General features: G+C 37.2%; 2 protein-coding genes across 3 annotated transcripts; one reads left to right on the forward strand and one right to left on the reverse strand.

Annotated features, from left to right (window-relative positions):
* Positions 1-14,731: 14,731 nt before the first annotated feature.
* On the forward strand, positions 14,732-54,369 carry LOC129889127 (protein PHOX1-like). 2 transcript variants are annotated; one of them, XM_055964302.1, is made up of 6 exons: positions 14,732-15,019; positions 15,108-16,987; positions 17,087-17,322; positions 34,657-34,759; positions 52,935-52,981; positions 54,240-54,369. In XM_055964302.1, exons 2-3 carry the CDS (start codon positions 15,112-15,114, stop codon positions 17,227-17,229), a joined length of 2,019 nt encoding a protein of 672 aa, XP_055820277.1. In that variant the 5' UTR covers positions 14,732-15,019; positions 15,108-15,111; the 3' UTR covers positions 17,230-17,322; positions 34,657-34,759; positions 52,935-52,981; positions 54,240-54,369. The 2 variants fall into 2 exon arrangements, with proteins under 2 accessions (XP_055820277.1, XP_055820276.1); XM_055964301.1 differs by lacking the exons at positions 52,935-52,981; positions 54,240-54,369 and having other exon boundaries at positions 34,657-34,972.
* Positions 45,454-45,834, reverse strand: LOC129890531 (uncharacterized). Its single transcript, XM_055966069.1, has one exon. The coding sequence runs from the start codon at positions 45,832-45,834 to the stop codon at positions 45,454-45,456; it is 381 nt and encodes a 126-aa protein (XP_055822044.1).
* Positions 54,370-72,089: the final 17,720 nt, after the last annotated feature.

Below are 72,089 nucleotides of genomic sequence, written 5' to 3' on the forward strand. Positions count from 1 at the left end.
TTACCGAATGGTTTCGGTGGAACTTAAAGATTGAAGGATCAGTTGAAAGATTTATAGGATAAGGGTTTAATTAGATGTAGTCTCTCTCCATGGGGTGCTCTAGTCCTCTTTTTTAGAATAAAGGATGGTTCTCTCAGAATATATATCGACTATCGACAATTGAATAAGGCCATAATTAAGAATAAGTACCCTATCCCAAGAATTGATGACTTGTTAGATCAACTTCAAGGAATGAGTTACTTTTCAAAGATTGATCTTCGATCGGGTTATTATCAACTTCGAGTAAGAGAATATGACATTTCGAAGATGGCTTTTAGAACTTGATATGGTCACTTTGAATTCTTGATTATGTTTTTTGGACTAACAAATGGTCCTGCAGCTTTTATGGATTTGATGAACAGGGTATTTAAGTAATATTTGGATACGTTCGTTATTGTGTTCAGTGATGATATTTTGCTTTATTCTCGGAGTGAGGTGGAGAATGCCGATCATTTGAGGATTGTGTTGCAACTCCTCAAGGATCGTTAATTGTTCTCAAAATTTAGCAAGTGTGAGTTTTGCTTAAGATCAGTTGCTTTTCTTGGCCATATTATCTCTAGTGAACCTATTACAGTGGATCCTAAAAAATTAAAGCGGTTAAGAATTGGTGTAGACCTTTGTCTCTTTCTGATATCGAAGTTTCTTGGGCTTAGATGGTTATTATAGATGGTTTATGGAAGAATTTTCATCCATTGCATCACCCTTGACTACTTTGACTCAAAAAAACGTAAAATTTCAATGGTCCGAGGCATATGAAAAAAGCTTCCATGAGTTAAAAGTTAGAGTTACATCTGCTCTGTTGTTGACTTTTTGTTGACTTTACTGGAAGGGCCGGATGGGTTTGTGGTTTATTGTGATGCTTCAAGTGTTGGTCTTTGTGGTGTTTTATGCAAAATGGAAAGGTGATTGCCTATGCTTCTAGACAACTTAAGGTGTATGAGAATAACTATCCGACCCATGATTTGGAGTTGCCAGCGATTGTGTTTGCCTCAAAAATTTGGAGACAATATATTTATAGTGTCTATGTTGATGTATTCACCGACCATAAGAGTTTGAAATATGTGTTTAACCATAAGAATTTAAAACTTCGACAAAGGAGATGGCTTGAGTTGTTGAAGGATTATGATATGAGTGTGTTGTACCATCCGAGTAAGGCGAATGTGGTTGTCGATGCTCTTAGTAGATTTTCTATGAATAGTATTGCCCATGTAGATGATGAAAAGAAGGAGTTAGTTCGTGATGTTCAAAAGCTATCTCTTTTGGGTGTTCACTTGGTTGATTCAAAGGATGGTGGTTTTGTTCTCCAAAATAGTTCTGAATCATCTCTTGTGGCAGATTTTAAAGCAAATAAAGATAGTGATACTACTTTGGTTAAGTTGAAGAAAGCATTTGTTGAAAATACCTTTGAGTGTTTCTCCCAAGTGGAAGATGGTGTATTGAGATATCAAGGCCATTTATGTATTCCCGATGTTGATGGATTTAGAGAAATGATATTGTCTAAAGATCATGATTTGCGGTATTCGATTCATCCGGGTTCTACAAAGATGTATAGAGATTTGAGAGAGGTGTATTGATGGAATGGCATGAAAAGGGATAGTGTGGACTTTGTAGTCAAATGTCCTAATTGTCAACAAGTGAAGGTTGAGTATCAAAACTCGGAAGCTTTAGCTCAAGATATTGAGATTCCTACTTGAATATGGACTTCATTACAGGTATGCCTCGTACTTGTTGGAAACAAAATTCAATTTGGATTGTTGTTGACCAAATGACTAAGTTGGCCTATTTTTTTCTCATCAAGACTTCTTATTCGATCGAGGACTATGTTAGACTTTGTATTCGTGACTTCATTAAGCTTCATGTGTTCCATTATCTATCATTTCAAACCGAGGTACTCAATTTACATCTCATTTTGGAGATCTTTTCAAAGAGTCTTGGTGCTCAAGTGTCACGACCTGAACTAGGGCCAAGTCGTGACAAGGCGATCAGGATTACAAGTTATCCCAACCAAACTATCTTAGCATACATCGAATATATAATGTAAAGAAACATAGTAAAAATGCAGAAGAAAAATTCAAGGCAATGGGTCTAAGGGATAGAAAACTCAATAGATGTCCAACCGGACTACATTACATAGCATCTAAACATGCCTCTAGTCTAATCTATGATGGGAGCTTAGGACAAGCTCCTAGCTCAGCCGAAATAGAAAAAGAAAGTCAATGAAACTATGTGAAAAGAAAGTCATGTCCTCGATAGAATGAGGACTCACTAACTCTTTGATATCTAAAGCACTCAAGCCACGAATCAGATGATCAATGTCCGCCCATGCATTATGAGATAATGTAGGCAAAATATACATTAGTATATAGAAGGTCTTAAGTATATGAGATATGCATGAATAACTAATAGGACATGAACAACATGACATGTGATGCATGACCAATATCATGAACATGAACAAGGCTTAAAAGTATTTCTAAACATATGAAACTCATGGTCAATGAATCATAAACTTTATAGTAAATCTCATAGCTTAACATTAAACTTGTATGGGATAAGACCTTTAATCGACATCTTAAGACCATGTGAGCTATAACATAGAATCTGATGTAACCCTTATCGAGAAGAGGGAGGCTACTTTTCCAGGGTATACTCCATCATGGTACTCAACTCAATTATGCTATATGTGGTTCCAATAGCTATGCCATGAAGGCAACCTACGTGGGCAACATAATTTGGGACTTTCTATTGCTACTAGGATTTTCTTGGATAACTAACTGCGTTACCGGACTGAATCCCACCTATAAGTTCTCTCGGTGCTCAGTCAATATCCTAACAGAATTCATAAAACATGATCATAACATTATAAGGAAAGATAGTAACTACCTATCAATCCATCTTTATAAAAACTTATTAGGAGTAGCTCATTAACTTTAGTGATTCATAGGAATCCATAACTTTGGTGAGAATTGTCCTTATCACCATCTTTAAACATGATTATGTGAAAATTGTACTTATCACACCATAATAACTTTCTTAGATCATAATTGATCATCATCATAACTTCATCATTAAAATCATAATGTAAACTTTAAATCATGAAAACTTTCCTTGAAATAAATTAACTCATAATCAACTCATGAAAATCATCTTTAACTTCATAATCATAACTTGGAAATAGCTTTATGCATGTGCATTCATAATTCAACTTAAAATCATGCAATTCATCAAAACTAGGGTTCATAAACCATTAAAAATTAAAGGATACTTTGACAAAACTTTGGGACTCCATGGGTGAAAGGAACCCATGGATCATTCCCTACATACCTTGATTGAAATCACTTAAAATTGAGAAGGAACCTTGAAGAAAATCTGAAAACCTAGATTGTAGATTGGAGAAGAATCCTTGAGAGAAATATATTTTTGCCTTAGGGAATTTTGGATAATGATTTAGAATGAGGGAAATTTCAAATGATTGGATAAAATAGGCTTGAACTTAGCCGTAATTGTGTCTAGGTTCATTGAACCAAACTTAGGGAATGACACAAATACCACTCATTAAAAATTGGGATATTTGACCTCGAATCTACTCCTACGACTTGTCCTCAAGTCTACGATTCATAGATTGACTCATAGTGCAGGTCTTTGAGAAGACCTAAAAATCGAGTTTTTGAACTTTCTATACAAGTCATCATTATGACTCGTAATCATGTCTACGAGTCGTAGGTTTAATCCATCCTGCAGGTCCTAATTTTTGAGATTTGGGGAGCTTCTGAAGTGAACCTACGAGTCATCATTACGACTTATCATTATGCGTACGAGTCGTCATCTAAACTCGTCTTGCAGTCCTGAAAACTTGCAAGTTTGTAAGTCTAAAGTTTTGAAATGGGACATCCTTATGACTCGTAAACAGGATGACGACTCATCCTATTGAGTCATAGGAACTCCCTCAGAGACTTGTCCTGAACAAGTCCAAGGACTTCCTCTACTACTCGTTTCTACGAGAACGAGTCGTAGGAACCTCTACAAATTGTAGAATAGGTCATAGGTCTGAAATTTGTTCCCTTTCTTGAGATTTCTCCTTTATTCTAACTTTTCAAATTCTGGGGTCTTACAATATCTCCTCCTTGGGAACATTCATCCTAAAATGAGAGTAACTTATCATAGGAAAGACATGGAATGAGGACTAGCAACCCAACATACAAATGAATGACACCTTAAAAATGCATAGAACATAAAATTTTCAAACTTAACATAAAACATGACTTAAAATCAACTTTCATGAACATACATGCATATGAAAGACATAGGAGGAACTGGATACGTAAGATTTTAATTAACTTGCATAAGAACAACTTACTAGGAGGAACTGGATATGTAAGAGTTCAATTAACTTGAATAAGAACAACTTACTACTTCAGGCTTGAGTAGAGAGGAAGAGGTACAGGTATCGTTTCATCATATCTGTCTCCGCCTTCTAAGTAGAACTTTCTACTAGTTAATTTCTCCATAATACTTTGACGGACACAATTTCTTTGTTTCTTAAATTCTTAACTTACCGGTCTAAGATTTCCATCAGAACTTCCTCATAAGTCAAATTCTCTTCAACTCTTACAGATTCCAATGGTTCAATGGAATTTGGGTCACCCACAAACTTTCCCAACATAGATACATGAAACACCGGGTGAACCATAGTTAATTCAAATGGCAACTCTAACTCATAAGACACCTTACCAACACGTCTCAATATCTTATAAGGTCCAACATATCTAGGACTTAGTTTCATTTTCTTGCCAAAACGCATTACACCTTCATGGGCAAAACCTTTAAATAGACCCAATCAACCACCTCAAATTCAAGCTCTCTCCTCCAAACATCCAAATAGGACTTTTGATGACTTTGAGCTATTTTCAACCTCTCTCTTATGAGTCTCACCATTTCCACAGCATCTATTACTAAATTAAGACCAATCAACGCCATCTCACCTACTTCAAACCATCCTATTGGGGACCTACATCTTCTCCCATACAATGCTTTGAAAGGAGACATTTGGATGCTAGAGTGATAACTATTGTTATAGGCAAACTCAATCAATGGCAAATGTTCATCCCAACTCCTTTAAAAATCAATAACACACGCCCTCAACATATCCTCTAAAGTTTGGATTGTTCTTTTGGCTTGACTATTGGTTTGAGGAAGGAAAGCGGTACTTAACTTAACATTTGTCCTAAGACCCTTTAGAAATGACTTCCAAAAGTGTGAAGCGAATTGAGTACCTCATTCCAATATAATAGACAAGGAAATATCATGAAGTCTCACCAATTCACTAGTGTACAACTTAGCATAAGCTTCGGCACCATAAGAAGTCTTAACCGGTAGAAAATGGGCTGACTTATTCATTCGATCTACAACAACTCAAATAGAATCATGTTATTTCTTAGTACAAGCCAAACTCGTTACAAAGTCCATATTCACATCTTCCCACTTCCAAGTAGGAATTTCAATGTCTTAGGCTAAACCTTCTGGTCTTTGATGCTCAACTTTAACTTGTTGGCAATTTGGACACTTAGATTCAAACTCGGCTATGTCCTTCTTCATGCCATTCCACTAATACACTTCTCTCAAATCATAATACATCTTAGTGGAACCCAGATGAATCAAATATTGGGAACTATGAGCCTCATTCAATATCAACTCCCTTAAACCATCACCATTAGGCACACACAACCGACCTGGATGATAAAGCACACCATCACCCCCTTGGGAGAAAGCCTCAATAGATTTTTCGACAACCGACTTCTTTAACTCAACTAACACCGGATCATGATCTTTTTTGGCCTTAACTTCCACCACAAGAGACGATTTTGAACCATTATGCACAAGAACACCTCCATCATTGGAATCAATCAAACGCACACCTAAACGTGCCAATCTATGAACATCCTTAACTAATTCTTCTTACCTTCTTCAACATGTCCAACACTATCTATAGATAACCGACTAAGAGCATCAGCAACTACCTTAGCTATTCCCGGATAGTACAACACACTCATATCATAGTCCTTCAATAACTCAAGCCATATTTTTTGCCGAAGGTTCAAGTCCTTTTGCTTAAACACATATTGTAAACTCTTATGGTCGGTAAACATATCCACATGGATACCATAAAGACAGTGTCTCCAAATCTTCAAAATGGCTTCCTGACCTCTCGATTTGGAATAGAAAAGACAACTATCGATTGCTCCAAGTGATGAGTCAGATAATTTTGTTCATACACCTTAAGTTGCCTAGAATCATAGTCTATCACCTTACCATATTGCATCAAAACCCAACCAAGACCAAATCTTGAAGCATCATTATACACCACAAAACCATCAGACCCTTTCGGCAAGGTCAAAATAGGAACGGTAGTAAGATGATCTTTCAACTCTTGGAAACTCTTTTCACAAGCTTCCAACTATTGAAAATTTACCTTTTTTGAGTCAACTTGGTCAAATATGACTAGATCGATGATAACCCTTTTATAAATCTTCTATAGTATCTGGTTGGGCCAAAGAAACTTCTAATACCCGAAGGGGACAATGGTCTAGGACAATTCTTAACTGCCTCAGTTTTCTTAGGATCAACCATAATCACTTCATTGGATACAATGTGACCAAGAAAAGCCACCTCCCTTAGCCAAAACTCACATTTATCGAACTTGACAAATAATTGCTTGTCCCTTAAAGTTTGCAACACAATCGTCAAGTGATTAGCATGCTCCTCCTCATTTCGAGACTATACCAAAATATCATCAATAAACACAATTACAAACATGTCCAAATATTGTTTGAATACCCTATTCATCAAGTCTATAAATGTTGCGGGGCATTGGTCAAACTAGATGACATAATTAAAAACTCATAATATCCATACCTTGTTTGAGATGCCAACTTGGGAACATTACTCTCCCTCACCCTCAATTGATGATAATCGAAATAGATATCAATCTTAGAAAAGTAACTTGCCTCTTGCAATTGGTCAAACAAATCATCTATCATCAGAATTGGATATTTATTCTTAATGGTTACATTAATCAATTATCAGTAGTCAATGCATATATATAGCTAACCATCCTTCTTTCTAACAAACAAAATGGGAGCACTCCATGGGGATATACTTGGTCTAGTGAAAACTTTATCTAACAAGTTTTTCATTAATTCGTTAACTATTTTAATTCTGCTAGAGCCATTCAGTAAGGAGGAATAAAAATAGGTGGAGTATCCAAAACAAGGTCTATGCCAAAGTCAATTTCTCTTTCGGGAGGGACACCGGGTAGATCAACGGGAAACACATCCGTAAACGCATTAACAATAGGGACCGACTCTAATTAACTGGGCCAGATTCCCCTGCAACATACCCTTTCTCAGAACAAGATTTCGATTCTAATTTTGATTCCTCTTCTTCTCCCGTCTACCGAAACTGGGTTTGTTTCACAACAACCAAGCACTAACGTTTGAAAAGGACGAAGAACGGACTCGCTCAACCACTGGAAGAAGGAAATAGAGGGAGAACAGCATTGATTGAGAGGGGGACAACCCTTAGAGTAGGGGCTTCGGAATTTGCATTCCTAATCCTCACAAGGTGGTAGATACAACCCTTGGAAATCATTTTTTGAGCTTTACTGCATGAAATGAACTGACCTTTGACCATGGAATTACTACCCTTCCATTCTAGGACCAGCTCATTTGGAAATTGAAACTCAACCACTGGGGTTCTACAATCAATAGTAGTATAACATGCATATAGCCAATACATACCATGGATAACATCAAAATCAATCATCTCAAGATCAATTAAATCACATAGAGTAACTTTATGGAAAACCAAAATCGGACATCTATAGACTTTTTTAGCCATAACCGACTCACCTATGAGAGTGTAAATGGAAAAAAGCTCTAACAATATTTTGGGGCTAGTATCAAATCTCATGGCCACATAAGGAGTAAAAAAAGACAAATTTGCACCCAGATCAAGTAAGGCATAAACATCATAGTGAAAGACCCATAATATATTAGTAACAACATCGAGAGTCTCCTCCACCTCTTGCCTACCATAAAGAGTAAAAAATCGATTATTATGTTAACCACCTTTTGGTTGCACTTGAGAACCTTGAGCATATTGACCTTAAGGATGACCATTTTTAACCTTACACTCTTTAGCATGATGGCTCGTCTTACCACATTGGTAGCACACATTCAAACCTGCTAAACACTCACCCTTGTGGTTCTTGCCACACTTCTTGCATGCGGGGGTCACTTGAACAATAGGAGCACCTCCTTGAGGCTTAGGGTTAGGTACTCTATATTTGTCAAACCTTGGAGTAGTGATATTTTAAGATCCTTGTCGAGAGTACCTTTGGTGAAAATGAGGTTGCCCACCACCTCCGGACTTAGCATGAGAGAAATCACCACCATCGGTCCTTGGTCATTTGGACTTCCTATTTTTTACCCTTAGCTTCTCACTCTGTATTTACTCTGCATAAGTCATAAGTCTAGAGATTTCTATTTCCCGAATCAATATGGCCATCTCACACTCCTTTGAGACTATATCTGACACACCCGACACAAACTTGCTCATACAAGCTCTTGAGTCGGCAATCATGAATAGAGCATATATTTTGACAATTGGGTGAACATGAGGGCATACTACCTAACACACATACCACCTTTCTTTAGGTTGATGAATTCTTGCACCTTGGACTCCCTTAGCTCTAATGGGAATAAGCGATAAAGTAACACTTTTTTGAACTCTCCCAAGCTATGGGATCCGCCTCTCTAGGCCTCTCTCTTTTCCATTGATCAAACTAAATTTGGGAAACACCCTTCAATTGATAAGTAGCCAATTCCACCCTTTTAACCGAGCTAACCCCCTATAATATCCACAATCCTATGAATGCTATCAATGAACTCTTGTAGATCCTCTTCCACTTTAGAACCCCAAAACTCAAGAGGATTCATCCTCATGAATTCACAAACTCTTGTTGCCATTGTACCCATATTCGAGTTCATGGAATCAACCACCTCAGGATTGGTTTGAGTCATAATGGCTTGAGAAAGTACTTGAAAGGCCGCTCGAAACTCAGCATTAGAGACTTGGCCATTCAAGGGATCATTTGGAGTTTGTTACTCCTTTTCAACCATCTTTCTTCTAATGGGTTATCTACATGGAGGCATTTTCAGAAAATTACAAAGAACAATTGTTAGAGGGAAAGACTTAGCCACTCTATCACACGACATAGATAATAAAAGAAGTGAGATTTCTCTAAGATATTTCGTAGCCTCCTATTCATGGATGTGGCGCGCTTCACACTAATGAACAAAACTCTACTTAATGCGGCATGTTAGACTCTCAAGACTCTTCTAAACCTTGCGCTCTAATACCAATTTTGCCACGATCTGAACTAGGGACAAGCCATGGTATAATAATTAGGATTACGAGGGATCCTAATATGCCGTCTTAGCATACATCGCATACATAAGGTAAAGAAACATAGTAAATAAGAAGAAGCAAAAGTCAAGGGAATGGTTCTAAGGGATAGAAAACTCAATAGATGTACAATCGGACTACATGACATAGCATCTAAATATGCCTCTAGTCTAATCTTAAATGGGGGCTTAGGACAATCTCGTAGCTCAATCGAAACATAAGAAGAAATTCAATGAAACATTGTGGAAAGAAAGTCATGTCTTCGATGGAATAAGGACTCACCAACTCTTTGATATATAAAGCACTCTAGCCACGAATCAAATGATCGATGTCTGCCTCTACATTATGAGACAATGGTAGGCAAAATATGTGTTAGTACATAAAAGGTACTAAGTATATGAGATATGCATGAACAAGTAATACGATATGAACAACAAGACATGAGATGCATGACCAATACAATGAACATGAGCAAGGCTTAAAAACATTTGAAAACATATGAAACTCGTGGTCAATGCATCATAAGCTTCATAGTAAATGGCATAGCCTAATATTCAACTTATGTGGCATAAGACTTTTAACCGACATCTTAAGACCATGCAAGATATAACATAGAATCTGATGTAACCCTCATCAAGAAGGGTGAGGCTACCTTGCCAAGGTATACTCCGTCATGGTACTCAACTTAACTTTGCTATATGTGAATCCACTATTTAAGCCAAGAAGGCAACGTACATGGGTAATGTAGTTTAGGACTTTAGGTTACTACTAGGATTACCTTGGATATTTACGTCCAGGGGGAAAAGTCTAGCATAGGTCAAGCCCAATTTGGATATTTATGAGGACAATATCCAGGGGTTAAAATGCCTAGCATGGGTTATCCTCTTTTACCACTGATCAGCTGGTCATTTGTATCATATGCCTTATAAGTTTATGAAGTAAAGAAAACAAAAGCAAAGAAATGAATGTAATGTATGTTATCCCACAAGTGTAAGCAAATGTGGTCTTTTATTTTTTTCTTCACATTCACGCATTGCTACATGTTTTCATTTGAGCTCTTGATTTACATATGGTTATTTTATGCCTTGCATATTCAGTACATTTTTTTGTACTGACATCCCTTATGGGGGATGGTGTGTTTCATGCCATGGGTACAAGTACTCTAGTTAGCAGACCTCCTCAATAGAAACACACGACACTCAATTGATTTTGGTGAGCTCCAAGTTGGTTCAGGGCTATAACGAGTCTTTAATAAATGCATTTTGGTATTATATAGTAGTTAAGGCTACGGTGGGGCCTGTTCCGACCTAGACTAAGTTTGTTTATCTTATAGAGGCTTTGTAGACTAATGTATAAAGTGGGGTTATGTTTGGATCCTTAATAGCGGTGGTCTCAGTGGCAAGTCATGTATATATGTTTTGAGCCTATCTATGTTGGTTTTATCACTATAGCTTATATATGCTTATCAAATCTTTATAATCACAGTTATGCATGATAAGCACATGTTATATGTGAGTTCTCCCAAGCCTTTACAACATCAGGTGCCTGTCCATCTTAATGGGAATAGAGGTGTGTCAATTTTTATGAAAACAAGGTTGATTCAAAGTGAAGTATTCTTATCATGAATGATTTTCATGATTTTTGAAAAAGCTTATCATGACTTAAATGCCTTAGATAAGTGTCCTTTATGAATGTGTTATGAAATCATGATATTTTAAAGGAGCTATTCTTATGATTTATGTATGTTATGATTAATTTGGTATTACTAGGTTGTTACCATTTCAAAGACTATGATATGTTATGTTTGATATTCCGTTGAGAGTTTATTTAACACCGAGAAGACTTTGGGATGGAGGCTCTCCCATTAGTAGATGACGGGTCTCTAGTAGCAATTCCCTAGTCCCATAACTACGTGCCCCCGTAGGATGTCCTAATTGGAAAAATCAGCTTAACCTAGTGGATCCACATATAGCTCATGTCATGGTTCTTACCTGGCAAGTAGACAACTCTTTTTGGTGTGGGAAGATACTAATTCCATGTTATAGCTCACATGATTTATGTTGGTTAACAGTATCTCTCACAAAGACTTATGATTTTCATTTATATTATGTCAAGCTTATGATTTCCTTACGAATGACCATGTTTCATGTTTCTAAAGATGTTTTTAAAGGACTATGTCATGTTTTAGCTTGGTCATTGTATTATCATGTTTTATGTCATGCATTGCATATTCTCCATTCTCAGTACATTCCATAGTACTGACCACATATTTTCTTTGCCTATATTATTTTATAATATAGGTCACGATGCCCCATCTCACACCCGCGATTAGTATTGGATCTTATCGGCGTTGAACTTCTTTGGTGAGTCCTCATGGTTTGAGGGCATGACCATCTTATGGGTTCTTTTATGTCTCTTTTAAATTTCATTCAATTTTCAGAGTTATTTCGTGAGATAGGGCTTGTCCTATGCCACACTTATGATAGTAGAGGCTCGTTGTCACATTAGTATGATTTTTCGCATTTTTTAGTTGTTATGCTCAGATTCTTCGTATGTTGAGATTGCTATTTTGAGACTTACCTTCCGTTTTTCGATTGACTTGCTTATGTTGCTTATCTAGTGTCATTCTAATGTCAAGTGTCTTGTTTAGCATTTTTTCGGATCCCATTCGTCATGTTAAGTCTAGGGGGTATCTTGGAACGTGACAATATACAGCTCTCTTTATACGTTTTATGTTTAAAATATTTTCATATTTGACTAGTTTTATATATACAAGATTTTTGTATTTTGTCAATTTTTACAATCTATGTTATTGAGTTATATAGCTTATTCTTTTCAGCTATATCTTTTTATCATTCAACCTATAAATATTAATGTTGTTAATACTTTTTATTTTTATTTTTTATCATTATTGAGCACAACATGTGTATTATAGTATTAATAATTTAATCGTAACACCTTTTTTATAAAAAATGTGTTTTTAGGGATATTAATTTAAAAGGAAAAAATTTAAAATAAAAAAGGGCATTGCAAAGTGAGATTTAAAAAAAGGCATAACATTTTTAAAAAATGACGGAAAGAAAAAATGGAAATAAATATTAAAAGGTCATGATAAGGCAGATTAAAATTTAGCAGGTACATTACTTTTCATCCTATAATTTTTACATATTTACTTTTTCATATTTCGAACTCTTTGAATGAAAATCTTGCATCCACCACAAATTGGTAGTCGGGAGGGGTAATTGAATTGTGAGTACTTTTAGGGCCTGTTTGGAAAGCCACCCTAGTAATTGAATTTGGTGTAATTTGATGTAATTACGTTATCTGACATGTTTGGTTGACCATGTAATTACTTAGTCAGCAAGTAATTGGGTGTAATTGGCGGGGGGTAATTAACTCTACAATTTTCTAGGGAAGGCTGTGAATTGGTGTAATTACAAGCTGATTCATTTTTAATTTCTTCCTTTTATTTTTATTTTTTCATTTTAATTTATTTTCTATTAATATTTTAATTGTTATTTTTTTTATTATTCTAAAAAATTAAAAATATATTTTTTAATTTAAATTTTATTTCATTCTCTTTCTCAACATTTACTTCATGTGATTCTATGCAATTTTTTGAATTACTTTTTTATTTATTTTATGTTTATTATTTTTATTAGCATAATTTTTAGATTAAAGTAGAAGTCATTGTTGAATAAAGTTTTAGATTTATGTTTTTCTTTTTTATTTTAAAATCATATTTATGTACGTTATGTTGAAATTTGACATAAGAATAACATTGTGTTTAAAATTTTATTTTGAATTTGAAATTTATGTTATATTTTCAGTTTCATTTATTTTATAGTATTGACATAATATTTCACATTGCAAGTCATTTATTTTTTAGTTAGACTTGATAAATTATCTTTTTGTCAAATGTTTTAATAATTTTATGACATTTTATTTATAATATCAATATTTTTGTCAAACATGCATTTCATGATGTTCAAAGAAATATTGTATTTTTAGTTTTTATGATTAATTAATTAAAATATACTAATTTTTAAAAATATAAATCAATTATTTTTATAGTATTTGTAAGAACATATTTTTATTAATTAATATATTTTTACAAGACAATATATATCTTAAATATTTAATTTAATATCATTTATAAAGATCCTTATTTGTCTAATATAAATTTTAAATTTAGATAATTAACTTTTATTTTTTAAAATTTAATATAACCTTGTAATTATATTTGTGCAACCAAACAGTGCAATTATAATTACACTATAATCATATTGTGATAAATAAATAGGTCATCATAATTACTAGGTTGATAATTACTACTCTATTAATTACACTAATTTCAATTACCGGTGGCTTTCCAAATACACCCTTAAAATATTTTTTATGTAAATTCAACTACTTACTAGTAATGAAGGAAAGTAACTGTTAGACCCCCAAGTTCGAACTTAGGCATGTGGCGGGCGAGGGCAGTGTCAAGGACTTGTACATTGCCCCTTGACACGGGCCTATGCGGCTGTGGCAAGCAATGTGCGGGGTTGCATGCCGATGGCACCGGGCGGGCATATGTGCAGGCAAGGGGATTGGGATCGGCAGACATGCGTGTTGGCATGGGCGTGCTGAGGCCAAGGCAGAGGGGCATGGCAAGCGTTGGCGAGGCCAAGGAAGATGGACATGGAAAGGCGTTGACATGGTGTTGACATGGGCATTGGCATGGCGATGGCATGGCATTGGCACAAAGGCAGGAGGCGAAGATTATGCTAAGGCACGCGCGAGGCACGTGAACGAGGCATGCGCGCGGCACATGCAGAGGAGCCACGCGCGAGGCACATGCGACAGTTATGCCCGATTCTCTGAAGGCTTTGTGAACGTGGCCGAAATTATAGGGCCTATAATGTATGCCATGATCTCCCATGATTCTCATGTAAGTGCTGGCACATGACCATGAACGTCCCTCCCCCTTGTAGTGCTGTAAACTGCCCTTGGCATCTTGTATATATATAGGCATAGTTGGCTAAGGCAAGTAGCAAGAGTTGTGAGCCTTTTCAAATACGTGAGTTTCTTTGTATATCTGAGTGAGAGATAAATAAAGGTTGGGCAATTGCCTGTATGTTGCGTTTTTTTGTTTATATTGTGTGTGTCTTTGATAGGAAATTAGACTAAGTATGAAATGTGTTGGTAGGTTGAAGTTGACTTCGAGTCGACCGCCGAGCGGTGGTACTTTGAGAAAAAAAAAATCACCCCTGGTACAATAACCAATAGAGTAGAGAAATAAAAGAGGAAAATGTGTAAGTGACGGCGCTGTAGTTGAAAGTGAACGTTGACGCAGATATGGAAGTAAACCCTATTCCTACTGCAAGGGAAAGGGATTTTCATTCATTCGCCGTTTTGTTTCAGCTAAATGTTTCTCAGTTTCTCTTTCTTGCTTGCTTTCCAAATCTAAATTCTCTTTCTCAAATTCGGCTTCTTTCTTTGAATCCTGATTCTTTCATATTATTTGGAGGTAAGATTTTTTCCTTTTGTGGGTTGTTTTTTCAACTGTAGCTTTAACATCTGATCTGATTTGGTTGAACTTGAATTGCTGCTTTTAGGAGCATGGGAAAGCCCACTGGGAAGAAGAAAAGTCAAGTGATATCTGCAAATGTGAAACATGGCACCTCTAAAGCATTTGATGAAGACACTGCCGTATTCATCAGTATGTCCCAAGAATTGAAGGAAGAAGGGAACAGGCTCTTTCAGAAGCGTGATCACGAGGGTTCTATGTTGAAGTATGAGAAAGCTCTCAAGTTGCTTCCACCCAACCATATTGATGTTGCCTATTTGCATACCAATATGGCTGCTTGCTATATGCAAATTGGCCTTGGTGAATACCCAAGAGCAATAACTGAATGCAACTTGGCCCTTCAAGTTGCTCCAAAATATACTAAAGCTTTGTTGAAGAGAGCAAAGTGTTATCACTCACTGAATAGGCTTGACTTGACTTTAAGGGATGTCAAACGTGTTTTGACTATTGAACCCAATAATTTGACTGCACTCGACATTGCTGGGGCATTGGAACAGAAAGGTCTAAAAATTGAAGAATTAATATTACCCTCAGAAATTGTTGAGCCTCCACTTTCTACCAACCTTGTAAAGTCTAAAAAGAAGAAGAGCAACAAATTTGACAGAAAGAAAGTTGAGGAAAACAAGGTGGTTGTGGAGGAGAAAACAACTGTTAAGGAAGAAAAGATAGTGACAAGAACAGTCAAATTGGTATTTGAGGAGGATATTAGATGGGCGCAGTTACCAGTGGATTGCAGTATTAGACTTGTGAGAGACATTGTTCTTGATCGATTCCCAAACTTGAAGGGTGCACTTATCAAGTATAGGGATCAAGAAGGTGACCTAATTACTATAACCACCACTGATGAGCTTAGGTTGGTTGAGTCATCTGCTGCTCCTCAGACTTCTTTAAGACTCTACATTGTACAAGTTATGCCAGATAAAGAACCTGTATATGAGGGAATGAGTGGTGAAGAAGATATGAATTCCAGCAGTTACAAATCAACTATAGTCACAGATGATGGACATCTGGAGAAAGAAAGGCAACTGAATAAAGGGACAACTTGTGTTGAAGACTGGATCATCCAATTTGCACGGCTGTACAAAACTCATGTTGGCTTTGATTGCGACCCATATCTGGATCTTCATGAAATAGGGATGAAACTCTACTCTGAAACTATGAAGGACACTGTTACAAGTGAAGAAGCACAAGAGCTTTTTGAAATTGCTGCAGCTAAGTTCCAAGAGATGGCAGCATTGTCTTTGTTTAATTGGGGAAATGTTCATATGTCCAGAGCAAGTAAGCGGGTATACTTTACTGAAAACGGTTCTCGGGAGTCTCTGTTGGAACAGGTTAAATCTGCATATGAATGGGCAGAAAAAGAATATGAAATGGCAGGAAGTAGGTATGAAGCGTCTCTTAGGCTCAAGCCAGATTTCTATGAAGGCCTTCTTGCACTTGGTCAGCAGCAGTTTGAACACGCAAAACTCTCCTGGTACTATTTGATTGGAAGCAAAGTTGAGTTAGAAACGGGTACTTGTGCAGAGATCTTGGAGCTGTATAACAAGGCTGAAGATAGCATGGAAAGAGGAACAGAAATGTGGGAGGAGATGGAAGAACAACGTCTTAATGGACTCTCCAAAAATGAAGAATATAAAGCTCTATTGCAGAAAATGGGATTGGATGGTCTACTAAAAGATAAACCAGCTGAAGAAACTGAAGAGCAAGCTGCAAACATGAGGTCTCAGATTTACCTCTTATGGGGTACCATTCTGTACGAACGTTCTGTGGTGGAATTTAAGCTGGGATTACCAACTTGGGAAGAATGTTTGGAGGTTGCAATGGAAAAGTTTGAGCTAGCTGGAGCATCTCAAATTGATATCGCGGTTATGATAAAGAACCACTGTTCCAATGAAACTGCTCTTGAAGGTATAATATGAACAATTTTTTTTTCTTTATATTTTACATATGTTTTATGCTGAATTAAGTGATATATTTCCTTGCCATCTTTCACCTGTTCCTTTCCAGGTTTTAAGGTCGATGAGATAGTGCAGGCATGGAAAGAGATGTATGATACTAATAGATGGCAGACTGGGGTGCCAGCTTTCAGGCTAGAACCATTATTCCGTCGTCGTGTTTCAAATCTCCATACTGTATTGGAAAATCTTTGAGTTACAATATCTGTGATTGATCATTACGTTGGAGCAAAGGATGTCTGGCATTACCTCTCAATTTTGTCTGGCTGTATGTTGCCAAGTCAATCGGTCAGTCAGCTTTTCCATTTTCTTGGTTTTTTACAATAAGTTCTTCATCTTTTACATGCTGTATTGCTAAATTTTGTGAGAGGAAGTTGAAGCACAGTGCAATTGTGGTATGATATGTTGCTGTCTATTCATTCATCCCTTAGATTTATTATGCAGAAAACATAAGTGTACTCAAATTGTAGGGAAGATAAAGAGAACAAAATATTTCATAGATGCATACTAATTGCAGTAGAATGTCATTTTGTCTTACGTAAAATATTAATCACCTAGCATCCAAGGATGTGACTTAGTGGTCAATGAAGTGGTTTGAGAACCATGAGGTCTCAGGTCCAAATCCCAATAGAGACAAAAACAGTGGATGATTCTTTTTCATATCTGCCCTAGACTTGGTGGACAGAGTTACTTGGTAGGCTGGTACCATATCTTGTGGAATCAGCCAAGGTGCGCGTAAGCTGGGCAGACACCATGGCTATAAAAAATATATATTAAGCACTTAAAACAGAACTAGTTATCAGAAGTCTTTTGAGTGACTGCTCTTGCCTGGCTGAGGTTTTGTCATGCAGTCATTTCATTTACCAGTCAAAATGTTATTCTAGCTTTCATTTTGAACAGGTCACAATATAGAATCAGACTAGGGTGGGCATTCAGTACTTCGGTTCGGTATTTTGGTTTTCGGTTTTTTCAATAGTGGGATTTCACTGGGTATGTTGTTGTTGTTGGTTTTTTCAATACTGTGTACCAAATACTGTACCAGACTAATTCAGTTTGGTTTGATTTGGTTCATCGATATTTATTTAAATGAAACAACTAGTGTATAATATAACTTCTAATTGCTCAAGACAAACAACAGCTTAAAATTAGCAACAGCCTGCTTAAATTCCAGCAGCACTGCAGGTCTGCAGCAGCTTAACTTTGCAGGCACAAAATTCAGTCAAGGTGAATACCTTGTCTTAAAATGAAAATGCATCCTCACTAGTCACTAAGGCAAAAAAAAAAAGCAGCCAAACAACTAACAACTGCCTCTCGCTAAGGCAAAAAACTAGAACCAGCCAAATACAAATGTATTAAATCCATCATCAAACACAAGAAATCACAAATTAAGTCTAAAATCACCAAATTCAAATCATAAGGTTAATTATGAATCAGCCTTTATTGATAGATACGATGCTCAACACATCTTTTGATGTTTTTTTTTAAATTACTTGTCCCATTAGCTCTTGGATGACAATTAAGTATCACACCACATGTCAAGCACCATGCTTTCCGCCCTTCTTCATAGTCTTGAACCACGACAAAATGTTCCCAAACCAAGGAGTGAACTTTAGGCGGCATGAACTTGAACCTAATAAAATGTAAGATACCTTGAACCTAATAAAAAGTAAGATAAAACCAAATGTTATAATATAGCTTTCAAGATGAATGAATAAAATTACAAAGCGCGAAAGGATATCACCTAACAAATAAAGTATTGAACTCACCACTTGTAGCAAAATGCAATCCTACATCAACAATGCAAGATTCTCTTCCATTATTTGCCATCTCTAAATATAATTTAATCAAATATGTCATACAACATAATCATGTATATTATTTTGCACTATAGCGCCCAAAAAATATTACAAAACCTACCAATTTCGAATTGCTCAAGATACTCCAAGTTTTCTTTAGCAATAATAGGATTAGTCTCTTCTCTTAGCCAATCTTGGACACAAACAAGAGTTTGTACACATTTAGGGGTCGTTTGGTTTAAATACAAGTTATGATGAGATTAGTTATGATGAAAGTTGTGTTGGGATTAGTTATGATGAAAGTTATGTTGGGATTAGTTATAATGAGATAAGTTATACTAAGATTATTTCTTATTGACTGTTTTGTTTGTTGTATTAAAAATAATATGCATTGCATAAATTTTAAGAACAAGTTGTTAGTTTACAAAGATACCCTTCACTTTATGTAGTTTTTTTCTTATATTTTCTTTGCAAGCTTTAGTTATTCATTCTTAAAAATAAAACTTTCATCTTATTTAGCTTAAATTTTTTTTTGTGTGCATTCCCATGATGGTACCGTATGTATTTAAAAATAAAACTTTGATCTTATTTAGCTTAAAAATAGAACTTTCATCTTAAGTTTGTTAAAGTAAAAGAGGATTCATTATTTATATTACTTCAATTAAGCACATATCACTCTTAAATTATAAAATATTAAAGTTATCTTCATTTTAATTGATATATAAAATACAATCTTTCAAGTGACTACAACAACAACAACAATGGGCAAGGAGCGTCTAGACTGAGAGTTGGTTCTTGGAACATTGGAACGTTAACGGAAAAATCCATAGAGCTAGTTAAAATTCTAAAGAAGAGAAAGATTAATATAGCTTGTGTCCAAGAGACCAAATGGGTAGGTTCTAAAGCTAGGGAGGTAGACGGGTATAAGCTTTGGTTTTCAGGTAGATCGAAATATAGGAATGGAGTAGGCATTTTAGTAGACAATGATCTAAGGGATCAGGTAGTGGAGGTTAGGAGATTCAACGATAGGATTATGTCGATTAAGGTGGTCGTTGAAGGGAGCACATTCAACATTATTAGTGCTTATGCGCCACAAGCGGGCTTAAGAGAGGAGGATAAGAGGCGCTTTTGGGAGGATTTGGATGAATTAGTGGGAGGTATACCACCTACTGAGAAGCTTTTCGTGGGAGGGGATTTCAATGGGCACATCGGGTCTATTTCAGGAGGGTATGATGATGTGCATGGAGGCTTTGGCTACGGGGTCAGAAATGTAGGAGGCCTTTCACTTTTGGAATTCGCAAGAGCTTTTGGATTGGTCATAGCCAATTCGAGTTTCCCAAAGAAGGAAGACCACTTGGTAACATTCCATAGTTCGGTGGCTAAGACTCAGATAGACTTTTTACTCCTGAGGAAGGACGATAGAGGTCTGTGCAAAGACTGTAAGGTCATTCCGATAGACAACCTTACAACCCGACATAAGCTTTTGGTGATGGATTTAAGGATCAAGATGATGAGGAATAAGAGGGTCGGGGATGATCGACCTAGGATCAGATGGAGGAGTTTGACCACTACAAATGCCCTGGAGATGGGAGAGAAGTTGAAGGCCATGGGGGCCTGGGATAGTAATGGGGATGCGACCAGTATGTGGGATAGGACGGCTAGTTGTATTAGGACTGTGGCAAGGGAAGTGTTGGGAGTCTCGATTGGTAGTCGTAGTCGACATCGAGGAGACTGGTGGTGGAATGGAGAAGTGCAAGAAATGGTGGAAGCAAAGAAGATGGCGTACGCAAAGTTGATAGAAAGCACAGATGAGGTGGAGAAGTGGACGAATAGGGAACTTTATAAGATAGCGAGAAAGGAGGCGAAGTCGGCAGTTTCGACGGCAAAACCAATAGCTTTTGAACGCCTTTATGCTGAACTAGAAGAGAAAGGTGGGGATAGAAAATTGTTCAGGCTAGCCAGGGCGCGGGAGAGAAGGGCACGCGATGTGGACCAAGTGAATTGCATTAAGGACGAGCATGGAAAAGTATTGGTAGACGAGACCCTCATTAAACAGAGATGACAGTCCTATTTCCATAAACTCTTGAATGAGGAAGGGGACAGAGACTTTGTGTTGGGAGATTTAGAACATACAGGGAGGCATTGCGATTTTGGGTATTGCAGGAGTATTAAGGTCGAGGAGGTTAAGAGTGTCGTTCGTAGGATGCGCTGGTGAAGAGCAACCGGACCTGACGAGATTCCTGGGGAATTTTGGAAGAGCACGAGCTCGGTAGGTTTGGAGTGGTTGACTAGGTTATTTAATGTCATCTTTAAAACGGCAACGATGCCCAAAGAATGGAGGTCGAGCATAATGATCCCTCTATACAAAAACAAAGGGGATATCCAGAGTTGCAACAACTATAGAGGTATTAAGCTACTAAGCCATACTATGAAACTGTGGGAAAGAGTGGTAGAGATGAGGGTGAGGAGAGACGTGTCTATTTCAGAGAACCAGTTTGGATTTATGCCGGGACGCTCAACTACAGAAGCCATCCATCTTATGAGGAGACTCGTGGAGCAGCATAGGGAGAGGAAGAGGGACTTGCATATGGTATTCATCGACCTAGAAAAGGCTTATGACAAAGTCTCAAGAGAAATACTATGGACATGTTTGGAGGCTAAAGGTGTACCTATGACATACATTAGGGTGATCAAGGACATGTACGAGGGAGCCAAAACCAGGGTAAGGACAGTAGGAGGGGACTCAGAGCACTTCCCAGTGGTGATGGGGTTGCATCAAGGATCAGCTCTTAGTCCTTTTTTATTTGCCTTGGTGATAGATGGATTGACGCGACAAATTCAAGGTGCGGTGCCATGGTGTATGCTTTTCGCGGATGACATAATCCTGATCGATGAGACTCGCCGCGGAGTTAACGCTAAGCTGGAGGATTGGAGACATACCTTGGAGTCTAAAGGGTTTAAGTTGAGTAGGACAAAGACAGAGTACTTAGAGTGCAAGTTCAGTGAGACACCTCAGGAGGTTGACGTTGAAGTTAGGCTTGGTGCTCAGGCCATCCAAAAGAGAAGTAGTTGCAAGTATCTTGGGTCTATTATGCAAGGCAGCGGAGAGATTGACGATGATGTCACACATCGTATTGGGGTAGGGTGGATGAAATGGAGGCTCGCTTCCGGAGTGCTATGTGACAAGAATGTGCCACCAAAACTTAAGGGCAAGTTCTACAAAGTGGTGGTTAGACCGGCTATGCTGTATGGGGCGGAGTGTTGGCCAGTTAAGACTTCTCACATTCAAAAGATAAAAGTTGCTGAGATGAGAATGTTGAGATGGATGTGTGGGCACACCAGGAGCGACAGGATTAGAAATGAGGCTATTCGGGACAAGGTAGGAGTGGCCTCGGTGGAAGACAAGATGCGGGAAATGCGACTGAGATGGTATGGACATGTGAAGAGGAGAGACACAGATGCCCCAGTGCGGAGGTGTGAGAGGCTGGCCATGGATGGTTACAGAAGAGGTAGGGGTAGGCCGAAGAAGTATTGGGAAGAGGTGATTAGACAGGACATGGCGCAGTTACAGCTTACGGAGGACATGACCTTAGATAGGAGGGTGTGGAGGACCCACATTAGGGTAGAAGGCTAGTTCATAGTCTCGTTATTCTTCTCTATTCATAGGCGTAGTAGTGCATTACGATCTCTTGCGCTTTGACTTCTGATTTCTGTTATTATTTATTGCTTTCTATGCTTTGATTACTCTATTTTACCTGTGATGCTTTCATTATTTATTTAATCGTTATTTGTTATTTGTATTTATTTATTTGTATTTATTTGTTATCTATTCGTTATTTGTTTGTTGTTTTTCTCATAAAGCTTTTAATTTTCTATTCTTATCTAACATTTTTTATGCATTTATGCTTTTACTGAGCCGAGGGTCTCCAGAAAACAGCCGTCCTACCTTGGTAGGAGTAAGGTCTGCGTACATTCTACCCTCCCCAGACCCCATGTTGTGGGATTTCACTGGGTTGTTGTTGTTGTAATCTTTCAAGTGACTAAAAGAATATATAATTAAAAATATGTAATTCACTAGTAGAGAAATAAAAATATAAATAAACATAAGAGTTAGTCAAACAAATTCATAAATAAAAATTATATTTATATAGTTTAATTTTTAATAGAAAAATATGAAGAATTATCATAAAAATAAGGATTAGTAAAGGTTGTGAATATTATTATACATGATATTAAAAATAATGTGAATATACATGAATGCGAAAAGTGATGTATAAAAAGGGTTTAAAGGAACATCTCTGTCATTTTACCTATTTTATCCTTGCATAAGTTATCCAGAATTACTATACCACCCAAGGGGAGGGATAACTTATTCCGGTGCTAATTATTAATTCCGGAATAAGTTATCCCAGACTTGTCAACCAAACAACAAATTAAGTGGCATCATAATTTAATCCTATGACTATTTGATCTTATCCTTCACACCAAACGACCCCTTAGAAGTTAATGAGCTTCTAAATGGATCAAGAATATGACCACTGATTCTAAATGCACATTTCGATGCCACAGTAGAAATTGCAATAGTCAACACATCACGGGCCAACTCTTAAAGAACATGGAATCTAGGAGCATTGACTTTCCACCAAGAGGAGGAAATTGCTAAGAAAGCCAATTTATTCATGGAATATGAAGGGTGTCTGAAGAATAAAGAAGTGGCTTGGAGACAGATATCAAGCGCTCAATGGCTCAAGGAGGGGGACAGAAACACCAAATTTTCCCACTAGACTGCTAATGCTCACGAGTAGGGGTGCTCACGGTTCGGTTTGGATCGGTTTTTATTTAAAAAATAACCAAACCAATTGAGTCGGTTTTTCAAATTGTCAAATCAAACCAAACCAAACTATATCGGTTTTTACTATTCGGTTTTTGTCGGTTTTTATCGGTTTTTTCGGTTTTTGTCGGTTTTTTAATATACCTTGTAGTCACTATTTGAATAAACAGAAAATAAATTTCAAAAGTATTTTCTTATTATAAATTTCATTGTAGCCAGTAGCTACTAGCCAAGATTGACGCATACATGTTTAATAATAGAGAATGACTCACCTAAAGTTTTACTATTTGTAATTGTGAGTAGCTTTTCTGCGTATGAAGTCCACATTTTATTTATTTTTACTTTATTTAGTATAATTCAAAAGAATGGCCCAAGATCAAAAATATAAAAACTCAATATAAATTATATTTTTTTTATAAAAAAATTAAAATATACACACATATATATACAAATTTAATTTTTAAAATATGTATATATAAAGTCGGTTTGGTTCGGTTTTTTCGGTTTTTTTTAGACTTGAAACCAAAACCAAACCAAATATAGTCGGTTTTTAAATTTAAAAACCAAACCAAATCAAACCAAATAAATGTCGGGTTTTTTTTCCGGTTTGGTTTGGTTATCGGTTTGGTTTGATTTTTTTATTTTTTGTGTTCAGCCCTACTCACGAGATATAATCTCATTGATCAAATTGTAGTACATGAAGACACTATAGTTGAGCCTAGCAGAATCAAAGGGGAAATCATTTTTTTCTACAAGAAGTTATACGCAGAAGCTGAAGAATGTAGACCCACTGAAAATATTAGCAACCACCCAACAATCACGGATGTTGAAAAAGAGGCATTACAGGCTAATTTTGAAGAGCAAGAGGTTTTTGAATATTTGAAGATGTGTGCTGTCGAAAAAGCTCCTGGCCCTGATGGGTATACAATGGGGTTCTATTTAAAATGTTGAGAGGTTCTAAAGAAAGACACAATGGAGGCTTTTCACAATTTTCATTCAAATGAAATGTTTGAAAAAAGTTTTAATGCAACATACATTGTCCTGATTCCCAAGAAGTCGGGCAAAGGAGCTCAAAGACTTTCGACCTATTAGTTTGATTGGAAGCTTTTACACAAGCTGATCTCTAAGGTCTGACGAGGGTGGTGGATAAAGTGGACAAACAACAAATGGCTTTCATTAAAGGAAGACATATAATGGATGCGGTATTGATAGCAAATGAAGCAATTGACTCTAGAATCTCATAAGGAAAACCTGGCATTATATGCAAACTTGATATTGAGAAAGCCTATGATCATGTCAACTTGGAGTTCATTCTTAGTATATTGAGACAAATGGGTTTTGGGGAGAAGTGGATCAACTGGATTAAATTTTGCATCTCCACTGTGAAATTCTCCATCCTTATTAATGGGTCTGCAAAAGGTTTTTTCAGTGCACATAGAGGGATTAGGCAAGGGGATCCTTTATCCCCTTTTCTGTTTATCATAGTAATGGAGGGTCTAAACAATATGTTAAATATTGCTATGACAGGAGGAAAGATCCAGGGATTTGAAGTTGCCAAAGACAGTGGGAGCAGTGTAGAGATCACTCATCTTCAATATGTTGATGACACTCTAATCTTTTGTGGTGCTGAGGAGGAACAATTGCTAATACTGAGGTTGATATTGGTCTATTTTGAAGCCATTTCTGGTCTACATATAAACTGGAATAAGAGTCACCTTTTTTCGATTAATTTGGTCCCTAATATGGAACACCTATCACAGATTCTGGGAGGAGTGGTGGGCACATTGCCATCAATATATCTTGGCATGCCTTTGGGAGCAAAGTCAAGATCCACAGATATCTGGAACCCAATTTTGGAGAAATGTGAGAAGAAATTGTCTAGATGGAGATCACAGTATGTGTCACTTGGAGGTAGACTAACTTTGATATACTCTGTCCTAGATGCTCTACCAACTTACATGTTGTCCCTATTTCATATACCCCAAACAGTAGTTCAAAGGTAGGATGAAATCAGGAGAAATTTTTTGTGGCAAGGCAATAAGGAGAAGAAAGGATACCACCTGGTCAAATGGAGGAATATCATGAGAAGCAAAAGGCAAGGTGGATTAGACACTAAGAACCTTAAGAACCAGAGCAAAGCTCTTAAGGCGAAATGGCTATGGAGTTACCCAGATGAGGCTCAAGCTTTATGGTTTAATGTCATTAAAAACAATTATGGGGAGCTGGACTATTGGGTAACTAAAGAAGTCACTACCCTTTACGGTGTTAGTCTTTGGATATCCATTAGGCTCTTCTTGCCATTCCTTAAAAGTCAATCTACTATCAAGGTACAAATGGTAACAAGACTCCTTTTTGGTTAGACAAATGGATGGGTTCTGATAGTTTACAAGGCTTATTTCCTGACATTTTTGCCTTGACTCAACATCAACATAAGACAGTTGCTGAAATGTGGACACAACAAGGCTGGAATTTGGTCCTCAGAAGACATTTAAATGATTGGGAAATTCCAAGAGTGACTGAATTATACAAGTTTTTGGAGAACTTTCAAGGACTACAGAGAGGAGAGGATTTCTTATGGTGGAATGGGCATAGCAAAGGCATATATAAGGTGTAAAAGGGTTACAAGCTGACAAACTGAACTGGAGCTCAAGTTATTAAGCGGCCTTGGAAGTACATTTGGAAAGCCAAAGTGCCACACAAAGTGGCATTTTTCATTTGACTTTTAGCTGATGAGACTGTTTTGACTCTTGACAATGTGGCAAAGAGGGGAATTTCATTGTGCAACATATGTCCTTTATGTGGAAAGGTTGCTGAGAGAGTTAGACATCTCTTCCTACATTGTAAAGTCACTATCCAACTATGGCAGATTTTTCTCAATCTCAGAGGCATCTCATGGATAATGCTGTGTAAGATTGATGATACTCTCTTTAGTTTGGAAGGAGCTGGTTTTGTAGCTAGAAACAGAGAGAGATGGAGGATTATTCCTTCTTGCATCTGGTGGACTATATGGAGGGAGAGGAATGATAGATGTTTTGAAAACAGGAGCAACAATGTGCAGGAGATTAAACTTAAATGTATTTTGTTGTTCTGCTTTTGGTGTACAAATGTTTACTCTAATCAGACAGAGTCAATTCTAGATGTTTTAGGGTCCCTCTAGAGTTAGGATCAGTTCTCTGGATTTTTTTTTTTTACCTTCCTCTGTTGTAAATAATGTTTCCTCCAGTAAGTACTAATCTCAATACAAATGTTACCAGTTCTCAAAAGAAAAACAATAACAAAGAACACCTTACCCAAATTCCATTCAAGCAAACAATTACTAATAACCTCTACCATTTGCTCATCCTTATGTCTATTCATAGGGTGAAAATTTGGTTTTCTTTTATGCAACACCCAATCCCTATCAATGAAGTGAGCAGTCAAACATATATAATTAATTCTTTGCACCAATGTCCATGTGTCTGTGGTAAGGAAATTTTTTGGTTGCAATTCTCTAAAAGACTTAGTTAGATTGTTTCTCAATTCACTGTAAACTTCATAACAATTCCTTGTTCAGTATTATGAAAGGCACTCGCCTTAATGCCTTTGGCGCGAGGCGAGGCGAGGTGAGGCAAGGTTGTAAAGGCGAGGCGATAGAGGCGTCACTTTTATTAAACAATGGACTTAGCAATTTAAAACTTCAAATGTAAAATTAGGATTTATTGTGACTTACACACCTCAAACTTCAAAGTCGACTTTCTTCTTCAAACTTCAGAGCTCAGGCGACTTCAAGTACGCCTTTTCTTCTTCTTTCTCCTCTCTTTCGACTTTTGTGGCTGTCTTTCTTATTTCTCATTAACCAGTAAGACAATTTTTTGTTATTTCTCAATCTGCAATCCGCCCAGTTTCTTCGTTTTAATTCCTCTGTTTATGGATTGCTTGTCTTAAATTATAAAGTCATTCAAGTTTTGGACTTTTAGTATCTACTATCCACTTTTATTTCTTGAATTGAAATATTTGCTAATATGTTAGTGCTATTGAGATTTTGGTTATTTATACATGCAATTAAATATTTTAAATTTTTGGTATTAATTAGCGTCTCACATTAAAAAGGCAAGCGCTTCGCCTCTCGCCGCAAGGCGAGGAAGACCGTTGTCACCTTTCGCTGTCCAAAACACTGCCCTTGTTATGAGAAAGAATTCGAACAAGAGGTTGTGCTTTACTCATAAACTTCTTGAAGCCTTCCTTTTCTACAAATCTAAAAGGTAGTTCATCCAATAATTATCATTGCAATTAAAGCCCTCCTAGTTACTTCTTGGTCAAAGCTCTGAAGAGAAAGTGGCCCATCCTTAGATGGAAAGGATATTTTTGTTTGACCACTAGAAGTTTCAGCGATAGGTTTATATACTGGGCACCTTCCCAAATGGCCTTTCAATCTTGTTGTTCCGTTTGTAGTTGTATTAGCAGCATAAGTCTTCTTACAATATTTACACTTCGCTTTACCAATGCCATTTACAACAATCTGATCTAGATTTCTTTTCTTTGTAATTTGGGTTCCAAGTGTGTTGTTTCTATCATTTGTATTAGGTAAGCTATTAGTTGAACCGACCTTTTTTTTTTTTTTTGTTAGGTAAATAATCGGCCTTGGTTACTCTACTTTCATCCCCCATCTATGAAAAATTAAAAAGACTAACTATGAGATCACAAGGAGAATTCAGATTCAGCAAACAATTCAAACACATGGTCCTCTACACTGCAATGACAACAACAACCGCTGTCCACTAATACTAATTGATCTCAGTCACTAATCTTGTTCATAATGATCATATATCTAAACGTTAAAGATCAATCCGCCATCTATGAAAAATTAAAAATACTAACTATGAGATCACAAGGAGAATTTAAATTCAGCAAACAATTCAAACACACAGTCCTCTATACAGCAATGACAACAACCACCGCAGTCCACTAATAGTAATTGATCTCAGTCACTAGTCTTGTTCATAATTATCATCGTTATCTAAACTTTAAAGATCAATTGTTAAATAGGACAACACTTTCAGCACTTCACCTGTGAAAGAAAAAAAGCAGTGAAGATAGAATAGTTATGGAAAAAAATAATACAAAAATAGTAACAATAATTGCTTAGTCGAATAACAACAACAACATATCTAGTGAAATTCCACTAAGTAGAGTCGAGAGAGGGTAGAGCGTACGCAGACCTTATCACTACCTCATGAAGGTAGAGACTATTTTCGAAAGACATTGCTAAGTCAAACACAAAAATACAAATTTGCGACGAGGCGACTCCAATAACTACAACGATTTTCAGTTGACCACATTATTCAATGAGGACGAAAAAAATCAAATGTTGAACAAATTAAAGTGAAGAATTCATGTTTCAAGCCAGAAATCAAGCAAACTACATAAAAATCAAAACTTAGATCGAGAAGAGATCTGAGTTATAGAAAAAAATTGGAACTCCGTCGCCTTAAAGAAAAAGAGAAGACAAAATTCTTCTTTCTCAAGAATGGGATGATAGAGTCAAGAACATCAAATAGAGCATACTTCAAAGATTTGGGTCAAATCACAGTCCAATTTCATTGCAATGTGGTGTTTGGGAGTACAACAAAAATCTTACTTCAAGTTTGAAAATTGGTGGGATTGAAGATTTTGGAGATAGAATTAAGGGTTGATGGACATCTTTTGAATTCATTGGGAAACCGGACTATATTCTCGCTTGCAAACTCAAAGCACTTAAAGCTAAATTAAAGGAATGGAGCAGAAGCAACCAAGGGAATTTGGGCTTACAGAAAATTCAAATTTTGAATCATCTTGCTTCCTTTGATTCTATTGAACTAAATAGAGCTCTTACTAAAGAAGAATCAACACAAAAGGCATCACTTTTGAGGGAATATTAAGAACATATCAAGAATGCAGAAGTGGCATGGAGGCAATGATCTAGAGCTCTTTGGCTAAAGGAAGGAGATGAGAACACTATTTTTTTCCTTCATAAATTGCCTAATACTCACAAAGAACAAAAATATTAGTCAACTGCAGATACATGAAGAACAGTGCAACAGCCTACAAGAATCAAAAAGAAAATTACTGAATTCTACAGAAATAGAAAACTGGAGAACTTCCTGCGATCTTGTTAACAACCCAACCATTTCTGTAGAAGAAAAGGAGTCCTTACAGAGAAATTTTGATGAGAAAGAGGTCTTTGAAAGTTTGAAGATATGTGCCATGGATAAAGACCCCGGCCCTGATGGGTTTACTATGAGTTTTTTCATCAGATGTTGGGAAGTAGTGAAACAGGACATCATGGACACTATGCATAGCTTCCATACATATGGAATTTTTGAGAAAAGCTACAATGTCACATATGTAGAGGGGCAAAGGAACTAAAACATTTCAGACCCATAGGTTTGATAGGCAGTGTTTATAAGATTTGTCCAAGGTGTTGACAAAAAGGTTGAAAAAGGTGATTGACAAGCTGGTTGAATATCAACAAATGACTTCTAATAAGGGGAGATAAATAATGGATGCATTGTTGATAGCTAATGAAGCAGTAGACACCAGAATCAATCAAGAGAAACCAAGGATCTTATGTAAGCTGGACATTGAGAAAGCATATGACCATGTAATTGGAAGTTTCCACTCAAGGTTTTAGCATGTATGGGTTTTGGAGAGAAATGAATCAAATGGGTTAGTTATTGTATCTCGATTGGCAAATTCTTATTCTGATAAATAGAGGGCTTGAAGGCTTTTTCTTAGGTCTTGGGAGGAGATGTAGGTATGCTGCCAAGTACATACCTAGGACTTTCTTTGGGAGCCAAATCAAATTCTAAAGGAATTTGGGATTCAGTAATTGAGAAGTGTGAAAAGAAACTGACAGGGCGGTAGGCTCAATACTTATCTTTGGGGGGCATATCAGTTTAGTGCTTGATGCTTTGCCAATATATGTGATGTCTTTATTCCCCATTCCAGATAGGGTTATGTAGAGGATTGATAAGATTAGGAGGGATTTTCTTTGGAATGGAAACAAGGATGAAAGGGTTCCATTTAGTCATATGGTGCAAGGCGATGCATGGGAAAAAACAGGGTAGGTTAGGCATTAGAATTTAAAATGGCTGAGTAAAGCACTCAAATTGAAATGGCTTTGGAGATACTCTCAGGATCCTCAAGCTTACTGGTGGACATAATAAGAGCTCAATATGGTGAGGATAACAAGTGGATAACAAAGGAAGTAAACTCCCTTATGGAGTGAGCTTATGGAGATCCATAAGAATACCTTGGCCTCTGATAGGCTCACACCTCTATCAGGGTAGTTAATGGCTGCAGAACATCTTTCTAGAAGGATAATGGCCTGCTAATTCTTGTTTAAAAGATCTCTTTCCAAACATCTATAGCCTAGATCTACAACAAGAGAAAACAATAGAAGGAGCATGGTCAGCATAGGTAAGAATTCAAAGGCACAAAGGAAGGTCCTGATAGACTTTGGTGGAAAATAAACAGTAGTTAGTTCAGCTTATAAGCTTCTCAATAGAGACATTCAACAGATGGATAACTGAACTTGGAAGAACATATGGAAAGTTAAAATACCCTATAGAGTGGCATAGTTCAACTGGTTGTTAGCTCAAGAAGTGGTGTTGACACATGAAAATCTTAGCAAGGGAAATTTCAATCTATGCTCAAAGTGCTACATGTCTGGTGAAGAAATTGAGACAGTCAGCCATCTATTCCTAAATTGTAGGATCACAGATATGCTATGGAAGATCTTTATTAGCCTCAGAGGTATTGTTTGGACAATGCTAAGAAAGATTATGGAGGTCGTGCTCAGCAGGGAAGAAGCAGGTACATGATTGAGACAGTGAGATAGATGGAGGATTGTCCCAACCTGCATTTGGTGGACAATCTGGAAAGAGAGAAATTCCAGATGTTTTGAAGACATTAGCAGTTCAGTTCAGAGGATTAAGTTGAACTGCTTTAGACTTTCTGTTTTGGGGCTAACTAGAGATACATAGAAGATATTGCTTCAATGATAAACACCCTTGTATTTTGTTAGGTTGATGAAGCGTTTGTTCTTCTTTTTCACTTGTAAATATGGTTTCAGCACAACCTAGGTGTTGTATTGATAAATATATACAAACTATTACCTTCTCAAAGAAAAAAGAGAAGAGATTGAGAGGTACCTTGGTCCAGTCACTGTGAAGACATGATTGCTGTCATCGCTTCCTCGTCGGTCTAGTGTGATGTGTGTCTGTGTATTCTGTAAGGAAAGCTGCAAGTGGGAGAGGTCTGACTGTCCGAGTGAGTGAGTGTGACTCTAGGTCTAGGGTTTTAACTTGTAATTGTAATGAGAACTGAAGTTGGGCTTAGGTTTAAAATTGAGTGAGTGAGTGTGACTCTAGGCCTAAATTAAACTAGCAATTTTAACATTGAAATATTTTGGTACTACTGAAAATTAATACAGAGTACCGAACCGAAATACCAAAATATTAACATCCATTGACATGACTCAACACAATCCAAAAAGGTTCAGAAAAAGAGACCACATTTACTTGGTTGCAGTGAATAACAAATGACTGGTGTTTTCCATGTAGTTCTCCCAGAAGAAACATCTACTACATAGAAAAAAACCTCTCTTTTGGAATCTATCGTGAGTCAAACAGGCCTCATTAGCTGCTATCCATCCAAAGCAGTCAACTTTAGGAGGTACATCGGTCTTCCATATCATTTACCAGGCCATGTAAGGACCCGTAGTAGTCATGTCATTTTTCAAGTATCTACTAATGCTCTCCAAATATGATGGAAAATTATGGTGGGAGGCTTCTGGTGGATGAGCATTATAACTTTATAAGAACTATGGAAACTGTTCATCATTTTGTTGGCCAACCAAAAGCACTAGAGAATCTACCTGATAGAGAACTTCAGGATTTTGTCAATTTACAGGCGACTAGCTATATGCCCTCTATCCATATGTTGTAATTGTGTGATTGCATAAAAAAAGAAGAGAAAAAAAGAAGTAATTGTGTGATTGAACTTCATCTTGTAAAGGATTTTGCACTAGATCTTTCTGGGGGTGTCCATTTGAAGGCAAGACTATAGGACCATGTTTCCATCATACAGTTTAAATATAGAACTGGAATTTTCATAGTAGACTAAGCGTGTTTGGATTGACTTTTTTTAAAATAGTTTATAAGCTAAAAGTCATAAGTTGGTCATACCCAACTTTTAGCTTTTAGCTTATTTTTGTACTTTTTTGGCCTAAAGTAAGTGCTTAAAAACACTTTTTATCTTTCCCAAACACCACAAAAAATAAAAAAAAGAACTTAAAATCCAAAAGCACTTAAAATAAGCCAATCCAAACCGCCTCTAAGAATAATAATCTAAAGATCATGGCCTATGAATATCCAAGCATTTTCTCCTGACGACTTCACTACATGTGGACCAAATGATAAATCTTATTCTATTTTAAGTTGTGTGGTTGAAGTAGCAGACAGGGGCTAAGTTTATGGAGTAGCCTGCGATTGAGTGCTGAACCAGTAAATTAAGATTTTATAATGTCTTTGGTCTAGGTTATCTTTTTCTTATTCCTCAAGCTGAGCTATCTCAAAGATGTTGTTGAGTCTCCCACATCGTTTAAGAAATGGGGGGGGGGGGATTGGTCTCTGTATATGACTTGGACAATCCTCCTCTCGGAGCTAGCTTTTGAGGTTGAGTTAGACCATGATCCATTTATCATTGTATCAGAGTCAGGTCCATTCCAATTCATAACTTACCAATGGTGGTGCTCCATATTAAATTGCCACGCTTCTGATGTCCAGTTCTGGGCATGAAGAGGGGTCTTGAGTATCCCACATCGGCTAAAGAATGTGGAATTTTGTCTCTTTATATGACTTGGATTATCCTCCCCTCATGAGCTAGTTTTTGGGGTTGAGTTAGGTCTAAGATCCATTTTTTCTTTTACAGATGCCAAACTATGTAAAATCGCTTTTCTATATCTCTTGCAACTCATGTTTTGGATGGTTAGAACCTCATCAAAACATTTGTCAGCTAGCCTCTGTTATATCTGGAAATGTTTTTTGATAACCGTGGTATCCGGGTCAGCTTGCATGCACCTCAACTAATTCCACGAGATACATGTCACCTCCCACATGCAACATGTATCAGTAAACTCTGTTCATCAAGTCTAAAACAGATGGGAAGAATTGTCATATCTAATTTGGATTGTACTTTTCTCGTCTATTGAAATAAACCTTATTGTTGTGCTGTCAAGAAATGGAAACTACATGGGTTACTACATCCCCCCTGCAAAACAAAATAGCTGGGTTTTCAGAGGAAGAGTTTAGGAGAAACCTCAGTCCATTACTCCATTTAGAGGTGAAGGAAGAGAAAAATAACTTTCTTTTTTACATATTTGTTGTGGAAGGATAATCTCATATAGAAGAGTTGTAGCTAATATAATGCAGTGTAGTGTCTTAGGCCCAATTATCTGTCAATTTGATTAGCTTGTTGCATAATCCATGTACATGTAACCTTTTCCCCCTGCTATTCAAGTGACTAGTCTCGGGTTGTATAGCTTTGCATTCAAAAGTGTAATTATGCACATATCAGGATGTGCATTGCCTGTGTGAATAGAATCAAGATTTAGCGACAAAGTCATCAGGAACTATGCAGAACCTTATTTAGCTGCTTTCATTATAATATTGACATCAGTATTGTTACCTTCTGCTCTTCTGCAGCTGAATATGGTGCATTTTGTTCCTTTTAGCTTGTGTAACATCTGAGCTTGATTTCCGCCAAAATAATTTGTGTGCAACTTTAGAAACATCTTTTCCTTGTTATTTTATTTCTGGAGGTGGATTGTCATTTACTTCATCAGTGTATTGGTAAAGGGTCCATTCGAAATTATCCTCTGTGTGTAATATATTCATATACATTTTAACTGTAAACCTATTCCATCCTGAAATGCTTAATCTACTTATTAACTCGATTTTGTCATGTTCTCTGCAGGTTTTTTTTGGTTAATTATTTCTTCATGGTCATATTTTTGCTTTAGGAGCAAAGAGCTGAGTGTATTGGATTTTGAAGACATTGGTTTGTTTGAGATGTGAAGGTTTGTATGTATGTGTTTTTTTTGTTTTGGTCATTCTTCATCACATAGTAGGGTCTTTGTGAATTGCATTCATTTTTTCCATACAAGCTCAAGGTAAGAGTGAATCAGCATTGAATTTGTAAGATTGCTGTTGTTAAAATTAGAAAATGGTATGTTCATTCATAGGCGAAGAATATATATACAAGTATTTATTTGAGATGTTCCTTTCTAGCATTCCCTCTCTCATCCCAACGCATAATGTTCTGTCAGCTTGCTTTCATCGGCAAAAGTTATTTTTTTTAAATGTTAGTCTACTTTAATTTGCTTACACCCGTGGGTGTTCAAATGGAATTGTAAAACGAGCCTAACCAACCAATCAAGTCGAACCAATAATTTTTTTTTCTTAGGGCAGTTTGTTTGATTTGGCGGTAAATTTAAAAAATCTAATAATATTTGATTTGGTTTGGTATATCGCTTGACAACAACTAGATTGAACAAACTCATACTAAGCTAGAGTTATTGAGAAAATAGGTGAAAGTGAAGAACAGAAGAGAAGAAGAAGAGAGAAGAAGAAGAGAGAAGAAGAGCTTCTCAGCTCATTTCATTGTTTTCTTTTTTGCTTATCCGTACATACATCAAACACTGCTATTTATTCATTTAGCAGTGATTAGTTCTAACCACCACTTAGCTCTAACAAACACACTTAATTAACTAACTGATTAGTTAGTTAAGTAGTTTTAACTGCTTTTTGTCAAAAGACTAAAAGACCCTTGCTTATACTTCTTAGGTTATAACACTCCCCTTCAAGCTAGGAGGTGTAAAGATATTCAGCACTCCTAGCTTGGATAAAAGATATTCATGTTGGGCTCTAGACAATCTTTTGGTTAGTATATCTGTCGGTTGTTGTTGAGTTGGTAGGTAGTTTACTTGAATTAAACCTTGTTATAGCCTTTCTCTAATGAAGTGACAATCTATTTTTATATGCTTTGTTCTTTCATGATACACTGGATTGGCAACAATTTGAATTGCAGCTTTGCTGTCACTATACACTTGCACTGGCAACTCAACTTCAGCCTCCACTTCTTTTAACAATCCCAGCAGCCACACCAACTCTGATAGAGTTAAAGCCATGCTTCTATATTCAGCTTCAGCTGAGCTCCTTGACACTGTTGTCTGCTTCTTGGCCTTTCATGATATCAGGGACTTTCCAATTTTTATCATGTAACCAGTGACAAATTTCCTGGTTAGAGGGCAAGTAGCCCAGACTGCATCATAACATGCACTAACCTGGTTGTCTGAGCAGTTTGAGAGTAGTATGCCCTGTCTAGGTTTGTCTCTTTAAGTACCTGACTACTCTTAGTGTAGCTTCCATGTGAAATTTTTTAGATTGATTTAGAAACTAACTCAATGTTTGAGTATTGGAGGATATATATGGTCTTGTCATATTGAGATACAATAGTTTACCTATAAGCCTTTGATATGCTGATTGATCTGTCAAAGGATCATCTGATTCCTATTGCTTCTTGTTCACATGTTCATCATACTGCCTTGATGTCAATTTGATATTCACATCCATGGGTGTGCTTGCTGGTTTAGCTGCCGCCATTCCCACTTCTGCTATGAGTTCAAGTGTGTACTTCCTCTGATGCATAAGTATCCCTTCTGTGGACCTTGTAAATTTAATTCCCAAAAAGTATTTGAGCTCCCCTAAGTCTTTCGTCTTGAAAGCCTTCTGTAAAGCTTCCTTAGTTTCTTCTATGAACTTCAAGCTGCTGCCAGTGATCAACATATCATCTACATACACAAGTACTATTGCAATTCCTTCTTTTGATTTGTTGATGAACAAGGAGTAATCATATTGACTCTGTTTAAACTTCAGACTTAGGAGAGCTTCAGTGAGTTTGTGATTCCATTGTCTTGGAGCTTGCTTGAGGCCATACAAAGACTTTGTCAGTCTGCACACCTTCTCCTCTTGACTGACAAAACCTTGAGGAAGTTGCATATAGATTTCATCTTCTAAATCTCCATGAAGGAATGCATTGAAGACATCCATCTGATGGATGTGCCACTGTTTGGATGTTGCAATGGATAGAACAGTCCTCACTGTTACCATTTTAACAACTGGAGAAAATGTCTCTTTGTAATTAATCCCTTCTTGCTGGCTATACCCCTTTGCAACTAACATGGCCTTGAACCTTTCTATTTCACCTGTGGACTTATATTTAACCTTATAAATCCACCTGCAACCAATAGGCTTCTTGCCTGCAGGCAATGGAGTAATCTTCCAGGTATGATTGCTCTCCAATGCCTGGATCTCTGCCTGCATAGCCTCAACCCATCTAGGATCTTTGATAGCTTCTGTATAGCTAGTAGGTTCTGTCACAGTGGAGGTAGCTGCAATGTAGCACTGATAAAAGGGTGATACATGAGAGTAGGTGACATAATTAGACAGAGGATAATGGACATCTTTGGTTGCATTTATGGAAACAAAATCTTTCAGCCAGAGAGAGGGCTGTTTAGATCTTGTAGACTTTCTAGTGACTTGTGGAACCACTGGAACAGAAGACACGTCAGAGATACTGGTATCATAATGCAGCTGCACTTTAGATAAATTTTGAGTTACCTCAGTCTGCTCAACATCTGTATGTACCCTTTCTGATATAGCAGCCTGATCAGTACTTGGTGAGATCACATGAGCCATTTGATGAAAATCTTGATCAGCTACAACTGACCCTTGCAGGGTATCTACAAATATCTGCTGATGGACAGACCTATCATCTGTGGCAAATGGAAAGATATCCTCCCTAAAGATAACATCCCTACTAACAAAGAAGGACATGTTGAGCAAATCAAATAAGATATACCCTTTATGCACTTTAGAATAGCCCATGTGGACAACTGACCTTGATCTGGGCATGGATTTATCATGTTCAGGAAGATGTTTTGCAAAGGACAAACAACCAATTGTCCTCAAGTGAGATAGTACTGGTTTTACACCATATAGTCTTTCATAAGGAGTTTGAAACTCAAGCACACTACTAGGAAGTCTGTTAATAAGATAAGCTGCAGCTAGTACACAGTGACCCCAAAACTTTATAGGAATTTTAGCTTGAAATCTTAAAGCTCTTATGACTTCAAGCAGATGTCTATGTTTCCTTTCAGCAACACCATTTTGTTGAGGAGTGTAAGGGCAAGAATTTTGATGTATGATACCTAGTTCTTTAAACAGACTATCACAAACTGAGTTGTCTCATAGGAACATGTTTCAAGGTACAAAAGTGCGGGGTATAACATCTTTGGTTGCATTTAAGAAGGTTAGGAACACATTTCAAGGTACAAAAGTGCGGGGTATAACATCCTTCCCCCCTTTTAGAACATTCATCCTTTAATGTTAACTTGTCTCATAGGGTTTTACAAGGATTTCGGGCGTTCTCTATAATAGTTGCCATCCACTCCATGTAGGAGTTCAGATTACCCTTGGATATAGGGAACAAGTACAGATATCTTTTCTTTATCTCCTTTTTTTGACTTCCCAAGTCATCCCTTCTCTGGGTTTTACTTTGCCATAATATCTTGACGGAAGTCACGTCCTTAGTTCTCAACCTTTTAATTTGCCGATCCAAGATGGCAATATGCTGTTCCTCATAGGATAACACTTCCATTTCGTGGACATCATTTATGGGACATACTCTGGGTGGATCACCAGTATATTTGCAAAGCATCCATATCTGACGGACTGGGCGTATAGTTTCCCAATTAGGTGGTAAGTCCAACTTACAGGTAACTTTGTCCATCTTACGAGCAACTTGATAAAGTTTAATGTCTTTTGAGCTAAGTTTCCTTTTCTTGCCGAATCTTATTACTCCCTTCCTGGGTGACCCCTTTAAGAACACCCAATCATCAATTTGAACTCTGAATGTCGACATCGATTAATTGCATATCATTTCTGCCGACTCTGGGCTGCTAGTTAATAGCTTGCTCTGTCATGTCTGGGCCTACTAGCTTAGTCTTTCTAACATCGACCCAGCCAATAGGGGACTTACACGTCCTGCCCTACAAGTCTTGTACGGAGCTATTTGGATACTAGAGTGGTAGCTATTATTGTAGGCAACTTGATAAGTGGTAGATAATCGTCCCAGCTACCTTCGAAGTCAACAACACCAGCTCACGACATATCTTCTAGCGTTTAAGTAGTACGCTTAGCCTATTCATCAGCTTTGAGGGTGAAAGGCGGTACTAAGACCTACCTGTGTTCCCGATCTCTTCTTGGGCTGATATCTAAACGCTAGCTATAAATTAAGCCTCTTTACTCGAGAAAGTAGCTGTGGAGACCTCATGTATTACTCCTTAACTTCCTTTGAAGACTTTAACTGGTACTCTACCTTTTGGGTTTCTCCTTTTCTTTATTTTTCCAGTCCTTAGGGTTGGCTACTGAGTAGCGCTGAAGTTCGTTCATATAGTAACTTTCATAGCCGCTTTGAGCTCTATCTATCATTAGCTGGCATTATTCCGAAGGAATTTGGCATACAAGTTTGCCATCTTTAGTAACCAGCTAGTTCTGCTCCTCTTGGTTAAATCATTTCGCAATTTCCTTATCCCAGCTTGTCCCAGCTTGTACCACTCTAGATACGTTATCTAGTGTCATTCTTTACCTTGACGAGAATATGAGAAGGTGCTCAACTTAACCTGAGAAATATCTTAGCGTCGTCTCTTTAGGTCTCATGTGTTACCTTGCCTTTTCTGCCTTATCCTACAATCGATGTTGGGGTAGATCTTTGGTCCAACCGTGGCCATGTCTTACTTTGCTCTTAACTCGAATTCCATTTCAGTAGTTTGGCTGAACCCATCTTTGCATATCTCATCTCCTATCATAGGGGGTTTTCTATTCCTTCGCCTTGGTTATTTACCTATTGCAACATCATTTGCGACCAACTGTATAGCCAACATCTTGGCTTTTGCTCTAGCACAGTATCGTTATCCTTCCTAGTATCTCTTGAGTTATTCGATACCATTCGCTTGTCATTGCAGGCTTCTACAAAAGGACACTACCTCCAATACTTTTCTGACTTCTTGTCCAATCATTGCTGGCTTTCAGATCTCGCTAAGTAGTTTCGGCCAGGAATCTTACTGAAGTTTAAGCATCCATCTCAAATATGTTGTCATATCAATTACCTCCATCTTACCCTTGCAGTTTTCTCACTTGCTTCCCCCCTTAGAGTGTACTTATACCTTTATCCGCTTATACCTTGCTCTATGTTTCTATGTACAGTCTCAAATTCGTCTAATCTCTTTCCCCAATCTACTTGGCACTGTATCATGTCCCCATCTTTCTGTATATTTTATAACCTGATTATCCACATACAGAACCTTGGCTAAATCACGAAGTGATGAGAACCTTTCTGTACATAATGTGATATCTCATCTGCTAATCTGTACTTGAATAAGGTGACCCATGAAACAACTCATCCAAGGCCACATTCTACTTATCTTTATCAAAGGTTAATTCCCACTTGTAGTCGTTCCAATTTCAATTAGGCAACATTTGTATTCCGACAATGATTGTCCAAGATTCTCTTGGAGTAGTAGCTTTATCTCAACCTATATCCTTTATTCCTTGGGGTGAATGTAGGTTGCACTATTTATTCCTTAAGTTGGCCGTGTTTGTCTTTTAAGGGTTTCACTATTTTCGGGGCGACATTGTGTGCACGCATCATTCCTTTATACCTTATGCCCTTTGCCCTTACTGTGCACCCAACACAGGATTTTAACTTAGTCAACACATACCAAGTGCGCCTTGCTAGCGGTTTTACCTTATCCCGTATTGTTGTACCACACCTTTAAATTCATACTTACATATTCCCTTTTTTGTTCATACTCATATTCAGTTCATGACATCTATCTAGGGTGCTTCTATTAGAATTTCCTTCCATAAATTCCATCTTCAATTAGTTGGTGAAGGGCTAATAAAGTGTTATCCTGAAGCATATTCCAATCACCACCAGAAGGGAACTAGAATCTAATGAGCATCACAGTGCTCCTTAGTGCTTGACTCACATGGTCTCCCTCCAGGTTTATTCTTGAGTCGTGAACAACTTATCTAGTCCTCCAACAATAGTTGAGGGTTATGTACTTCCCAACAAGAATGAAACTCCATCATCGGGCATCTTGCCCCTCAACATGAGCTTTTCCTAAGGCAAAGTACGGCTGGAGATACCGTGGTCTAAACTTTACTGCTCAGATAGGCTTTTTCTGTGATAAAATTTCCCCCAAATAAAAAGGGTGCCCTTTACTGACGACATGGAGAGTACCTCGTATAGCTTTAGTTCAACATAATAGGGGTGCTTGGTATCAACTTCCCAGACAGATTAAGAATCTATGTTTCATTCCCCTTTTTTTGTTTTGGGAAAATTTCGGCAGAGTTTCGTCTATACTCCTTACTATCCCGAAACCTGCAGGCAGAAAATACCAACAATGACTCAAGGGCCATTATATATATATTCATATCATATCACAGCCACACAGGGCTTTCAATATCATCTCATATCGCAGCCACACAGGGCTTTCAATATTAACAATAGTATGAAAATGATGGACTTATCTCGTGTGTCCAACTCAACCTGTATCTGTTACACTTTCCTGTCTACTTTCCTTTCAGTTTTCGACTTAACATTTCAATCGTATGTCAATCATATGTCAATACCTTACCCAACAGATATCTTTCATGCCTTTGCTTACCTGCGTGCTTTGTAACTTCCAATGTCATCAATTACTTCCTCATGTTGATGTCGTCCTGCTAAAGTCCAAGGTTAGTATAAGGATTTTTTCTATGACTCGGATCTATAGCACGATCTTAGATATGAAAGATAGGTAACATCCCAAATGTCCCTTAGCCTCCTGTTTATAGATGTGGCGTGCAACACACCGATAAACAAGACTCTACTAGACACGGTTTGTAGACATTCCAAGGATGAACTGCTCTAATACCACTTCTGTCACGATCCAACCTCATAGGCCGCGACTGGGGTTCGATCTGGACCCCCCGTATACATAACTATCTGATATAAGAACTATACACCAGAACCCTAGTGGTTGATAATATTTTCACATACATGTAGCCTCTTTCATTTTATCTTACAATGAAAGGGCGTGCAAGCCGACAAGGCTGCCATAGCATATTAACAATTATAACACGTCGTATAGGCACAGATTAAACAAACTTGTAAACAACCCACATACATATGTTTACAGACCTCTAAGAATATCGATGGTAACATATGGTGAGACAGGGCCTCCGCTATATCCATGAATAAACAAACATATACATCAAGGGTCAGTACCAAAATCTGGGCTCCGGCACAACGGAGCACTTCCAAATCGCTGAGTGGAAATCCTAAGCTGGCGGATCTCCAAAGTAAGTACCTGTACCCGCGGGCATGAAATGCAGCCCCCCGAAGAAAGGGAGATGAATATGATATATGTACTGAGTATGTAAAGCATAACACATCATAATTGAGACCATAGCTGAACCAGGGATCATAACTGAGACCATAGCTGAACCAGGGATGCAGGGGACACGTATAACAATTAACAAATTACTGTACCTGCACCTTAGGACACGTAATCATATACATCATCATACACTGTTCCCGACCCGCTAAGGAACTCGACGTCATAATTATTTAGTCATAATACCATATCATCATGTCATCATCTCTTTCCATCATGTATATTATTTCATCATGTCATCGTATATGGCATCATATCATCATATACGGCATAATCTTATCGTATATATCATCATATTATATCCGGTCCACTATGGGGCTCGGGGTCACAAACGTATCCCTATATTTTCATATGCATGCCTACGTAAAGTATCCGACCCTTTAGTGAGGGACTCGGTGAAGGGAGTAGTGTACGTCTATAGTGTACCATCATCATATATATACATACCGTACCCTGCTTTCTAGGGAGGGACTCGGTGCCATTATCACATGGTAAAATATATCGAGGAACGTTCGGCCCGATCCATAATTTAAAACAATACCGCAGAACTTACAACTCGATCCATGTTTTCATCATATCATCGTATATATATATTCGGCTCGGGACTCGGTAAATAACATCATCACATACAGCGTCATCGTATGCTTCAACTTTATCATATACGACATTTCATCATCGTATACTTCATACATACATACATATATATATATATATATATATATATATATATATATATATATATTCTAAAGGTATCAATGACAGTTAAACATTTTCATTGCAGTGTTATTCAGATCTTGATACCTTCATGATACTGTCAGAATATATATATAATATGATAGTATTAAGAAATAAATTAGAAGTGTTTTTCTTTTCATGATACTATCAGAGTATATATATACTCTGATGGTATTAAGAAGACGCGCAAACTCCCTTTTTGGGCATAAAAGTAATGGGAGTATCGATGATAAATAGTTTTTATTTTTGGGGTATAACAATAATTATCTCCTTTATGTTTTTATGGTCTACACTTTTTATTATTTCTGTTTTTATGGCCAATTATGAGTGACACCCACATTAACACTCTGATGGAAAAACAATTTATCAACCCAACTTAACTAATAAAAATCATCCAAGAAACAAGACATTATGTAGAATCACTAGAAAGCAGTTTAAGACAAGTAAAAAGATCGAGTCCCCATAAACTCAATCAATATAATGAAAATATTTGCAGAAATATACCCCCTAAAATATTAAAGTCATAATATCAAAATTCTAACAAAAATCTAGATTAAAGGGATGCAACCCTGACAAAAAAACATAATCAAAGTCTAAAATATTTGTGTCCGAAAAGATGGACAAGAAACTTAGAGGAATCCACGATAACCTGAATGAAATAGCTCACTGTTGGATTCGATTAGCAAAAATCTCACAGTTGAGGTCTCTCAACAGTCGCCTGAATATTTTCCGTACTCAACAAAGAAAAAACAAGTGCAGTATTAGTACACAAACCACCATGTACTGGTAGGATGATATAGCTATTTCTAGTTATATGAAATATGAACAGACAACCGCATCTTAGTAAAACAGATGATATATAGTTAAAATACAATTATAGCAACAAGCGGACTCCCAATCCCTATTCTAAAACGATATGCACAATAACAAGGAATAACAACAACACAACAGCCAACTGGTTCTATCATGGAACTCTCACACAACTGTTAGTGTACCGACATGGTACCCGATTCAACATTAGTTAGTGTACCAACGTGGTACCCGATCCAAATATACCGGCTTGGTACACGATCCAATCAATAGCATGTGCCGGTGTGAAACTTGATCCCAATCATCAATACACATCACAATAACAATCACAATGAATATTAATCACACTTGTACATCCAAGTAGCACATTCATTGCATGCAATTGTCAATAGTTATCATTTCAAGTCATGTTCTTTCCTTTACCCTAATCATATATCATGCATGCAATACTAATGAAGCAATTGACTAGCACATATAACATAAACAAAAAATAACAACCATCTCAAAATATTTGTGAATGCTCTAAACAACCTGAGCTTTCCCATTTTGCAATGACCTGACTCATTCTTGGTCTAAATCAAAAGTAAAGGTACAATAATCAATGAACAATGACCTATCAAACCTGGATTATTACTTATCCTAACCTTAGGTCCATTTCTTGATCATTCTACCTAAACTAGGCCTTTGTGCACCATAGATTCAAGTTAAACATTCTCGCCTAAGATAACTACCATAGATTCTAGGGTCCAAGAAACAAATTACAAGTAAGGAGAGTAATTAATTCACCTTTACTAAAGAAATTGATGGAAAACCAGAGAATATAGCCCTAAGTCGCCTTTTTATTTTCGCAAAAACAAAGTTGCAGAATAAAGAGTGATTTTGGGACTTTTCTATATTTAATCTATGATTGGCCCGCTATAGTGGTCACCAGCTCGTTATAACGGCCCCATCATGGCGAGATTCCACCCGCTTGCTATAGCGGCGCCACCATAGGCCGGAATGGAATATCGTATGTAGTGTTGAATCCAATCTGAAGCTCTTAGGATTCCACCCGCTATGGAGGCTTGCGTGGAGATACAACCTCAAAAATTCTCCCCCAAGACTCCATTTTCCAACACACTTTCGAACCTTGACGTTCCAAACTAATCCATTCACGCCAAGTCTGATATCAGGAGTTCTACTTACCCGAATTTGATTTGAAAAAGTCCTACAGACTCCTTTATGTCTTTGATACTAGAAAAGCAAATCCAATCTTAGACATTGTCTCCAATCCTTTATCGGATTTCCCTAGACCTCATCTTGCTCAGATTTCATCTAAGACTAGCCTAACCTGAAAATTTTCAAATTAATACACAAAAGTTATTTAGCCCAAATCTTTTCATTATTGGCTTTCCTATAACGACTGAAAAGGATCATTACAATAGATAACAATTTACCCATCGCTCTTTCTCGAGCGATCAAATAAGGCAAATCAGGCTAAGTCAGAAAGAGAGTAGTACCTGAATCCTCAAACAAGTGAAGGTGCTTATCCCATGTTTCCCTATGGTTTCCTAAGTAGCTTCTTCAACTAGACGATTCTTCCAATGAACCTTCACTTATTTAACCTCCTTTGTCCTCAACGTTTGGACATACCGATCAAGAATTGCAATCGGTTCTTCTTCATACTATAAATCCTTTTCTAGTACTATTGAGTCCCACTTGATAATATAGTCTCCATCCCCATGGTAGTTCTTCAGCATTGATATATGTAAGACTGAATGGACTCCAAACAAATTGGGTGGCAGTGCTAACCTATAAGCCACTGAACCCACACTATCAAGAATCTTGAATAGACTAACGTAACAAAGGTTAAGGTTAACCTTCTTACCAAACCTCATTACTTTCTTCATTGGAGACACTTTCAACAAAACCTGTTCACTATCTTGGAATGCCATATCTCTTACCTTACGGTCTGTATACTCCTTCTGTATGCTCTGAGCTTCCAATAACTTAGTTTGAATGCTTCTTACATTCTCTTGAGCTTTCCTCACCAGATCAACACCCATAGGTTCCACATCACCACCCTCAAACCACCCTATAAGCGATCATCATCTCCTCTCATAGTGTGCCTCGAATGGTACCATATTTATCCTGGAGTGATAATTGTTATTATAGGAAACTCACACAAAGGTAAGAATTTATCCGATGACCTCCAAAGTCCATCATGCATTCTCTTAACATGTTCTTTAGCACCTAAATAGTTCTCTACGATTGACCATCCGCCCGAGGATGAAATGCTGTGCTGAAGGTGACTTGAGTGCCTATCACTTCATGTAACTTACCTATAACTTAGAAGTAAATTGAGTGCCTTTTTCGGATATGATTGAAAGGGGCACCCCGTGCAGACTTACTATCTCTTTGACATAAATTGCAGCCAATTGTTGGGAGTTATAGTCCACCTTAACCAGAATAAAATGAGCTGACTTTGTCAACCTGTCAATAATAACCCAGATGGAGTCATACTTGCCCAACGTTTTTGGAAGACCCACCAAAATATTCATGGCTATCCTTTCCCACTTCCATTCAGGAATGGACATTCTTTGAAGTAAACTTTGAGGCCTTTGGTGCTCACACTTTACTTGTTGATAGTTCTGACACTTAGGTACATACTCTGTTGTGTCTCTCTTTATCCTAGGCCACTAATCAAGCTACCTCAAGCCCCCTACATCTTGGTTACACCAGATTAATCAAATAACACAAACCATGAGATTTTGCCAACACAATCTAGGCCGGGCCCAATTCTTAACCGCCTCAATCTTTTAGGGATCCATCATCACCCTATCTTTTGAAAGCACATGCCCTAAGAAGGCAACCGAAGACAACAAGAATTCACCTTGGAGAATTTAGCATATAATTTCTATTTTTTCAGGATACCCAGAACTATACGAAGGTGATATGCATGCTCCTCCTTACTCTTGGTGTAGATCTTGATGTCATAAATAAACACGATCAAAAAAGAATTCAAGAATGGTTTGAACAGCCATTCATCAAGCTCATAAAAGCTTTCAGCGCATTACTCCACCCATATCACATTACCAAGAACTCATAATGCTCGTATTAAGTCTTGAAGGCCATTTTAAGTATGTCTTCAAGCCTAATCTTTAGCTGATGATACCCCGACCTCAAGTCAATTTTAGAGAAAATTGAAGCACCCTGCAACTGGTCAAATAAATTATCAATATAAGGTAAGACGTACTTATTTGGAATGGTAACCTTATTCAACTGTCTATAGTCTATGCACATCCACAAGCAACCACCCTTTTTCCTTAAAAACAAAATTGGAGCACCCGAAGGAGAAGCACTAGGATGAATAAAAACCTTATCAAGGAGTTTCTGAAGCTGTCTTAAGTTCCCGCAACTCTGTCGGATCCATGTGATAAGGTGGAATAGAAATTGGGCGAGTGCCCGACTCTAAATAATTGCAGATATCATGTCCTTATCTGGAGGCATACCAGGCAAGTCCGTAGGAAGCACTTCCTAACACTCTAAAATTATAGGGATAGATTCAATGGAAAGGGACTCTATACTAACATTTCGAAGATGATCTAGGTAGGACCAACAACCCTTTCCCACTAGCTTTCTAGACCGAAAGAAGGATATGATCTTTACTGGCTTAGGCTTGTACACCTGTTCCCGCTTTAATATTTCCCTACCCAAGATATCTAGAGTCACAATATTAGCATTGCAATTTAGCACAACATAAGGGGACAATCATGTTATACCCAAGATCACATTAAAATATGCCATATCCAATATGATAAATCTATCCAAGTATGAACACCCATAAACATAATAGAGCATAAATGATATATACGGGTAACAACTACAGACTCTCCATACCGGGTAGATACATGAATCAAGGCGTCAAAAATACCACATGTTAAGTCAAGAATGAAAGAAAACTTAACAAATATGTAGAACCAGGATCAAACAAAATGGTTGCCATCCAGTTGCAGAAAATAATAGTACCTGAAATAGCTGCAACTGATGCCTCAAGCTCAGTCTTGCATAAAAAAGCATAACACTTAGCTTTATTTTCATTATGAGCAATCCCTCTACCTGGATGCTCACTCCTCTCCCTGCATTACCATTTCCTGAGCCTCTACGGCCTCCATGATTACCTCCTCGACCACCCTGTTGATCTTCCACCATTATTACCTCCACCCATTAGTACCACATCCTTAACCTACTGCTGCATCTGTCCAACTGTTAATGGGTGAGGGAATTCCCTTTTAAAGTGTCCCTACTCTCCACAACTAAAATATACACGGTTACGGATGGCCTGTTGGCTGTAGAATAAGAAGATCCCTAACTACCCTAAGTTAGAGACTTTTATGGGACCCCTGAATAACCAACAATAGAAGCGGGCAATGCAGACTGAACTGGATGAGCTGAATACACCTACTGTCCAAAAACCTTAGAATAAGAACCAGCAAAATTCCCCATATTCTTGGACCTTTTAACCAGTGCCTTAGCCTACCCAACTTGTCAAACTCTCTTGATCTTCTTCACATAATCTAACACCTTGCTGAAGATCTTACCAGCCAAAGTCATATGCACAAACAAGACATGCAAATCGGTGCAACCCCTTCACATAAAGGTGAATTCTCTCCTTATTAGTACTCACAAGATAAGTAGCTTAACGGGAAAAAACATAAAACTTTGCCTCATAGGCTTCCACTGACTTACCGCTCTGCTCCAGAGACAAAAATTCATCTTTGTTGCGATCTCTCAAAGTACAAGGTATGTACTTTCCTAGAAATAAAGCGTATATTGGGTCCAAGTTAGCGGAGTCAATATTGATGATTTAAACTGTCATGACCCAATCTAGGGCCTAGTCGTAACACAGTGATTGAAATCCCAAAGGGCTCCAACCAAGCCTCTTATACATATCATAAGCATACATAAGGTAAAACAAAAATGGAAACATCATAGGAGAGTCTAAATTATGAATAGAAATTTAAGAACGTCACATGACAATATAAACTTGAAGCATTTGTCCAACTAGATGCCTCTACTCATTAATATGGGCAGGGGCTAAGACATGTCCCTAGATCACCCTCAATATGAAATATAGCAAATTTTTAAAAAATAATAACTAACTCGATAACTAGTCCCCGATAAATGAGGACTCACCACACAAACACCGCTGGATAGGAAAACTTAACTAGCCATGTAGATGAGTATGATCTTCAACCTCAATCCCTACATTATGAGACAATGTAGGCAAAAAGAATGCATTAGTACATTGGAATGTACTAAGTATGAGGGCATGACATGCAACGTAAATCATGGAATGCAATGGTCAAGTAAATTACAAGATAAGATGAGGTAAGTAAAGTCATGAGAAAATCATATTGACCAAAGCATTTAAAAAGCATAATTTAAAATCATAACATACATTAGAGATTATACATATGTGGGATAAGAACCATAACCGGCAATAAGACCATGCGAGCTATAACATGGAATCCCTCTGTCTCCCCATACAATGAAGAAAAAAGGGAATCTACTTGCCAAGGTAGACTCTACCCCGCTAGGTGGGTCATACATACGCTATATGTGGATCCAATAGCTAGGCCATGCAGGCAACCTATGGTGACACGTAGTTTATGGGATATGAGGCTGCTACTAAGGCTTTTGGTAGGGCCCCCATCTCAAGTCCACTCGATTCTAAGTCAAATCCCATGGAATACATGCATAGCATAAAAATCATAATTACATATATCATAGTCATGATCATAGGTTTGAAATCATAGAGTAGCTCATTTTCATAACATACTTCTAATGTGAGAATTGTCCTTTCATCATTATAATCATATTCACATAATTTATATCTTTAGGCCTTAGGTCACCACATAGGGCCCTAAGTCACCTTTTAGGCCTTAGGTTACCATATAGGGCCTTAAGTCACCTTACTTCATAACTATCATGAAATTCATACATTGAACTTAGAGTAGAACTCAATTGCATAATCAATTGACTTGAAAATATGCATGATCATAAACATTATATCAGCCCATACATAATTCATATAGATAATATCCCTTGGAAGTATAATTCAAAATACTCATAATTTGCACTATGAACCCTAGAGATCAAAATAGGAGAATTCATGGGACAATTCTTCAATTGAATGCAATAACCATTAATTTATATCAAAATAGACTCATGATTATACTTTGAATCATAATTCATGCAATAGGAATAGATATCATAAAACCCATAAAATACCATATTTTAATTTGATAGAAAAACTTGAGAAATTGATTGGGTTTAATGGATGAAAGGATCCATGAATCAACACTCACATACCTTAAGTGAGAACACCAAATAATTTGGGAGAACTTGAGAGTTTTGATGGAGAGCTTGAGTGAATTTACTTGAAGTATTCAATGGAGCCATTGAGAGTATTTTGTAGAGAGAGAAATATTTGAGTAGGTGAATTGTAGAAGAATAAATAGAGTTAGAGGTTTAGGTCAATTTAAAGAGTCGAATTAGGTCCTAAAAACGTGTAGGTTTATTAACTATTAATTAGGGAAAAGTCTAGAGTGACCTTCATCAAATAAAATCTGAAAAATGGACCTCAAACCCTGTTGGCGCTATAGTGGCGCGCCGCGCCAAGACTGTAAATTGCTGCAGCGGTAGTCTTTGGTAAAATGATCATAACTTTTGACTCTGAACTCAGAATGAAGAAAACTTGGTAGATTTGGAAAGAAGACTCAAATACCTTTAATTAGATAGGTCAAAATAGGAGATATGGGCGTTTGAATTTGTCCCTATTCCGTACTCATACAAAAACTTAGCCGATAAAAATTCTTTGGACCGAACTTGGTGTTAGAGATCCCTTATGACCCTAAAGTATATCTAATATACTTTAAATACTTAGGAAATGATCCTAACTCATATGTAAAATTAGAATTCGATGAGTTCAAGCCTATACACCTTTGAAGAATGGTTCGGGTCTTGGCATAGAAAATTTTGAGGTGTTACAGAAACTCCACATATTCTCTCCACAATTTCTTGGCTTCACCCTACAACTGAAAATTCTCAAACTCGACCCTATGTTGGTACACAATGCCCAACTTGTGCAATCCTATTAACAGTCCAAGACGAACTCCAATGCATGCTCACTTTATGTACCCTAAAACACGAGAGTCTTTAGCTTTAGAAACTTAGTCAGCATCTCGTGTTCTATGCCAGTCATCACAAGGCCCATCAACAGAAGGAACAACCACTTAGTACCAGAAGACTCATCCATCCTGGGGGACATAGAAATAATGGGATGAGTATGAATGTTACACCCTGTACTCTGGTACCTCGGAACGCTTCTTAAGCTTCTTAAGTTTCTGGGAAGGCTCTTAAGTTTTTTTAGAAGTCGTCATGTGAGTCGGAATAATCTATAACACTATCAAATAATCCTAAGGAAAGGAGAATGAGATACTCCATAATAGAGAAGATTGGAAATAGGGTTATAAGAAGTTGGAAGGAGTTGGAGGCCAAGTAATGAGTCGCAAGACTCGACCTACTTATGTAAGCTATCGATTTGGACGTCTTGCATAATTAAGCTCCTGGAGCACACGTCAATCTTAAGTAGCAAGGAATACGTAGGCTCTTGAAGTGAGATAAGATTACGAACCCATGAAAATGAATCAAACTGGTGACACACCTACTTGGGCTAAGTAGGTGACCTACCTACTTAGGGTGGACCCCATGCTGCCACGTGGCAGCGCATGATTGGTTGCATGGCGTGAGGTAGCACCCTAAGGGGCTGCTATGTGTCACCCCTAGGAGATGCCATATGTCATACCCTAGGAAAGGCTATATATCCTTAATCTTATGACTAAGCCTTCATTTTCCATCCTTTTACACTTGGAAAAAAGATGAGAAACATTGAGGAGGAGAGAAAGGAGCTATGACAGCCATGGCTTTGAGGTAAGTCCTCTAATTTCATTCCGTATGTTAAGTGTCTAAGGTATCCTTCAGTTAAGCAACGATGTTTAACAACATAAAATTTATCGTTGAGGCAACGAGGAGGTTTTTGTTCTTGTTAACAAACCCATTTTTAAATATGACTGCTGTTAATAATACTAGTATAACTCCTTGTGTAAAGCTTCGTTTCGAGTGATTCAAGATGTTTTGGAAAGCTATTTCATAGGGATATAACTTTTATTTAGCCTCTAAAACCCATTTTTTCTTTTATCTGCTCGAAAAAGGATGATGAAGTATAGGTGAGGTGCTGCCCAGATTTTGTTTTGGAAATCCTATATGGACTGCTGTTGGTATCTTAGGCATATCATTTTGTATTAAATTGCTGTAGGGGTGATTCAAAATTGTATGTGACTCTAAGACACATGTATATAACTTTCATTGAGGCCACAAATCTTGTTTCCCTCAATTACCCCTTCGAAACTAAGCGACAATACAAGATAATAGGTTATCCAGAATTCACATTTTGATAGTTTGGCGAGTTTGACAAGTTTAGGTTAAGGTAAGGGTTTTCTTTCAATTTGGAGTTTATGGTGTGGTTATGAAGTGTATTATATGTTGTGTAAGTGGCTGGAAATATAAAAATTCCATAAATATGCTTGATGTTCGAAACAAACCAAATTGGAGTCGCTATAGTTAAATTGTAGTCGAAGCAAGGTGTTGTGCTTGTGGTGTGTGGATGCAGGTGCATGGTGATGTGTTGCAGTGCTTAAAAGTTTTCAAAAAGAGGTGTGGGATCTGCTGGTTGCTGCCACACAACCCTCTATTTCGTAGGGTTAAAGGTTTTATGAGATAGAGACTAAACACCCTATTTTGGTATCATAGTTTTGAACGAGTTGTTTGGAGTTTGTATCTTGTAATGTTGAAGTGAATTACTTGTATATGTGATGCATGTTGTTGTTTTTGGTTGGATGTGGTAATTAGGTATGTAATTGGAAGTTCTAATAGGGCATGTTATAAGGGAGATGTTGCCCGATTTCTGTTAACTTCTTAACTGATTAATAAACTACTTGAGAAAGACTCCTAAGAAAATGATTCCTATGGATGATTGGTTGTAGTTTGAGAAGATGGAGAGTCGAAGGTTATTAATATGAGTGTTATTTTTATGATTAAATAGGTTCAGAGGACGACGAGGCGAACACGGTAAAGAGTAATCCGTAAGAGGTATGTAAAGCTAACGTTTCCTTCTTTTGGCATATTTTGGCATAAGTATGTAAAGCCTATCTTTTCTTTCTTTTAGGCATGTCTTAGATTTAAGTGAGAAATGATATGTGTATGAAGCGTGAGGTAATTCTATTCATAAGCTCTGAACATGATTCATGATTCATAATTCATGTTCAATTCTGAATGTTAAGACTCTTAAAGTAATTAAGCTCCCATTCCTCAAGTCTTATATATGCTGAAAAGTATTGTATGTAAAGCTTTCTTCTTTTCTCTTGGCATGTCTTAGCTAAAAGTGGTGGGTGTATGTAATGTGGGGATAATTCCATTCTTAGAACCCCAAGCATGATTCGTTAATCTTATTCACTTGATGTTAGAACTCCTGCGATAGTTGAGCTATTGTCTTGAAAGTCTTCTACGTGCTGAAAAGTAATATACTTTAAGCCTATCCCTTCCTTCTCTTGGAATGGTTTAACGTAAGTAAAACGATGTACAATATGAGTTAGATGTAGTTCCATTTATAGGTTCCGGGTGTGACTCAAGGCTTGTACCCACTTTTAAATGGTAAGGGTCTTAAAGTAGTTGAACTACGACCCTCGAACTTTCTATCTGCCGAATAGTAATTAGAGGTGTAAGCTCCTATACCTAGAGGCTCTTGGATATACTTTATGATATTGGAGGGATGTCTTATATGCTATTGAGTTTTACGTGCACGTATATACATTATTATATTATATGGATTGGGCCATCGTACCTCGTATTATTATATTATACGGATCGGGCCGTCGTACCTGGACATCATTATATTATAAGGATCGAGCCATCGTACCTTGGCATTATTATATATGATACGGATCAGGCCATCGTACCTCGGCATTATTTTATGAGACACGAATCGGGCCGTCGTTCCTCTGCATTATTATACGATATATGGATCGGGCCATCGTTCCTCGGCGCTTACTTGCTATATACATGGATTGGGCTGTACGTTCCACAATGCTAATAATACATATGTACTTATGATGATAGAATGATGTAGTTGTTACACTGAGCCCCCGGACGGGCCGAGTATAGTACGTAACGATAGTACATATGACTTTATTTCATAAGATGCAGGTGCAGTAATTTGTTAATTGTTATAATTGTTTCCTGCCTCCCTACTTCAACTATTGTCTCAGTTATGATATGTTATGCTTTATATACTTAGTACATGTATCGTACTGACCCCCTTTCTTCGGGGAGCTGCGTTTCATGCTCGCAGGTACAGATATTCATTTTGGGGATCCACCAACTTAAGATTTCCACTCAGCTACGTTGGAAGTGCTCCACTATTCTAGAGCCTAGCCTTTGGTGCTGGTCTGCAAATATATGTATTTATTTATTCAGGGATATGGCGGGGGCCCTATCCCACCATATGTTATCGTACTATTCTTAGAGGTCTGTAGACATATGTATGTGGATTATTTGTAAGTTGCTTCAGTTATGCCTATATGATATGTTGTAAAAGCTATTATGTTATAGCAGCCTTGTTGGCTTGTGTGCCCTTTCATGATCTAATGTAAACGAAAGAGGCTATAAACATGAAAAAGATTTTGACCCATTGGGGTTTTTATGTATAGTATTACACCGCACACGATTCAACTTAAGTATAAGTGATAGATACGCATAAGGGGGTCTAGGTCGAACCCCAGTCGCGGCCTACGGGGTTGGGTCATGACAATCTAGAGCTTGAGCAACCACTGCAGTGGGTGTGGCTCTAGTACCCTCCAACTCCCTCAGAAAAGATAACACTTGTTGGACCACTTTAGAAGACATAGGGGGAGGACCTGTTACCCCATCTGTACCGCTACCTCTGGCTTAGCCTCCTCCTCAAACTTAGTCTTAACCTCGTCCTCAATATTATTCTGGGGTGGGGAGGGGTCACTTGCCTAGGTTAAAATACCGCAGAGCTCTACCCCTAACGGGTGCTCTGCCTATGACCCTTCCTCTTCACCTACCTCAACCTAGATCCACTGTTGGAACTATTGTCCATGTACCGTTCCATCGAGTATTAACTATCTACAGATAGAAGAGTGAAGGAAGTTAGAGTCTTGTAGCCTCTCAAAGAAAAGTACAGACATCTCCGTATCATTCGACAAGACTCTACTCGACTCATTTTGATACAATGAGATCAACGAACTTAGGTTGTAGTACCAACTTTTTCACAATTCTGAACCACTGTGAGTGGCACCCACGCTAACCCTTCGGTGGGGGAACCATTTATCAACCCAAGTTAACTTAAACCTTTTAGGAAGCAAGACACTATGTAGAATCACTATGAAACAGTTTATGACAAATAAAAAGATTGAGTCCCTATAAGCTCAACCAATATAATGAAAAAATTTGCGAAAATATGTCCTCTAGAATATGAAAGCCATAATACAGAAACTTTAACTAAAATCTATAATAAGGGGATGAAACCCCAACAAAAAAACACAATCAAAGTCTAAAATATCTGTGTAGGAAAAGACGAACAAAACAACTAAGAGGAATCTAAGATAGTCTGAATGAAATAGCTCACCCTTAGATTCGATTAGTAGAAAACTCACAGTTGAGGTCTCTCAACAGTCGTGTGAATATGTAACATCCCAAAATATTCTAGCTCAGATTAAATAAGAAAAGCCCAAAAATAAAGTTTAGATTCCTCAGAAAGTGAGTTTTATGGACACCATATATGGCCTATAGAATCATCCACGGATCCTAGATGGCCTCGTGGAGTCAAACTTCTGAACCTAGTGAAACAAGACATAGAAACTTTTGCGAATCATAAACTTGATCGTAGATCAAGTCTTGAAACTTTGATATTTTCATAGGTTGAATTTCTAAAAATTCTAAATTTTCTAATCTTTATGAACCATTAATGCAACCCCAAAAGGGTTTACGGACCGTAAAAGGTCGCATAAACCCAAAGTCTTGAAATCCCCAAGTCTCAGTACCTTTCTATGGCTGGATAGGATGGACCGTAGAAGGGTTTACAACCCGTAGAAGGGTTTTCTAAACCCAAAGCTCGGAAACTTGAAAAAGTCAACTTGTCTTCTACGACCCATAGAAGTTTTTGTGGATCGTAGATGGGCCTGTATACGGAATTTGGAAGTTTTGAATGAAGGGTATTTTGATCTTTTTCCACCCTTTCTAAGTCCAAGCCTCGACGTTTTGGTTTATATTTAGGATTTTTATGTGCTTAGTTTAACCCTAATACTCCTATAATCATTCCCAAGACTTAGAGAAAGGATTCAAGAGGAGAAAATCTAGGGTTTTGAATGTCTTCTTCAAGTTTTTTAAGAATCTAGTTCTTTTAGGTATGTAATGCTATTCATAGTGTTTGATTAAGTTCATCCGTATACCTTATATCTAAATTTAGTAAATAAGAGTTTAACCAGGATTTTAACCCAAATTTTCTTTAATTTCGAGTTCTTCCATTACTCCTTATCATCAAATTGTGATGCTTATCATTAAAGTTATGATTTTTTTCATGTAGTCCTTATTCATGGTTATGATCATGCCTATTTTCCCCATGAACTCTATTTAGCTAAGAGTAGTTTGAAGATTTTATATTGCTATTATAATGATTTATATTCAGTTAAGTAAAGTTCAAGTATTTCTAAGCTATTAGTCGAAGAAGAGTTTTAAGGGAACTTGAGTGTTCCAAACACATTACTTTATTTTGAAAAAAGAATGACTACTTTTAAAGAAATCATTACCAGTATTGAGAAAGAAATTTCAGTTAGTTAAAGTTTAGTTTAGTTCAGTTTAAAGAAATTATTTTGAGCATAGACTCCAAGTATTAGATTTTTAGTTTTTCCTAAAGTGGGACCTCTTTTAAAGTTATTGGGAATAATGTATGTTTTAGAAAAAGAATTGAGCATCAATTTGGGTATGATTTAAGACAACTCAAACTCCATAATATGTGCCACCAACATAAATAGGATCATGCCATTGGTTCGGGTGACTCATTACCTTAGTCCCTGGTAGGACTTTTTATATGGATCCATATTTTAATTTTATTGTCTTATACTATGGCAAGGTATTAGATGACTCTGGAAACATGGGCTAAATATTGTATCTTCACAAGGACCATAGTGCTTGTTGTCGGTTAGAGAAACTCTCCAAGAAGTAAAGTTTTTATTTTCAGAATATACATTGCATTGTCTTAGTTGTGAAGCTTTATATGTTTTATTTTACATTCGTGCTTTATATTTCAGTCAAGTTATTTTCAATGATCCTTTCAACATGAGTATTTAGTTCTGTTATTGTTTCATTCAGATTTATAACATACTGTACATTCCATTACTAACATCTTTCAATGCTCCATTATTTTATGATGCAGATACAGGTATTCAATATCATCAATGGGATCTCCATTGAGATCATACTTTATTTGCTTTTGGTGAGACCTCCTTGCTTTTGGAGGGCTCCATTTATTATGCTTTTCAGTATTAATAGTGTTTAGACACTTTTGAGGTAGTTGTGGGTCTTATCTCAGCACCTATTCATAGTTAGTAGAGACTTCATAGATGGAGTTAAGTTAGTTCAGTCCTTTCAGAATTATGTTTTAAACATTATTTCTATTATATTCAGAGTTATTTTTCAAACAATTGCATAAGTATACCATTTACGCTTTAAATGCTCATCTTTTAAAGCTTTTGTATTCATGCTTAGTCTTCCGCTCAGTAGTCAGCCAAGCCAAGGGTTTGCTTGGGACCAATAATGGTTTTTGAGTACTAGCCATACCTAGGGTATAGACTTGGGTGTGATAGAATATACCCTATTCCCAATAAAAAAAGTAAGTGCAGTATTAATACATAAACTACCATGTACTAGTAGAATTATATGAATAATTCTAGTTATATGAAATATGAACATGAAACAACTTAGTAAAATAGATGATATACAATTAAAATACAATTATAGAAACACCTAGACTCCTAACAATGGTTTTGTAGTGCCAAATACCTAGGGTGTATATTCGGGACATGGCAAATTTGGTATCTAAGCCTAGTTCAAGAGCCCTAGGATGTCTATGAAGCTGTCTCTAGTAGAGTACTTATTGATGTGAAGTGCCACATATATAAGAGAGAGGCTATAGGATATTAAGAAATATCACCCTTATTTTGTACTCCACTTCGTGCAATATAGTTTAATTCAATAAAAGTTTCTTCTAACTTGTGCATTCACATATTTTTAGTAATGCTTCTAAAGTGTACCGCTAGCCAGAGGAACATCACTAGCATTGAGGTTCTAATTGGAATAAATGCAAGAACTATGCCTCCACCTTCAAAAATGCAGACCAGAAATGGAGCTCATGGTGTGCCCGAGAGCACTATAAGAGTGCAACCGACCCCTACTCCTCATCCTCTCCTCTCTTTAGAGGTAATTTTTAGAGTATCTATTCAAATTCTTACTCAGCTGGTGACTACCCAGTCAGACTGTTAAGTCCCTCCAGTCACTAGTACCTATCCCCAAGAGTTGTGAACAATGACTAGGATCAAGGATTTCTTATCAATGAATCCATTAGTGTTCACCAGGTCCAAGGTTGAAGAGGACCTAAAAATATTTATTGATGAGATATGGAAGATACTTAAGGTGATGCATGCTACTAAGACATAGTAGTTGAGCTTGCTGCTTATCAACTCAAGGATGTAAAAAATATCTGGGACAATTAGTGGGTGGAGAGTTATGGTGAAGGTACTGAGCCAGCAGTTTAGGATGAGTTTGAGGGAGAATTTTTAGACCACTTATTTCTCAAAAACTGAGGGAGGCAAAGGTAGAAGAAACTTAAAGAAAGAAGGGTTGACAGTGAAGGAGTATAGTCTTAAATTCATCCATCTTCCCTGCTATGCTCCAAAGATATTTTTATATATGATATCAAAGATGAGGATGTTTGTCTCTGGATTGGGCCAACCTGTGAAGAAAGAATGCAAAGCTACTCTGCTAATTTCAAACATTGATATCTCCAAGCTTATGGTGTATGAAGAATATGTAGAGGAAGATAAGAAGAGAGATAGAGAAGAACACCAGAACAAGAGGTCAAAGTCAGCGCAACATAAGTCCAGACAACAGAGGAGTGGTTATTGGTCCTTCTTCTAAAAAAGGTCATCTGGTAAAGTGCCATTGTCAACAAGTGCACCTGCACAAAGTAACAAAATTATCAGAAGTTTTAGAGTAATCAAAATTTCAGAGCTCAAGTTCTTAGTCGCAAGGTAGTCTGGCACAGGGATATTCTCAAAACCCACATTGTAGTAAGTATGGTAGGCCCTATCTGGGGGAGTATCGTGATGGAATAAGCAGTTGCTATAAGTTTTGAAAAAAAGGTTACTTTTTAAAAGACTATTCAATGTGGACACAATGAAATGAGGAAAATAAGGCTAGTATTCATCATCGGCTCTATCACCCAGAGGGGTAACATCTCAAGGATAGGCAGGGGTACAAACCATTTATATGCTATGTCTAGTCACTAAGATCAGGAGAACTCACCAGACGTTATCACTAGTATGCTTAAAATTTTCACTCTTGATGTATATACCTTACTTGATCTAGGTGCTAACTTATGTTTTGTGATTACTTATATAGACATGAAATTTGGGATCTTTCCCAAATGCCTTCTAGAGCCTTTTGGTGTTTCTACTCCTGTTGATGAGTCTATTCTTGCTAATAGAGTCCATAGAGATTGAACCATCTCAATCTTCCATAAAAACACTACATCCAACTTAGTTGAGTTGTATATGATGGATTTTTATGTCATTCTAAGCATGGACTAGCTTTATGCTTGTTATGCCATAATCGATTGTTGAACTTGAATGGTTAAATTTCAGTTTCCTAATAAACCAGTTACAGAGTAGAAGGATAGTCCAGCAGTGCCTACGGGTCATTTCATCTCATACTTTAAGGCCAGAAAGTTAGTCCTCAAGAGGTGTATGTATTACATAGTTAGAGTAAGAGACTCTAGTGTTGAGACTCCATCCATTCAATCAGTTTCAGTTGTGTACGAGTTCCCAAAAACCTTCCCCAATGATCTTCCCAAAGTTTCTTCTGATAGGGAGATGCACTTTGGGATAGATGTTCTTCCTGATATGCAACCCATCTTTAGTCTTCTATATAGAATAGCTCTAGCCGAGTTGAAAAAATTAAAAGGGTGGTTGAGATATCTCCTTGATAAGAGTTTCGTCAGGCTAAGTGTCTTACCTTGAGGCGCTCTATCCTATTTGTGAGAAAAAAGATGGCTCTTATAGAATGTGTATTGACTATTGTCAGTTGAATAAGGTCACCATCAATAATAAGTATCCTCTTCCTAGAATCGATGACCCGTTCAACCAACTTCGAGGCGTCACATGTTTCTCTAAGATAGACCTTTGATTCAGCTATTCATTTGTTAAAAGTGCGAGAAAGTGGCATCCTAAAGATAGCTTTCAGAAATAGTTATAGTCATTTTGAGTTCCTTGTTATCTCCTTTGGTTTGACTAGTGCTTCTGCAAAATTCATGGATCTTATGAACACATTATTTAAGAAGTATCTGGACATTTTTGTTATCGTGTTCGTCAATGACATCTTGATCTACTTCAGAAACATGGAGGAACATGCCAACTATCTCAGAATTGTTCTCCAGATTCTCAAGGACAAGGAGTTAGATGCTAAGTTTTCAAAGTGTGATTTTTGCTAGCATCTGTAGCATACCTAGGATACATAGTATTTAGTGAAGGTATCCGAATTGATTCTCTAAATATAGAGGTAGTAGAGAATTAGCCGAGATCTACACCCTCGTCTGACATAAGGAGTTTCTGGGTTTTGCTGGTTACTACAGAAGGTTTGTATAAGGATTTTCATCTATTTTATCCCCATTGACTAAGTTGACTCAGCAGAAGACTAAGTTTCGATCATCTGAAGCTTGTGAGAAAAGCTTTTAGGAATTGAATAACCAAATTGACTATTGTTCTAGTGTTGTCCCCACCAGAGGGTACATAGGGTTTTGTGGTTTATTGCAATACATCCAGAGTTGGACTTGTTTGTGTTCTAATGCAAAAAGTTAAGGTAATAACTTATGGCTTCAAACAACTTAAAATCCTTGAGAGGAATTACCCGAATCATAATCTCAAGTTGGCGGCGAAGGTATTTACTTTAAAGATATGGTGTCACTATCTCTATGGCATGCATATGGATATGTATAGTCATCATAAGAGTTTTTAGTATGCCTCCAGTCAGAAAGAGCTAAACCTGATATAGATGAGATGGCTTATTTGCTCAAGGACTATGATAGGAGCTCTCTACCATCCAAGTAAGGCTAATGTTGTTGCTGATTCTCTTATAAGTTATCCATGGGGAGTACCTCTCATGTTGAGGAAGAAAATAGAGAGTTGGCAAAGGAAGTGCATAGACTTGGATGTTGAGGAATTTGCCTGATGGACTCAGATGAAGGTGGTCTTATGGTGCATAATGGGGTTGAATCTTTGTTAGTAGTGGAAGTGAAGGAAAAGAAATACAAGGACCCCATCCTACTTCAGTTAAAGGAAGATATTCATAAGAAGAAGGTGATGAATTTTGAACAACGGGGAGATGATGTGTTAAGGTACCAAGGTAGATTATGTGTTCCAAATATTGATGGACTTAGAGAGAGGATCATGGAAGAAGCCCACAATTCTAGATATTTAATTCATCTAGGCTCCACCAAGATGTATCATGACAAGAAGTTTATTGGTGGAATGACATGAAAAGAGATATTGCAGACTTTGTTGCTAAGTGCCCAAATCACCAACAAGTCAAAGTTGAGAACTAGAGGACATGTGGTGTGACTCAGAATATAGTTCTTCTGGAGTGGAAGTGGGATTGATCAATATGGATCAACATAATTCAATTTAGGTTGTTGTAGATTATAGGACTAATTCAACCTATTTATTGGTAGTAAAGACTATTGATTCAGTATAGGACTATGCCAAAATGTACATCTACAAATATTCAGACTTCATGAAGTTCCATTATCCATAATTTCAAATATGGGTGCTTAATTCACTGCTAAGTTTTGGAAGTCATTTCAGAAAGGTTTGGGTTTGAAGGTGAACCTTAGTACTGCTTTTCATCCTTAGATAGATGGTCAAGCAGAGTGTATAGTTTAGACTCTAGAAGACATGTTGAGATTTATGTTATAGACTTTAATGTTAATTGGGATGACCACTTTTCTCTCATAGAGTTTATGTACAATAATAGTCATCATTCGAGTATTCAGATGGCTTCTTATGAGGCTCTTTGTGAGAGAAGATATAGATCTCTGATTGGTTGGTTCAAAGTTGGTGAAGCTATGTTTATAGGGACAGACTTGGTTCATAAGGATATGGAAAAGGTGAAGATTATCCAATATACATTGAAAACTGTGTGGAGTCATTAGAACTCCTACACTGATGTTAGGCAAAAAGATTTAGACTTTGAAGTTAACGATTGGGTGTATTTGAAGGCATCATTCATGAAGGGTGTCATCAAATTTGGGAAGAAAGGGAAGCTTAGTCCTCATTATATTGGTCCTTATCGGATTTCAAAAAGGATAGGTAATGTAGCATATGAGTTAGATATACCATCAAAGTTAGTTGTTATTCATCTAATCTTTCACATATATATGCTTTAGAAGTTATTAGGAGATCCTTCACTCATTGTTACCACATAGAGTATTGGTGTGAAGGATAGCGTGTATTAGGAGCAAATTCTTGGTCGTTAGGTTCATAAGTTGAGGACGAAAGAGGTTGCAACGATCAAAGTTATAAGCCATAGACTTGATCAGTAGATCAAGTCCTGAAATTCATAGATTAAAATGTATAGGATGGGTTAGTCTACGAATTTGTAACATTCCTCAAAATGCTCACAAGTGCCTTAAGAATGCCTTTGGAATAGGCCGCTCATGTAATACATTATCCTTAATCTTTTTGGCAAATTTGAGTTCAGAATATCGATCAGGGGGTCAAAACCTTCAAAATAATAGTCTCGATGGATTTTTAGGACTCGTATATTGAAAGATAATTTTTTTTGAAGAAATTGCACAAAATAGTAAAGTCTACGCCAAGTCTACATTGCGGACCTGGCGATATTTTTTGGCCGAATTTAGTTTTTAGCAAGGGCACTTTAGAGTTTTTTCTAATTGTTATTAATGAACCTAAACGTTTTTAGGACCTAATTCAGCTCTATAAATTAACTTAAACCTCCAATTCTATTCATTCTTCTATAATTCACCTACTAAAATATTTTTCTCTCTACAAAAGACTCTCAAGGACTATATTGAAGACTTCAAGTAAATTCATTCAAGCTCTCCATCAAAACTCTCAAGTTCTTCCAAATTATTTGGTTTTCTCACTCAAGGTATGTGGGTATTGATTTATGGATTCTTTCATCCATGAAGCCTAATCAATTTCTCAAGTTTTCTATCAAATTAAAGTATGGTATTTTATGGGTTTTATGATATGTATTCCAATTTCATGAATTATGGTTCAAATTATAATTATGAGTCTATTTTGATATAAATTGATGGTTATTGCATTGAATTGAATTGTTTTTCCATGAATTCTCCTATATTGATCTCTAGGGTTCATAATGTAAATTATGGGTATTTTCAATTATACTTCCAAACGATATTATCTTTATGCATTATGTATGGACTGATAGAAGGTATATGATTATGCATGTTTTCAAGTCAATTTCATGGTTTTCAAATCAATTGATCATGCATTCATGTCTTACCCTAATTTCAAGTATAAGCTATGATCATGAATTTCCAAGTATGAATTATGTCTATGTATGTATGATTTGTAATGTGGAAGGACAATACCCGCATTTCACTTATGTTATGAAAATGAGCTACTCTATAATTTCAAACCTATGTTCATGACTATGATATATGTTCATTACTATTTCTATGCTACGTATATATTTTGTGGGATTTGACGTAGCACCGAATATGGACTTGAGGTGGGAACTCAAAATATGGGGTCCTTATATAAAGTCTCTTGTCCTAGAACTACGTGCCACCATAGGAATAAGGGGATTAGAGAAGAATGCCCAAATCTCTAAGAGGTGAGTACCCGAGTCTAAAATCTAGGGGTGAGTACCCGGTTTATATAACCGCTTAGTGGATCCACTTAGGCATGTAGAGTCTACCTTGGCAAGTAGATTCCCCTTTTTTTGTTGTATGAGAGACAACAAGATTCCATGTTATATCTCGCATGGTCTTATTGTCGGTTATGGTTTCTATCCCACACATGTATGATCTCTTATATATGGCATGATTTAAATTATGCTTTTCAAATGCTTTGGTTACTATAATTTTCTCATGTCTTTACTTATCGCATCTTATCATGTGTTTTACCTAACCATTGCATCTCATGATTTATGTTGAGGTTGAAGATCATATTCATCTACCTGGCTAGTTAAGCTTTCCTATCCGGTGGTGTATATGGTGAGTTCTTATTTATCGGGGACTAGTCATCGAGTTGTTTATTGTTTTCAAAGACTTTTTTTATATTTCGTATTGAGGGTGATCTAGTGACATATCTTAGCTCCCGCCCATATTCATGAGTAGAGACATCTAGTTGGATAAATGTTTCAAGTCTATGTTGTCATGTGACATTCTCCGATTTCTATTCATGGTTTAGACTTTCTTATGATATTTCCGCTTTTACTTTACCTTATGTATGGTTATGATATGTACAAGAGGCTTAGTTAGAGCCCTTTGGTGTTTCTGTCATGACCCAACCCCATAGGCCATAATGGGTGCCCAAACTGGATACTCACATATACCCCTGCTAACTATAAGTAAATCTATCTCCGATTTGAGTTATAATGTATCAACAGGCAAGATTACATATAAGATGACGAGGCTATCATAGCATATGAGGAAAACTGTACATACATACATATACAACCCATATACATATGTCCATAGACCTCTAAGAATAATAATGGTAACATATGGCAGGACAAGGCCCGCGCCGTACCCCTGAACAAACAAATATACACATAGGAGGACCAATACCAACAAGTTAGGCTCCGAAGTAGTGGAGCACTTCCAACATAGCTGAGCGGAAATCCTAAGCTGGCGGATCTCTGAAATGAACATCTGTACCTGCGGGCATGAAATGCAACCCCCCGAAGAAAAGGGGATCAGTACGGTATATGTATTGAGTATATAAAGTATAACATATCATAACTGAAACAACAACTGAGATAGGGAAGCATGAAACAAGTATAGCCATTAACAATTTACTATACTTGCATCTTATGAAAATAGGGCATGTATATCATCCTCACATATCACTCCCGGCCGGCTATGGGACTCGGTGTTACTATATCATTGTATACGATATCATACCATCGTATATGGCATCATCTCATACCTTACAAGTACATCACTATGTTTTCATATACATGCCTATCTAGCGTATTCGTCCCTTTAGTGAGGGACTCGATGAAAAGAGTAGTGTACATATCGTACCATATCCGGCCCATTATGGGACTCGGTACCATTATCATATAGTAAAATATGCCAAGGAACGTTTGGCCCGATTCTAGAATAAAATATATCGAGGAAATGTTAACTACTTGAATAAGAAGACCGGAGTCTACCTTCGGATTAGGAGTTTCCTTATTTCAGATTATGTAAAGTACCCAAGGGCGTAAACCTTTCGGCTGGTTTAAGATGATGAGAAAGAAATGAAAGCCCATTTCGGGTTGATTCGATTCCTGTCCCCCTTTCACAGAAAATGGAGAGATGAATTGATATATTTATTGAATCCATCGGGATGGCCCAATCCGTATTTTCATCATATCATCGTATATATATATCTAGCCCGAGACTCGGTGAATAACTTCATCACATACGACATCATCGTATGCTTCAACTTCATCTTATACGACATTTTATCATTATATACTTCATACATACATATACATACCTGGCCCGGGACTCGGTGAAGGAGTAGTAAAGCTGCGCTCGATATAATTTCTGGCCTATCGTAGGACACAGAGAAAGAAGGGTTACAACATGCACGAGTAGAGTAGTGAGAAACCATATGCAACTTAAACATCATCCAAGACTCAATGAAATAGTCAAGTGAACCGTCACTTCAAGACCGGAGTAATAATCGTCGTGAGTACCTTTTAAATATCATAGGAATCATATCAGCTGGAGTTTCAGGAATCATAGACATGTATCGAGAAAAAGCTAAAATGCTTATGGAATTAGAGACGTTCGTCATCGTAGAGACCCTTAGGAATAAGAGCTTATGCATTCAATTAGTATTCATCATATAGGAGACTCTAGGGTGATAACTCAACTACCTTAAGAGCCTTAACATTCAGAAGTAAACTAGAATTATGAGTCATGCATCATATTCCGAGATCATGAATAGAATTACCCCAAGCTTCATATACATATCTTTCATAACTTATATCTAATACATGCCAAAATAAACGAAGGATAGCTCTACATACTTATGCCAAAAACATGCCAAGAGAAAGAAGGTAGCTTCACATACTTACTACTCTCCATCATATAGAAGCCTTGAGAGGCAATAACTCAACTAGTATAGGAATTCTACCATCGATAAGTGAATAATACTTATGAGTCATACTTGGGGTTATATGAATGGAATTATCCCCACATTTCGTATATCAATCACTTAAGGCTAAGACATGCCAAAAGAAAAAAAGGGTAAGCTTCACATACCTGTTATGGATTACCCTTCGCCACGTTCGCCTCATCATCTTTTGAACCTATTTAACATGGAAGCAATACTAAGTTAATAACCTTCCACTTTACAACTTCCAACTCTACAACCAAGTATCCATAGGAATCATTTCCTTATCCATTTTCCTCGACTAGTTTATTACTAGTTCCGAAGTTACCGGAAATCGGGCAGCATGTCCCTTGTAACTTGCCCTATCCAACTGCTAATCTTAGCAGCCATATTACCAAAAACAATCAGCATCTATATATTCAATCAAATAACTTCAACATTACTCAATACAACTCCAAGCAACTAACTCAAAACTACGATACCAAAATAGAGTTTTTAGTCTTTATTTTGTAAAATCTTTTATCATACGAAACGGAGGGTCGTGTGGATGCAACCATCTGCACCGACACCCCTTTTTGAGTACTTTCCATCCCTGCAACACGTAATTAAACCAACCCCAACCTGAAGCACCACAACAACAACACACTACTCGACTTCAATTTACCTACTACGACTTCAATTTAGTTTGTTTCTAACGTCAAGCATACTTATACATTTTTCCCACTTCCAGCCTCACTTAAGACATGTAATATACCCCATAACATCATCATAAACTCTAATTTGAAAGGGAAAACCTTACCTTGCCCGAAACTCGCCAAAAATCACCTCGGAAGTTCCTTTAGCGCGACTAAAACTTTGTGGCTGTTTGTTGTCCATTTGGGTTTGATACAAACCATAAATTTACATTACTAACACCTTCATACCATCATGGTATACCATATATAACTAATTCATGGAAAAAAATCGGAGAACTTACCTCTTTTTTCCTCCCAAAACCGTAGCTCTCTTTCTCTAGTTTTAAGTTCTCTCTTCTCTTCTTCTTTCTAGAATTTTCTTTTGATAAAGATGACTTATGAGATAAGAATGGAAATAAAAAGTCATAAACATACATATATAGGCTACTTTATGGGGTGACACATGTTAACCCTTAAGTGGTGACATGTGTCAAGTCCTTGTTGGGCCAACACATCGCATCACCCCTTTTGGGATGCCACATGAAAGGTGGGGCCCACCCCTCTCTACAGCTGCTGCCATGTGGAACCTCCAGCTGCTGCCACATGGCACTCCCTCTTGCTACCACGTGTCTCTCTCTTCTTCTCCTCATGGGTTCGTAATCTCATCTTGCTTTATGAACCTATGTAATCCTTGTCACGTAAGCTTGGTATGTACCCAAGTAGTTTAAGTATGTAAGATTTTCAAGTTGATAGCTTATGTAAGTAAGTCGAGTCCTACGACTCATTACTTGGACTCCAACTTCTTTCGGATTCTTATAGCCCTATTCCCAATCTTCCCTACTATGGGGTGTCATATTCTCCCTTTCATAGAGTTGTTTGGTAGCGTTATAGATTATCTGGCTCACACGGTAACTTCTAAGAATCTTACGAACCTTTCAAGAAACTTAAGAAGCTTAAGAAACTTAAGAAACTTAAGAACGTTCCAAGGTACAAAAGTACGGGGTGTAATAATTTCGATCGCCGTGTAATGACTACGACCTAGGTTGGGTCATCACAAAATTATAGACTAATCTTCAGATCGTAGAGTGGTTTGTAGATATGTCAATGCCCGAGTATGCACCCGAGGCATGGCCAACACTTAGAAAACCATGCTAATTCCTAAGAAAACCTTTGGCGTGGCGGACTCACTAAGCAGAAGACTTAACTTATGACAAGAAACTTAGGTGGGCATAATAAATGCATAATCTTAACCTTACAAAAATAAGTCTCAATACTCAATCATATAAATTATGAAATATAACTAAAAGATTGAAATAACTTATTAGAATTAACTAAACACTTTCTGACTAGTCTATGAAGCCTATAAAATACTAATTCTAAAATAAGTACCGGAACAGGCCCACGACTACCTCAACTGATAAATAAAGGACTAAAATAAGACTTGAGAGCTCCTTGAAAGCAAAGAGGTCTCAATAAAGCTGAGTAGAAAGCTGATCTTCAATGGTGCGCCTGTTAAGGATCTCTATCACTTGTGTCTGCATCATAAAAATATGCAACACTAAATGTTGTCAGTCATGAAATGTATGGTATATAAAATAGACGAAAGGATTCTTTCACAAGATACTAAACTCAAGGAACTCAATCAGAAAATGGCTCAAATTAATAAATAATGCAATATAATAAAAAAAATTCTTTAAAAGATATGCAATAGTAAATGCAACTCAGTATATTAAGTATACCACTTTACTTCTTAGGGAGTTTCTCTAAAAAAAACCATCAGTATGAGCCTCGTGATGATTCAAGATTCTGCCTATGTTGCAGAGCCATCCTATACCTTGCCTGGGTATAGGAAAATAACTGAACTATGGATCCATCTAAAAAGTCCATTTTTGGGACTATGAGGAGTCACCCTAATGAACAGTGCGATCCTATCTACCCTGGCGGTATAGGTTATAGGGTTGGAGTTATCTAGATTCGTACCCACATCGGTGCTCGATACTACTCCCAAAGTAACTTTGCCCTGCTCATATATGTAGTGAGTGTACTTACTAAATTTAACTCTTTTAGTCTCTTTTGGACGTAGCTCAAACTTAACTTTGCTTAACTGATCTCTTCTCTTTGAGATTGGTGAAAATCCCATCTCAATAAAGCATTTAAAACTATACTTTACCTTCTCAACATAATCTCAAAAATAGGTTTTAAATTTAATAAAACTCAACTCATTTATATATGAAATACTCATGTTCAAAATAAGTATTGAGAGACTTCTTCAACTTACCTTCTCAAACTCTTTCTTGATTAAATGGTGTAAATACTTATTCTTTACTTAAACAATGCATAAAATATTAAATGCAAAACTCAACTATGGTTAATGTGAATGCACACATGAATCCATAATCTCAAAGACTTAAACTCATCAAAGTATAATCGAATATACATGCTAGAATTCAATAGGGAACATTAATAATACTCAATAATTCACTTTATCGGAAAACTCAAACTTAAAGCTTAACTTGACTGTATGAAGATATAGGGCACTAAAAGTTATGATAGCCTTACTTACCTGGAACAATGATTATCTAAGCAAAACATGAAACTCTAGCTTGAAGCTGTTGAACCCTCACTTCTCTTTTTCTCCCCAATCCTTGGTTTCAAAATATTCTATATATTAATGAGAGAAAAGGCTTGTTAAGTACTGATAAGGGACTAATTTTTGTTCCAAAACAGCTTGGGTTTAGTTTGGAAAAGGTTAGAAAATACCAAACTAACCCTTATTAAAATTGACTCTTGGCCGTCTACACACATTTCTATGGACCATAGAAGGACGGTCGTAGAACCTAAGTACAATTTCAGAGCTCACTGGTTAAAGGTGTATTAGGTCTATTATCACGAACCAACCCCGTGGGCCGTGATTGGGTTCCAACCTGGACCCCCGTGCACCTATCTGTCAGCTATAGTCAAATTGGACTATGCATAATGTGATGATACTAACCAAAACCTCAACGGGTCAAAACTTTTTTTTTTCATGTACATGTAGCCTCCTTCTTTCATATTGTATCATGAAAGGGCACGCAAGCCGACAAGGCTGCCGAAATGTAATAACATTTGCAATATGCCGTATAGGCACAGTCAAAATAAACTCATAAACAACCCACATACATGTGTCTACTGACCTCTAAGAATAGTAACGACAACATATGGCAGGACAGGGCCCCCGCCATACCCCTGAATGAACAAATACATACATAGGCGGACTAATACCAAAAAGCTAGGCTCCGGAATAGTGGAGCACTTCCAGCATAGTTGAGTGGAAATCCTAAGCTGATGGATCTCTGAAATGAACATCTGTACATACGGGCATGAAACGCAGTCCCCCGAAGAAAGGGAGGTCAGTACGACATATGTACTGAATATATAAAGCATACATATCATAACTGAGGTAATAGCTGAAGTAGGGATGCAGGAAACAAGTATAACATTTAACTACTCACTGTACCTGCATCTTGTAAAATAAGGGCATGTATATAATCCTCACATGCCGTACCCGGCCCACTGTGGGACTCGGTGTCTCCATATGTTTGTATATGGCATCATACAATCGTATACGACATCATCTCATATGTTACAAATACACCGTTATGTTTTTATATGCATGCCTATCTATCGTGCCCGGCCCTTTAGTGAGGGACTCGGTCTACAATCATGTCGTCTTATTATTGCATTTATATAGCATACCCGACCCTTTGTGGGGCTCGGTCATACCCGACCCTTTCTGGGACTCGGTGAATATTTATATCATCTTATATCATACCCGGCCCCTTTTTGGGACTTCGGTCGTACCCGGCCCTCTATGGGACTCGGTAAAGATATGTAAACCATATGCACAAGCAGAGTAGTAAGTAACCATATGCAAGCTAGATCATTACCTCAGAGATCGTATCATGTTTAACTTATAGCTAAGGTATGTCAAAAGAAGAAAGAGATTGAACTCTACAGAGTCTGTACTTTCCTTCAGGTGATTTTATATACATATTTCGTACCCGGCCCTTCATGGGTCTCGGTAAACCACTATGGAATCGTAATCTCATTTTTGTATCAAATACATCTCACTGGGAATGAGAGATAGCTTCCCACACATTATATTCTAACACATAGAAGCCCTACTAGGCAATACTTAAATCTTCACAAGAACTCTAATATTGAATAGTGGATAGGGGTTATGAGGCATATTCGGAATTTTGGGAATGGAATTATCCCCGCACTTCATATACAATTCACTTAAGTCTAAACATTGCCAAAAGGAAAGAAAGATAGTTGTACGAACTTATACCAAAACATGCCAAGAGAAAGCTTTACATACCTTGTCTGAATTATTCCTTATCCTGCTTGCCTCGCCGTCCTTTGAACCTATTCAACATGAAAGTAATATAAATATCAACTACTCTTAACTTTCCATCATCTTGGATTAGGCCTTAATGTTAATGGAATCTATTTCCTTAGTCGTTTCCTCGACTAGTCCTTTAGTTTGTTAAGGCGTTAACAAAAATTGGGCAGCACCTCCCCTATAATGTGCCCTATCCAAATTTCCAATTAGGTCCCTAAGACCTACAGCCAAACAAAAACAACAACCTACATCAATTCACACCAATAATATACAACACAAACTCCGAACGACTTATTAAAAAATACGGTAGCTCAATAGGTCGTCTAGCCTTTATTTTGTAACGCCTTTCATTATATGCAACGAGGGGTCATGTGGATTCAACTAGCAGAACCCTAACTCACATTAGAACATATTTAGGCCCTGTAACAACACATCAAACCTCTGCAGCAGCACCTCACACGAACAACACT

Source organism: Solanum dulcamara, chromosome 5 (assembly GCF_947179165.1).
Source record: "Solanum dulcamara chromosome 5, daSolDulc1.2, whole genome shotgun sequence".
Lineage (NCBI taxonomy): Eukaryota > Viridiplantae > Streptophyta > Magnoliopsida > Solanales > Solanaceae > Solanum > Solanum dulcamara.

Bases quoted from the DNA above. Each gene is read 5' to 3' on its own strand.
- LOC129890531 (XM_055966069.1), bottom strand. From the start codon at position 45,834: ATGGGTGTTGATCTGGTGAGGAAAGCTCAAGAGAATGTAAGAAGCATT.
- LOC129889127 (XM_055964302.1), top strand. From the start codon at position 15,112: ATGGGAAAGCCCACTGGGAAGAAGAAAAGTCAAGTGATATCTGCAAAT. The intron at 16,988-17,086 runs GTATAATATGAA...GTTCCTTTCCAG, and splicing joins CAATGAAACTGCTCTTGAAG to GTTTTAAGGTCGATGAGATA.